This window comes from Malania oleifera, chromosome 10, assembly GCF_029873635.1.
Source record: "Malania oleifera isolate guangnan ecotype guangnan chromosome 10, ASM2987363v1, whole genome shotgun sequence".
NCBI classification, from domain to species: Eukaryota; Viridiplantae; Streptophyta; class Magnoliopsida; order Santalales; family Ximeniaceae; genus Malania; species Malania oleifera.
The window spans coordinates 10,514,667-10,586,755 of NC_080426.1; the positions used below are offsets into that span (position 1 = coordinate 10,514,667).

A 72,089-nucleotide genomic window follows, 5' to 3' on the forward strand; every position below is an offset into this window, starting at 1 on the left:
CAAGCATGAATGATATGTAAATATGTTCAGTGCTCTAATGTGTGCTAAACACTCAATCACGTATATATTTTCAGTCCAGATCTAGAGTGTATATCTAAGCAAGATTTGAAACACAATATTTGAGTGTCACAATGTCAGATCAAGGTTTCAAATATGCTAAACAAGATAAATCAAACAAACTCAATAGGATATTTCAATGTATAAAGAACAATGGAGTTGTTTGAAAGACTAGCTTTTTATAAAAGGATTTTTGCACACAAAATCTAGGTTTAGGTAACTTGCAACAATAATGCAAGAACCAAAAACCCTCAAAGTCTTTTCACACTAAATTTATCAAATGAAATTGGTGGAAAAACTTTAGGCTATACTTTCAAGTAAAATCAATTAATCAATATATCAAGAGAGAGTATTCGCTAGAGAAATTTAAGCACAATAACCTTGTAGAGATACTTACAATGCTTAGAGAAAGAGAATGAGGAGTATGCGAGTGTTTTCAAGAAGTATTTGGCTAATATAGGGTTTTTAGGGTTTTGAGAGTTGAGAGAATTTTTGCCCTAATCAAGTATGCTAATCCTTTTGCTAATTAAGACAAATGAACTGGTATATATAGGCAAGGAGAATTTTTAACCGTTGGGGACACAATGGGTATAATTAAAATTGTCTAAAAGATCATTAAGAAAGTTAACCTAGTTTACCCCATTTAAAATATCAGTAAAAATATTTTTAACCCGCAAGGTTCGGGTGCCCGAACAAACACAGTCAAAAATTCAACTTTAAGAGGTTCAGGTGCCCAAGTTGAGGGCCAGTTGGCTGAACCAAAATCAGTAGCCAAATGTCTGAGGTTCGGGTGCCCAAAGCTGAGTTCGATTAACCGAACTAGGCAGTTCGATCACTCGAGCCTCTATTTGAACGTAAACAGTCGGTTGCCTAAGTAGTTGAAAAGTGCTCTGACAAGCATTCAGGTGCTCGAGGAAGATATGTTCAAAAGAGGTTCGGTTGTTCGAAACTAAGTCAACATGTTGACTTGTTCGGTCGCCCAAGCCGCTTTACACGACATAGGTTCAGTCGCCTGAACCTTCTCAATTTTTTCAAATTTCAGTCTAATTTTAGACAATTATAATTCCCCTGATATGAAGATGATAATGGGGATTTTTTGTGCATTTGTTTAGAGATCTAAGGACTTTCTATCCTATCGAAAAAATTCGGTGTCGGTCGACCAAAGGGTGATCCCTAAGGTCTGTGTAGGTACTTAAAGTAAAACTATGGTCGTTTTGAGCATACCTACCTACCATGCATGATGCAAATTATTACAAGTCATACACTCACACAGTTCATAATAAATTACATTCCAGAATGAAAAAATAATCAAATGAATACAAATATAACACATAGATCTTCATTCTTCGGCACGAACACTGCACGCCATCATGATACGTCTTTCAGTCCTAAAGCACGCACAAGGTGAACCTGCATTCATTTTTCAGTACAACCATCAGTACCAAGAGTATTTGTCATAATCAAAACTGGGTGTGACCAATAGGGTCAACAATCTCTCTTTTTTTTATGATGACAAATACCTTATGCAAAAGTGGGTTCAGCCAAGAAAGGTTCCCCCTGACTTTATGCATAAAGATATGAGTAATAAGAGATGTAAGTAAAATAGAGCACAGTAATACCCCCTTTTGCCTCTTCTCCCCCTTTTGGCAATGGGAAAAAGGGTTAAACAATAAAGCATGAAGGCAAAGGACATCAATTAGATATAAGAAGTATTTGTCATAATCAAAACAGGGTGTGACCAATGAGGTCAACAAGAGTATAAGGGCCTTCGTTGACGAGAACAATGACTTTGTCAACAAAACCTGTTAAATTTATCTTTTTACCCTCTTGTTATTTATTAAGTTTAAAATTCTCGGATTGAGTTCTTACACCAATAGTATCACAATATAAATTGGAGCAGAAAGGAGATTGTGATGCAAGTGTTGTTACAGACTCAAGGCAGAGATGACATTGTTCATATTGTAAGAATTTCTAATTCGGGAGACCAGTAAGATCACAATGGGCCCAGATGCACTATCAGGTCACCGCTTAGGTATGAGTTTGATGTCTTATGCATTCATCAGTACCAGTAAGGTTCCTATTATTTTTCAAGATGCGATGCATAATAAAGGGAAAAATATATGGACGAGTGCTATGATAGAGGAGACGAAGCTACTACATAAGAATCAAGTGTGAGAGTTGGTGGAGCTTCCAGAGGGGAAAAGGGTGATAGGATGCAAATGGGTAATTATTTTGTTATTTTATGTGAATGATATGTCAATTGTTAGGAAGATTTTGATTGAGGTTAATCAATCAGAAACTCTGTTGAGAAAGGAATTTGACATGAAGGTTTTGGGTGTGGCCAAAAGGATTTTTGGGTTGGAGATTCGCAAGTATAAAGTTATAGAGAGATTGGGGTTATCTCAGAAGTAGCTTTATGGACATAACTTGTAACACCCCAACCCCGAGGGGTCTGGGATATTAACTTTTTACTACTGATTTGCAGCGAAAGCAAATAAACTCAATTGTTATTAAACCAGAGTACTAATTATCCATATTACAATCATTTATTTTAAAAGAAGAAAAATTTCACAAACATAAATATCTGGCATCATACTAATATTTCTAAACAAATTTTTATTTTTCTATCCTCATCTGCATGCTTGCTAAGCCTGATTTCCAACATGCTCTTCAGACTAATTTGAAATAAAAATATGATTGGAGTGAGATGACGCTCAGTAAGGAAATAAGATTATTATTAGTGTGTGACCAAAATGAGTTTTTTAAAAATTTCGTAAAATAATATTTAATATTATAACTTCAAAATTGCTTTTAGAATAAATATAAATTTAAAAATTTCTGCATAAAACTTTTGTCATCAATTATAACAGTAAAATTTTATAATTATATACTATAACTGTTAAATTAAAATTTTAACTTTAAAACTGTAAAAATATTTAATGATAAACATACATATACTTTTCCTTATACGTTTTCCTTAGATCGTCATTTAAGCACCAAAATGATCATTTTCACGTAAACTTACACTTTTCTTTCAAATCATCAGTAACTTTGTACACGTAATTAAATATGTATAAACATATATTATAAAAGTCACCCTTAGGTCTATTTAACGTAAGTCATGTTTACCCCCATGATTGGGTTGTGCGATCCAAAGATTGGACTTAATTGGCTGGCCGACCAAACTAAATCAACGTACGTAAACTTTAAGTGAGATTTTCTTTATTAAGTCCTGGTCCGGAACCAGGTGTGCACTCAGGAGAAATCCACTAACATAAATAATTACTCTGTAAACAGTGTGGTGCACTCTGATCCGTTTAAACTTTAAGCTGTGATACCGAGCATTTGTAACTTTGAACTTGCTTTACCATAAGGGGTTTTAAAACCATCTTATTATAATTTATGTAATTTAAAATAATCTCGTGAAAATCTCATATTTTTATGAATAATGCAACGTAGAAATAAACTCATGCCACACAATTTTTGTGTTAAATATATATATAATTTTTTTAATAGAAAGAAATGCTGAAAATTTACCTGAGGGGACTAGAACATTTCTTAACCCAAAAATAAATGCAAGTATATTAAAATAGAACTGGTATAATTAAATATACGTAAAAATAAACTTATGAAAATTTTATGGAACTAAGTAACATAATTGAAATTTACTTACAAAATAAAATCGGGTATGAACTTTTAAAAGAAAAGAAACTAACATAATCAAAATTTACTTACCTTCTTCTTTTACCTTGTGTTACGAACACTGTAACTATCTCTTAGAAATGATATCAGAAAGAGTGGATGAGTGAGAACTTACTCAAAAATTTTCTCTTCACCACAAATTCTTTCACTCACTAATCCTTCTCTTCCTTGGAAAATTATTGTGAAAAATAAAGGTTGAGAGCTCCTTATTTATAGGAAAATTTGGGGGAAGAAATGGAATTTGTAAAAGTGTGGGGAAAGGGGTGAAATTATAATTTTTTTAAAATTAAAGAATGGGTAAGGGATGAGTAAGGTATGTGTTGAGTATGGGATGGGGATGGAGGTCATGTTGGAGTGCTTGCCACCATTCCCATTAACTAAATTTTTAATTAATTACTTATCTAATTAATTAATCAATTAGTTAATTAATTATTTTATTATTTTTCTTAATCATTATTATCATTGCTATTACTTTTAAACTATTTTTAGTATTTATTTCTTTTATTATTTATTTTTGAACAACAATTAAATTTGAATTTTAAAAATTCATGTAGGCCCCACATGGTCTTGTGGGCCCCACACCACTTCGAGACCCAAACGGATCTTACGTAACTTCAATAATTATCATACGATTTTATGAGTCCTACACAACTTCGAGACTCGTGTAAACCTCCACACGACTTCGGGACTCATATGGGCCCCACACAATCTTGTGGGCCCCGCATAGGATACTTATATTATTAATATTATTTTATCATATATTTCTACAAATTATGTCAATTAAAACATTATTTTATGTACTTATTTACGTATATAAACAGTGTATACCCTATTTATCTTATGAAATTCCATTTTGATCAGGTCGACCTCTAGGGAGCGACTGAGCTGCAATGGTCTCTGAGCACTCGCTAAGACAAGGTCTTTCTTAGGCATCAAACATGGAATCAAGGATCTTACAAAAAAAACACTTTTGTATTGATATTAACTTAATGATCATTTTTATTATTTTATTATTATTGTACTTTAATCATATGTATATTTTTGGGTCATCACATAACTGCAGGGAGATTGTGGTTATCTCATGATGATACACTGGTGGTGAATTAATGTAAATTGTCTACCACACAGTACCCAAGGACGGACAGTGATGTTTAGGTCATGTCAAAGGTACCCTACGCCCATGCAGTAGGGTGTTTCAGCATACAACAAAGTGATCCGTCAATTGTGAGATTCGTGGTGTTCCAGGTTCTAGACGGGAAGCGATCCCAATCTATTGTCTCGGGTGGAGCAACGAGGTTATGCTTTCGAATTTCTCCTTAGTGGTGAATATTCGCCAAGGTGAGATTGTTGGAGATGTAACTCATGTACCAAGAAAGTATTGTGAAGTAAAGAACAAGAGAGAAGGTTGCAGGAGGACAACTGTCGATAGTTGGACTGGAACCGTTGACGGTTTAGGATTTAGTCTGCAAGGGAAATACCTCTTAGCTTCAAACTGTCGACGGTTTGATTCTGCACAAGTCACTGAATTTGAATCAAAGATCAGTAGATTGAGAGATTTTGAAGGATTTTCCTTCGTAGGATCACTACATAAGTATTTTAAATGCAATCCAAGTCTTCTATACGCATAGGGTTTATAAACTATATTTTGTAACCCTTGATGTAAGTTTCACATAAGATAGTGAAAATCGAGTCGCCTGTTCCCGTGAACGTAAACAAATTGCCAAATTACGTAAATTTCTTTTGCTATATGTTCTTATTGCTTACTTTTATTCATTTTGTGATTGATTGTTAATTTTTGGATATTCGTCGTTGAGTACTTGCATTATTTAGTCTAGATTATTTCGAATTTATGAGATTCCATTGTGCATATTCTTATCAACAAACAGTTTGTGAACCTAGACTTATAGCAGCGGCTGGCGTTAAACAACTTAAAACTAAACTAATATATATTTTTAAGTATAAGAACGTGTGGGTTGTGGAAGGAATGGAGCAACCCAATCTCTCAAAATTTGAAATGTTGGAAAGTAATAATTGAAGGAGTGGATTGCCTATGCTGTGCCAGCGTGGTAATGTATATAAGAAAAGAAAAGAAAAAAAATAAAATAAAAGACTGAGCAACACATCTGTAGGGAAGTGGATGTAATTAGTATGCTTAATTTGGCATGTGAAGGTAAGGGTGAGTTGGGGGAAAGTGGAGCTTTTATTCACTAATATGATAATGGTAATAAAAATGAGGTCAGGGCTGTTGGGTTTTGATGAGGTCATATAGGAAGAATAATTTGGTTGGGAGAAAAGATCAACATCATCTCTCACTCCCTCTCTAGTTGGTTGGGAATCTTGATCCCACTCCCAAAATAACAATAATAATACTTAAATTCGATTAAATAGAGTCAATTTATGAATTTTTTTTTTTCAATTAATATTATTAAATTATTTCAGATATACTTCCACTATTTTTACTATTAATAATAATATCTTCATTAGTATATTATTTTTTATGTGTATTTTAATGTCCAAATAATTTAAAATGCCCCTTTTTGATGTGTATTTTAATGTCCAAACAGTTTAAGATGTCCCTCCTAAATAAAATGAATATATATATATATGCACCACTTTATCAGAATGAATTTGTTTTTATAATAAAAGTGTAAGCGTGTATAGTGTTTATAGTGTTTACAAGTTACAACTCAAGTTAATTAAAATAAAAATTTAAAATAAATTAGTTGTAATGCACGCACGTGGGATGCCCCTACCTACTTTACCCCTGATGGGTTTGACTCCCAATGTAAAGCCAGGTAACTAGTGAACCACCACACGTGCATGTACACACGCACGCACACAGCTTTTGCTTCGACTCCCCCACCAATCACGGTCTCTTTTCGTTCTCAAAAAAAAAAAAAAAAAAAGTTATATATATATATATAGAGAGAGAGAGAGAGAGAGGGCGGCGGGATTTGTGTGACCACAAAGACACAGAGAGAGCAGGTGCAGTGGAAGCACATGGGTAGGGTTGGGTTTCACGAGATTCATTTGTGTCCCCACCTCAAAATTAAATGAAGACATCTTCTCTTCTATTAGGGTTCGGAATTGGGAGAGTTAGTTTTAGATTTTATGTCCGAAGCTGTAAGAGGCTGCTATTGACCTTTTCCCCGTGGAACCAAAAACCAAAAATAAAATAAAATAAAGAGTGTAGAACGCAGGGGCAGCTGTTCAATGTATATACTCGCTTACCCTCCAACACTTTAATTGCTTGCTACCTTCTTCTATCACACCCTCCACGTGTTTCATTCAACTATATATACATGCATATATATATATATATATGTATATATATATATATATATAGAGCGTGTCCGCATGCAGCCTATTAACAGGTGCATCCATATCATATAAAGTCATTGCATTAAAAAAGAAAAAAAAAAAAAAACTACTCTTAATTCTCTGAAATTGTCTTCACGTGAAAAGGCTGCATTGCCGCCTCATTTCCCTCAACTAGAGAGAGAGAGAGAGAGAGAGAGAGAGAGCCTTAATAGTTATTAGTTAATGGTTGATGGGCTAACAGCAGAGGGACGGCACATCCATTTTTCTCCACAGCCAGCAGCCGCCGCCTGTTGGTCAAATGTTTGTAATGCCTACTTCCCAACTAAACTTTTCTCCACTATTTATAATTGTTTTGCTGCCTTCGTCTCTCTACCTCTTCAACCCCCACCAAAAACATATATAATGCGACAATTTGGCCACAGAATTCACAAGCAAGCCTCCCCCGTAAGATTACCTTTCAGACCATGAATTTCAAATTTAAGTTTTCACATTAATAACAACAAATACTATCGATGACTCAGTTTTCATTTTCTTTAGTAGTTCTATTTCACATTCAAGAGGTCTAGGGAAGAGTTGTATATTTTGTGAAGATGTATCAATAAGAATAAATAAAGACGAACACAAAATGACTATATTTTATAAGAGTTAGGAGGGGCACCCATCAATGAGAAGATTGTTGTTTCAGATGGTTTGTACAAAGTTATACAAATAACCTAAAGTATGTAGGAAAAACTTCATTCAAGTTAACTCTATTTGAAGAGGAACGGACGCCAGTGAGCGTTACTTGAGTGGCGAGAAATGATTGGTTTATCAATATAACAGAGTGAGGAAAAAAATTTGTTTAGCTAAACTCTAAAAGGTTGGAATTGCAACTAAAAGCCTAATTGAGTTAGAGTAGAAGAGTATCAAAGGCTTATTATGTCTCTTTAAATAAAATTTGACAACGCATGAGTATATTTTGCTGTCAACTTATCATTATGTTAAGGTTGTAGCCTCATTTTCATGCTCTTATCCTCCAATACCACAACATGAGTTCTCTAACAAGACGATTGACATACCATGTCATGCTTATCCTAGTGGCTTGCATCTAGTTCAAGGCAGCAAACAAACTAAAAATTTAGAGAAAACCACACTCGCACATCCCTTTCCCTTGCTGGGCTTTGCTCAATCTCTGCCTTTACCTAGTTTAGGAAAGGGCACAATTTGTGAGTCACATAAATGGACACAAGGACTATAGAATCCAACCCATACACAACGATCTTCCTGTGTCATAATTTCTATGCAAATACTGTGGGGTGGTCAAGGGCCTTCTCAACCTCTAAAGCTAGTTTAAGGGGTGAGGTTTTCCCTTACACTTAATAACTGACCACCAGTCCCTTCCACAATCGATGTGGGATAAGCCAACAATCTCCCCCTCACACATCGGGGTCTCTCTCAGCAAAGCAACCTTGGGGTCTCCCCCAACACGACACACTAGGGAGAATGTTGGTGAACCAGACTCTGATACTAGTATTGGGTAGTCTAGGGCCTTCTCAACCCTAAAAGCTAGCTCAAGGGGTGAAATTTCCCCTCACACTTAATAACTAACCACTAGCCCATTCCACAACTGATGTATGATAATCCAATAAATAAGGTAAGTTCGTTAATCAAAACATGCAGTTTGTGTGCAAGTCAAACAAGGCCAAATTGAAAGAGTGAGTTAGGTTCCTTATGCGGGCGTTTTGTCATCTTCCTTAAAGTGAAGTTTGTGTCTAATCTGATTTATTTCTAATGTTTTAGATTAGATCCTACAAGCATGGTACGAGATAGATGGTTTGTTGGTAAGGCAGGTGTAAATCTGGTAGAAGATAAAGGAGGGACAACTCATATGATTTGAGCATTTGTAACGTGAGTATGATAGCGTGCCAAATAAGTAGTAAGTTAATTACCATGAGGGGCATTAGAAGGGATAAGAGTAGACCTAAAATGACTTGGAATAAGATAATGAGTAAGAATTTAATAACTAAACTTTAGGACTTAATGTTTGATTTATTCTTGTTGAAGTATGGTATGAGATATGTTATTTATCTTCTTGTTATTTATTTTTTATGGCTACCTATGTCTATAATTATAGTTAAGATCACATTTGTTATTAGGATGAAAACAAGATTATTTAGAGAGAAGAGAGAGGAGAGTGCGTCCACGTGCGCGCCTGTGCCTTCTGTATTTTGAGTAATGAAGTTGTACCATAATTTCTAAGTATGATATTTTGAACGAAAATGATAAGGAAAAAGTATTGATAATATCTACTGCTCAATTTCTAATTTCTACAATGTAGAAGGAAAGAATTTGGAGAGACATAGGAATGCATAAGACTGCATTTGAAATATTTGGGTAAAGCAAGTGGGGATTGTGGTCCCCAAGCGAAAGACCTTAAACATTCAGATAACGCTCCTTCTATAGGGCGGTGCTCCTTGCATGAGAGCACTTTTGGCAGTTTGCTTTTGAGATTCCACCCGGACTGCTACAATTGCATTCATTGGAATAAAATTTAGAAGGATAGTAAATTGGCTTTGTCTTGTGCATGACAACTCAAATGGTTGAAATCTATGATAAAATTTAGAAGGAAATGCATAATCGAGCATCTTGGTGTAAATTGGATTCTTGAGAACTATTATTTGTTTTAATATATCATCAATAAATCTCATTCAAATGTTAGAGGTTGAATTTTATATTCTTTAAAATACTCCATGAGTTCACACCAAAATGGGTGACAAAAGGGATCTACTAAGATGTGGTTTGATTGCTCCAAACTTGTGCATTTCAGGTGCAAAGGAGAATGAAGGTAATATGTGATGGTTCCTCTAGAATCTTGTTGGTCTATACATGTGGGCGTGAATATGTTGAAGAATGACGTACTTGCTGTGCTGCGGTAATGTGTAATATGGTAATAAGATGAGATGGATAGCACATAAAGCCCCACCGGTGTAAACAATCTCGGTGAATGGAAACTCTCTTTTCATGGTTCATAGGAAAGGGTACGCTGCTTTCAGAGAGACGTGTCAAAAAAAAAACCAAACAAACAAAAATCTTTCAAATATAAATGAGCCATGACATAATCAAACCCAAGATTGGATGATCAGACCGTAGTGATTTCCTGAGAACGACTTGTTTTTCCATCTTCCAAATTCAACTCCATTATTTGAAACTTATCTAACTGGACTTTCGAAGCTTTTTGTTTCCAAATAAAGAGTTCCTATATAAGCAGGTTTTTAACTAGTAGTTAAAAAGGATCAAGTTAACACCATCCACCCTTTCTTTTGAGCCATGTGACTCTGTTGGGTTTATCTCAAAACAGGGCAGATTTGGTCATGATCTGGGTTAAAAACCGGGTAGATTCAGATTACTATTAAGCATGTACACATTATGTCATTATCATAACTGGTAGTTGAAAACTAAAATTTTTATCCCAGTAAATCCACATTCAAAGGTTCATTTGAACTGTGGCACTTATATTAACCTCCAAATTAAGGCGGTACATAGAGTTTAATCTAATAATACACTTACAATTATAGAAGCTCATCCCTCAGCTTTCAAGAGGGAAAACTTGGGACCCACTTGCAGGATTTACAATGTGTCAATCTCATTATATACCGTGTTAGCAGTTTCACTGCAAGTAGGATCCACTTGCATCCACATTTTGTACAAAGTAGAATTCACATTCTCCTGCAAATATATTCCACTTGCACGAAAAATATTAACCAGAAGCAACGGAATTGATGTGTTGTAAATCTTATGCAGTGTTCCCATTCCATGTAAGGTGTTCTTGCTTTCCTCACATTTTTTTTTTTTCAGATACTAACCACTGCTAAAAAGAAAACAAAATTACAATGAAACGAGAGAAATCCTGCAAGAGAAAAGCGCTTGCTTTCCTCACATTATCACCATGTGTCATTTTCTCAGTGTATACCACTGCATCTTTTTTACTTCATTTTATACTCCACATTCCAATTGTGAAATACCAACCGTTGAAGAAACCTACACATCTCTATACAAGCAGTATTCCTTCCACGGGTCTCTTGTAGCATTCATTTAATCCCCAAAACCCTACCCAACTATTGCAGCCTATCCCTTTTTCTTGTAATTTCCCCCATTCAAAATTGTTGATTATTAATTGTACTTTGTTTATACCAACAAACCTCTTCTCTATTCTCCTCTTACCTCTCTCAACAATCCCAGCATACCAGCGGATCTCCCCCCCCCCCCCCCCCCCCCCCCAACCTCCTTTTTCTCTTTTGTTTCTTTTCAAGGAACAAGGATTTGTCTCTCTTTCCCAAATTTCTGTCTAATCCCAAGATATAACCTCCTAATCACTGTTGGTAGCAATCTCTGCTATAAAATTACCACCTCATCATTTCATGAATGGTATCATAACACCGTTTTTCTTCCTCTTATCATTGTTCTTTCACTCCACCATTTTTCAAGTGATTGCTTTCTTAGTCTTGTGTTGCTGCCTTTTTTGTCAAGATTTTCATTTTATGTGACGCAAGCATAATTTACCCATTTTCCATTTCAAGGGATTTAAGCTTACACTTCTATTGCCATAAAGGATATTGACAAAGATTCTGGGATTGGATTCACCATTTTTGCATGTGAGATCTGTTCGTCCATACATTCAAGTGTGAACTCTTACCAATATCACCACTTTACATGGGCAAGGTGACATTCCCCTCCCCCCACCCCCCCAATTTTCCAGTGTTTGGGATTTGATTTTCAATAATCAATTTTCTTCGATCAATCAGCTGGGATGGGGCCAGAAACTTCACAGTAAATATTATCAAACCAGCCTTCACCCAGTGGTGGTTTGTCTAATTTGCAATAGTACTCCAAAGAGTTTCTTTTTATATATAATATTTTTCATTAGTAAATGCCAGACCGATATTATAATCACGGTATTCCTCCGTCATAAGTGAGGGTAATTAATAAATTTGGGATGGAACCGCTATGTTGTCTGCTCAATTAATTCAGCATAAAAATGTATACCAGATTATTTGTGTGTTTTGATATTATATTCCTAACTGCTCTCAGTTGATGCTCTTCTAAGTTCAAAAATATGTTTCAGACCTACCATAAATCCTTTTTGATAGTTATGCAGATGATTAATACAGAAAAAACTGACATGGAGTATAGACAGAATCTCGTCAAACATGCAAGCATTATACATTGCTCATTCCACAATATAATTTTTACATTCAGGAATAACTTTTTGTACACAGCAATGTTCAACATGGAAAGGGGGCGAAGTTTAAGACAACAATGGAGCATAACAAAAAGAGGAACTTACAAAAAAAAAAAACTAGAATCTTTACTATTCCTGGTTTTTTTTTATTTGGATAATGTAAAAAACTTTATGCCCAGAAATTTTTAGTAGCTGAAAACAAGAGGATTTTCAGTCTATATCCATTTTCTTTTATATATTTTTATCTGCTTCACATGAGTTCCTAATGGAATATGACTCATCAATTTTGCATAAAAGAAAATTATAAGAATTTAATATGGTATACACTCTAACCTATAGGAATTTCGTATTAAGAGATAAAAGAGAGGTGGCCAGGTGGGCCAAGTGGCGAATCTACTTTAATAAATTGTTTCATAGAATCAAATTGATAAATGACAAAAAGACTACTTTAATAAATTTAAAACTATTTTAATAAAATCTACTTTAAACTTAGAAGTAACAAATGAGGAAAAGATTAAATATTTGTGATTTATTTGAAAAAAAAAAAACCAAAGCTAAGATGGCTTTAAAAAAATATAACAAGTGAAAAATCTATAGGACCAAATAACATTCCAATTGAAGTTTGGATATGTCTAGAAGATAATAGAAGTATATGGCTAACTAATTTACTCAACACAACTATAAAAACCAAAAAAATGTCAAACGAATAGACGAAAAACACATTAATACTTATATACTAAAATAAAGGAGATATTCAAAATTGTAATAATTATCACGGAACGAAACTTATAAGTCATATGATGAAACTATGAGAAAGGGTATTGAACAAAAAATACAATTAGAAACATGGGTCTCAAAGAATCAATTTAGTTTTATGCCGGGGAGATCAACTACAAAATCTATTTATCTTCTTAGAAGATTAATGAAAAAGTTAAGGTAAAATACGAGAAACTAGCATGTGATTTTTAGTGATATAGAGAAAACCTATGATAAGGTACCTAGGGATGTTCTTTGTGGGTTCTAAAAAGGAAGGGAATATGCAATAGGTATAGTGACATCATTAATGATATGTATGATAAAGTAATGACTAGCAGTACAACAACAGGTGGGGACTCTAAATGATTTTGGAATCACTATAAGTTTGCATCAAGGAACTACTTTTAAGTCCTTATCTTTTCAATTTAGTGATTGATGAACTCACTAAGAGTATCCAAAATGATCTCTCACGGTGTATGTTGTTTGCAAATGATATTATTTGGATTGATGAAAGTAGGTAGGAGCACTACAGGAAAAAAGATTAAATTTGATGGTCAAGAAATAAATAACACTAAGGATCTATTATGCAAACAAGGAGAATTTGGAAGGCCAAAACTCCCCCCAAAAAAATTGAAGCTTTTATTTTGTTATTTGTGCTTAATAGGATAAATACTAATAATTTGTTGTAGATTAGGGGGCCTTTAAAGGCTCTCTCTCTAGATATATGCGTGCTTTGTTTTAACTGTTCAGAATCTGCTCCGCCTTTTTCTTGCATGTAATTTTGCATGGAAGGTTTGGAACAAGTTATTCAGTTATTTTGGAGAAAGTTGGGTTTGCCAAGAGACAGTGGAGGAGTTATTGATAATATCTTTTGTTGGTTTTAGTAGGAAGAAGGAAGGAAGAGTGCTATGAATTAGTGCTTTATTTGCAATATTTTGGGGTTTCTAGAAGGAACGAAGCTCGCATATATTTTCAGGGAAGAAATTAGCATTTTCGATGATGTGGATGAAGATTCATTTTCTTGCTTCTCTATGGTACGTTGGTCATGGTAATTTCAAGGGATATGCTTTTCAGATATTCAGCGGGATTGGCATGTCGTGTTGGCTTCTTAGGCTATGCTGATTTCCTTGGGCTGTTTTTTATATTTTTCAATTCTTTTGTTTTTCATAGGTTTTAGACTTTGTTAAGGAGAGGTCTCTTCTCTTGATTGTACATTCTTATTCTATCTAATGAATTTATTTTGCTATAAAAAAGAATTAAATAAAACCAGCTATGCTATATCGATCAGAGTGTTGGGCAACTAAGAACAACGCATCCAGAAAGTAGAAGTTACTGAAATGTGAATGCTAGTGTAGATGAGTGGTATAACATTCAAGTATAAATTGAGGAGCAAACATATTCGCAATAGGTTAGGCATAACACCAATAGAAGATAAGATAAGGGAGAGACAATTAGATAGTTTGGACATATAAAACGTAAGCCAAATAGTGCACCATTGAGAAGGAGCTAACTAGTTGCTATTATTGCTAGTAGAAGGGGTAGGTTAGACCTAAAATAACATGGGATTAAATAGTGGGGAAGGATTTAATAGCCCTTAAGTTGTCCAAGAAAAACATCCTCATCGTGTGAATTGGTGGAAATGGATTCATGTGGCCGACCCCACCTAGTGGACTTTAAGGCTTGATTTTGTTGTTGCTGTTGTACCCTAACCTGAAGATATTATTAGAATCATTTGCAATTTCTACTTGCTGAAAAGGACAAATTAATGTGTACTATATTGAAACTAGTTTATTATGAAAATTGAGTACTTTCCTCCAAAACAAGAAGCTTTAACTTTCCACTAACTTACAAATTCATAGGCAATTTGCAAATTAAATGATCATGCTAATCCAATATTTTTCTGTGTCCAAAAAAGTAAAAGAATTGATTGGTTACTATCCAATTAGATGACCTCCTTAGTCATAATACCATTTGAGTTACATTTCTTAACAAGAAATATCAAATTTGCAGAAATCATTCAAAAATTTTCCAAAATTTATTCACTGTTTTTTATATGATATTTATTACAATGATTAATTTAAAATTATTTATTTATACATAATTAAAACAAAATATTAGCCTTAAAGCACACACAAATTAAAAAGTTCCCACAAATACATGGGCTCCTACCTTGTACGTATTTGGGTGGATCTCTAGAAATATCCCCAAATTTTTTGAATATGATGCCGCACCCCCTGCATCCCTTACGTTTCTGAGCAATATCAAAGAATCCACTATGTTTTGACAAATTCCAAAAACTTCCGCATATTAGAATTTTATTGACCAAAACAACCCTACTATACTTAAAAGTTTTCATCATACAAATCATTTCAGGAAACTGAGGGTTGCATTGTAATACAGAGAAAACTCGGGGAGTGCCAATGGATTTTACCCTATATATTCTAGGCACCTTGCAATGTTCACAAGAAGCAGAGGACTAACAAAGATAACAAGCATAGAAATGCACAAACTTTGTAAAACTCAGCATTTTGGACTTTAGATTTACAGTCTATCTTCTTTTGTTTGTAACCTTTCTGTATGCATCGTGGCATTGTTATAATCACAGTTCAGTTACTAATCAAATTAAAAAATTATACAATTAATTCACATGTAGATAACAAAACAAGGAAATTTTGGAAATATAAAATCGGATTTCTCAAAACACAGAATCGATCAGTTTCACGAGCAACCATCGCATGCTTTACGTCTCAAAGTTAATAGATTGAACAACAATAAATACATTTTTGCTATCTCACAAGAATTTTGAATTAGTCTTGCCGATCGTCGCTTTGCTCTAGGGTTCCGAACTTCTGCTTGAAGGAGTCCTGCTTCTGCATCCACATCATGTGCCCCTGCCAAACCACAGCACGAAGGTTGAAGATTAGATATAGGCAGGAGTAATTGGCATTTTGGAAGCACACTTATCGCTTTGAACGATTAAAACGGCAGCAGATTTTGCTTTCGAAAGCGATAAATATAATCAAAAGAAAACATAATAAAATACGGATTTAATTTGTAGGATAGTAGTAAATGAATGAACTGGTGAACTGTTACCTGAAGAGCTGCAGCCCAGGCGATGAGGGAGGAAGCGAACCAGAACTTCCTGTCCTTGAGGAGCTTCTTCGCCTCCATGGCTGCCCCTTAAACCCTAACCCCCGACCCGAGTCGTAACAGTAATAACAGATTTTGGGAAGGAAACTCGAAAACAATCTTATTGGGCCGGGCTTGGCAACAACTTGGGCTGGACGAACCTTCAGGTTGGGCTGTGGAGGGTGATAGACAGGTGCAAGATTTATGCCCTTCACTTTTTTTTTTTTTCAATTACGCCGAGTGTCTTGGCAACCTCAGCTCATCCAGTTATATGATATATAATCACTGGTGGCGTCACAAGATACTCAGACTAATCTCTCACTCACACTATCTGGCCCTACAGCCAATGCAGGACGTAAACTCAAGTTTTTGCTCAGCGAGGTAGGAATTGAACCCGGACTTATACTATCAAGCAGCCCACCGCAAATCCTCCTACCACCTAAACCAACGCCCAGGGCACTTCACTTTTTTCTTATAAGAATTATACGAGGCAAGTCACAACTAAAAACAGAGGGTTATTTTTTCCTTTTATTTTTTTAATGGTCCAAATGCACATTTATACCTAATTTTTAGGACAGTTCTTCACTTGTTTTTTAAAATGTTAATTTGTACTTATTTTTTGGGTTAAGTAGTTCATTATCCCGTCACTTAATCAAAGGGCATAGTATCTTTAATGGATGGTAAAGAGAAAGAGTAGTAATGTCTTAATTAATGGTCAAATGACACCCATTATGGTCCCTAGGAATAGGGCATAGTCTTTTTGAAAGTATCCAAAAAAAAATTTTTTTTTTTTAAAAAGATATTATTTGGAGTCTCATACTTTCATATTTAACACAATCTTACCAAGAGATAAAAATTTTCAATAATTGTGGATTTCATTACAGGCTCTTGTAAAGTCCTCTCTATGAACCATTGAAATCTAATGGTGTTGTTTATTTGTGTAATGAAATGTCACATTTGGATCAAATAAGACAATAAATTCATTTTTTAATATGATAATAATATTATTGAAAATAAAATAAAAAACTAATCCAATTAATTGTAAAAAAAACTATTGTAGTTCTATATTATTATTAATTTTTTTTAAAAAAATAATGGTTATGATTGCAATATGAGCTATGTGTACCTTTGAGAAATTCATTGTGATACACAACTAACTAATAATTGTTGGAGGATAAAACTCAAAAGTTTCCCTTAGGGAAAAGTTAGGTTTCACATTCAGACAACATGACCAAGAGAGTCTTCCCTCCCTAAACTGAAGGCAAGTAAGTTTGTCATTTATAGACCACATGACCAAAAAAGTCTCCTCAAGTGAGGGCAATTCTAGTCTATCACATGTTGGTCACATAAATCACACCAAAATGCCTAAAAGAAATAATTTGTGCGGCCTAACCCTTTAACTAATGATGTGAGGTTATTTCTAGTGCTTGACTAGGGAAAGATTTGCCAATGACAAAGATTTGAAATAATAATCCAAGATTGTGAGCTCACCAAACCCAACCATGTATCTTTTAGTGGTGAAATATGTACAAGTGAGGGGCACCCCCACCTGAAAAGATAATTGCTCATATTCATTCATTTCTCCTCATTTTTTTCTTTAGTCACCTGAGCAACCCACTAATATGAGTGTCGAAGAGATCTCTTAAAGGTCATCTAAACCTCTCAAAAAGATTTTCTTTTATTTTATAGGTAGCAAAATAGTTGGAGTAGTTGATCCTCATTGGTCACCAAATAATAAGAATTATTTTCACTTACTCTTGCAAATTTTCATGATTTGTGCATATGAAATTGTATAGTTTTAGCATGCACAATAGATTGGTTTGTTCATTGTTTATCATCATCATCATCATCATCATCATCGTGATTATTATTATTATTATTATTATTATTATTATTATTATTATTATTATTCTTGTTGTTGTTGTTATGGTAAAAGGCTCATTTCCTTTGGGCCAATCTTCCTCCAATTAAGACTATGGTCTATAGTAGATTGGATCCTTCTTCTGCAATAGAACCTAATGATTGTTTTTGTCATATCTAACAAATATGATTCTAAAATATTTGTACAGTGGCCGCGATAAATATTTAGAATATAAAATTTAATGATTTGAAATATTAATGACTTTATTCCTTCCCTCTCTCCATATTTTTATTTATTTATTCATGCCTTTGTCATTTCAAGCACATGTTAAGAAAATTACAAAAAACAACCTTATTTATACCTCAATAACAAATTCATTCACACTTTAATCCCTCTAGAGTAGAGTAGGTAGGATACCTATATTATAGTCATTATATTTTCCTTCCTTTGATCCCAAAGACAATATTATAGTCATTATATTTTCCTTCCTTTGATGCCAAAGACAAGTTCTCATGTGTCATTTTGTAGGTTTTCATACCAATTGCTTCTCTCTCTCTCTCTCTCTCTCTCTCTCTCTCTCTCTCTCTCTCTCTCTCTCTCTCTCTCTCTCTCTCTCTCTCTCTCACACACACACACACAATTAAGTATAAAGCCATTCATTGGTTTAAGTGATGCTCTTTTGAAGGCATAAATTGGGGGTTGCCTACTCATTGTTATAGCATTAGGTAAGATACAATAGATTATTTTCCATAGCCTTTATTGTCCGTAAGGAGAGAACAAAGAGCCATGACTCTTCTTTTTAGAGAGCTTACGTCGGGATTAGAATAAATGAAAAATCGCACACTTTCATAAGTAATAGTAAAATGGTTTGGTTTCTTCTCTTATATCTTTGTGTGTGATTTACATGAGGTCTTTCGACTTAATTTAATATGATTCCATAGTGAAACTATGTTTTGGTTATCTTGTTGATAGAAAAAAACAAGTACATCCATACCCAACCCATAAGAACTCTGTCAATTACTTGTATAGTAATTATTAATGTATGTGCCACACATGAAGACATTCCATCAAAGTGTAAGTAAAAAATGACAAGAAATGAAGCTGATGTAGTACTACTTTATTCTAAGAAAAAAAAAAGACAAAAGACAACTTTTAAAAATGAAATAGATTATGCAACTAAAAAAAAAAAAAAACTAAGAGTTTATTCATACAAAAAAAAAAGGTAATTAAATAATTAGCATACATATTGTACAAATGAATGGTTATTATTAAGTGTGAATTTACCTAATGAATTTTTTTTAGAGGTAAGATTAGGTAAAAATGGGGGGTTAAAATAAAGGAAATGTCCATAAGGCATAAGCACAACATGTTTAAAAATGTTCTCACTTTGATCAGTTACCATAATTGTAACTTCTCTTATTGTTAATCATAAAATAACACTATTGTTGTGCCCCTCTTATTTAATTTTCATTCTTCAGGAATACTTCTTGATATCCAATATATCAAAGGGTACTGAGTCTCATCATCGGTTAAATTAAGATATTAAGAAGTAAAAGCTTTATTGCATCACATCTAAAAAATTTAAATTTTGTCTTGAATTGAAAGGGGCGAAAGAGTAATTGTGATTCTTTCATTAATATAATTTGATCCAATTTAATAATTTATTACTATCGCTTCAACAACATTTTAGTATTTCCAACAAGATAGTAACATCTTTTTTACCCAATTTAACTTTTCTTTACCCTAGATTAGAAATGATTCATGGTTGAGGGATCAAGAGTAGGGTAATTCAAATCAGAGGACAAAATTGTTATTTAGGTTAAATAAGGAGATTCATACTTTCTCCCCCATGTTTAACAAATTTAACATCAATTGGTTTAAATATAAATTTTTAAATGACAAACACCAACATGAAAATAATCCCAACTATAGATTTGAGGGTAGTTAATGTTGAAAAGTTAACCCTTATGACAAAATATTTTTATTCAACACTAAAAGAGCTTTTACGTGAAGTGTTATAAAAAATTATTCAAGTATGTAAAATTATTTTTAGACAAGAATATATGTGTTGTTATAAAAAAATTCGTTGGAATAGAGCTAAAAATGTGACATGAGACCCTTTATTTTTAAAAGGATTTAAAAGAATTTTATATGCTTTAAACCACAATTGGTGGATTTTATGCTAGGTGTGGTTCTTTTATTAGATTATAGATGATGTCTTTTTGAGTAGACCATTTTAAAGTTCTTATTAACTATAGTAGCCATAAACGGGATAAGAGGACTTTTTTTTTAGCTTTTTTTTTTCTTTGATAGTTGGAGAAAAGAATGAAGAGTCATGTTTCCTCTTTTTAGTGAAGTTTGAAAATTGAATTAGGGGCGAAACCAAAAAAAACCCTAATGTTCATGTCTTTTAAGTAAAAGAATTCATTTCTTGATTCTTATTTATTTCATGCGTCATTTATGTAACATTTGTTTTTGCATGATTTAGTTTGGTCCCAACAGCGATATTATTTCCCACCTATTTTGATTCATTGGAACAACTAGCCATGGTAGGCAATGAAACAACAAGTAATAATTGAGTTCTTATTGAAGCATAGGAATCATTTAAGCCAACAAGAAACTTCAAGACATAATCTAACTCGTGTCGAAGTAGCAAGAAATTGAACAAATCAAACAAATCACAAGTACATAAAGCCATCTTTCCACAGGTACACGTTGGGAATGATCTATAATTGACATATTCATCCCAAAGAGTCTTAAAGACACTAAAATACTCTGTAATTGACGATGAACCCTAGTTTATATGACTTAAAGATTTTTCAAGATGAAAAACTCTTGGGTCATCACTTTTAACTCATTCCAGAGATTTACGGTAGATGCAACATAAAGCAAGTTATTTCTTATGTCTTTAGAAATGGAATTCAAGAGCCAAGAAAGTACCAAGTTGTTGGCACACAACCAAGCAGTGTGATTATAACGCTGATCAGTAGTAGGAGCAGTGATCGAAACATCAATAAAGGCTACCTTGTTCTTGACAGTCAGGGCCATGGTGATCGAGCGACTCCAAGCAATGTAATTGTCTCCTAAAAAAATTTCTAAAGCGAAGAGAGCACCTATATTATCACTGGGATGAAGAAAATATGGGCTAAAAGAGTCATCTGAAAAATTGACAATAGAATGAAGAGAGTTTATAGCAATAAAATTTGAATTCAAGTTCAAAATGCAAGAGGAAGAAATTTGAAAGAAAAGAAATGATTGAGTGGAAGCAAGATTGGTTCTTGCTCTGATATCATGTCAAGAACTTGATGACAAGAAAAAAATAGAGGGAAAATAGAGGAATAAATTTGAATTGAATGAATTTACAATGAGTAAACTAGTATTTATATACACTCGAAGTAATAACTGAAAAACTTAAAATTAACAGATTCTAATTTCTCTTCTGCCTTCTCTACTTTTAGTTTTTCCTCCTTTGATTTTAATTCCATTTTATAGGTTATACTCCAACAACTGAAATTGATTGATATTGCAATACAAGCATTGTGGAATGCAACCCCTAATTAAGGCACTTGTATAGTAACTCTAGGACAAAGTAATCTAGATTTATAACTCTGATTTGATATTTGGAATAATGTTATATTTTCATTTTATTTATTTTTTTGGTCCACATTACAAGTATTGTAGATTATGAAAGATAAATATATATACACGCACATATATAGATGATGACTTATTTGGTCTTTTTATTCTTTTTGTTATGCGAGTGATGAACCGATGATAAAGGTTTATCAATGATGACTAACAAGTAGTAATGATCATTTGACTTATATGACGGAATACTCATTTCTCGTTAACTCTCTAAATATCACTTGTTTCAATGATGATTTGTGGTTGCAATTAATTAGTTATAGCATAAACAGAGTGGATTTTCTAATGCCATTGCAATGCATGAACGGATGAACCGATAATTTAATTAACTTTTGAACTTCCTAATTTATTGTCACTATACTTGAGGCTTGTAGCAAAATTTATTAATTTCATTATATGAAATGTCAAGCCATTGTGGAGAGCATCACACAAAAGCACAATGCATGAACAACTTCACCAATTCCTTTCATAAATAGTAATACACAAAGGTTAAAATAGTCATATACAATGTGTGTTTTGTAATAGTGTTTTTTCTTATTAAAAAAAAAGTCATTCTATTTTGAGAATACGCAATCATTATTTATAATCTATTACTTAAAATAAATTACCAAAAATACTTAAATCCTAAATTAAAAAATTAAATTAAATTTGATTTGTGTAAAAATTATTTTTAAAAATAAAATAAAATATGGTTAGAAGTTAAATATAATACAATTAGAAAATTTAAGTATAGATAATAGATATTTTTTTTACTTACTTTTTATTATTTCATTTAACATAAAATCAGTCAAACATTTTGAAATAGAGGACAAACTACACTCTTTCCCAAGTATGCATCTCAATTAACTGAAATCTCTTTAAATGTGGATCACAATAACTTAACAAAAATCCTGACTTTGTGCGATCAATTTCTATAAAATTAAATCACATGCACATTGGATTGCCTTCTTTATCAATTTAACAAGTCTTTGTCCCCCTCCACCCCCCATCTTCTCTCTATTGTCAAAGTCTTAGTCAACCATGAGCTTCATTTTCTTGATTAATTAATATTATAGTGTCGCTTAATTTTAATAAAATATTATTTGTTTGCTCATTTATTTCATAATTTTGTCTGGTAAAAAATGCTTCGTATAATTAATCTCTTAACCATTCCTTTTATTGCTATCTAAAAATCAAACGATCTTCATGAATTATTCCCCAATCACAATCACCTGAAGAAGATCAAACAAAAATGGCTTCGAGGACCCGGAGTATATTTCGGAGGATCGCTCCAATGCTTAAGGGACTAATGAGAGACTTTGAATTGCAACAGTAGAAAGAAGTGAATATAGGATGCTTACCAAACCTTGTGATCTCCTTTTTATAGCAACATTGGTAAGCATTTCCTTAACTTGGCATTCATGAGGTATCATTATATTTAGGGGTTACGAGCAACTTATGGGTTGCGAGTAACTCATACAAGTAACTTATAGACGGTTATGTAAATTATCAATCGCTACCTCAGTAATCGAGTTAGGATTATTAATAGTTTAGTGAAAGTTACACAAGACACTCAGCGTTACCCGAAGCTAACCTTACGATTGCTTGCTTCCATGAGCATATTTGTAAATATGGATTTTGGTCATATCACATTTATATCTAATATCTTCTTAATGTAGATCTGAAATAAGAATATGAAATAATTTCTTATTCGATCTACGACGTCCTTATTAAGGCGATTCATACCTTTGTGTTGAGCCTAGTTATATGATATAATACCCTCAAAAAAATTTGGAGTAACACAATTTGAGCTCAACTTCGATATAATTAGTCATGAATTATTACTATTAAAATTACAATTTTTTAGAAATTTTGACCACTTTGTTAGACTAGGATTGTTTTAAAGAGTTTAAAAGTGATATATCATGAGAAAATTTTTTTATAAGTAGTGAGATATTTTCTAATTCATATATAACAAATCTTACATTAACTTATTTGAGCACAAACAAAACAACTCAAAAATCCACTTGTGAATAATTTATATTCAATTATTGAATGTTTGCATTCTTAAAAATTAAATAGATTATGATTAATTAACTTGGTTTAGCACATTATATTACTGAGTAATTTTTCTGATGCTATGAAAAACATTTTTATTACAATAAAATTATATAATTAAAATTTTGTAAGATAATATTATTCAAATAATTTAAAATATATATTTATATGTTGAGCCAAACATAGTAATAATTTTTTCAAATATTCTAGGATGAGAACTCAATAACAAAAATACTGCAAGTGACAATCGTCTTGTCCTAAGATTTCCCGAAAAGAAAAAAATCATTTCAATTCCATGCATCGCGCTGCAGTCTAGTTTCGTACTCTGCACTTGCCAAACACTCCTGATTCTTCCTCAATGTTGACTCCCCATCTTTGACCAAACCCGATCCGCACGAGATCAACTGCATCAGAACCGCAGATGCCTTCATCCTCCCACTGGGTCGGTCACTGCCGGCCGTCTGATTTCGAATATCCGCTGACTCGTCAACGACCACCCGCGACCGGTTCACGACTCCGTCGACGTTCGCGACATCCGAAGACACTTCTGGGCTCGAACTCGACGGAGGCGGCGAGATATCTTCTCTGCTTAGCTCTGTACTGTTGCCGTTCCCGTAAACTTCGTCCTCGTCTCTCACCGCTCTTCTGCTTCTCAGACGCCTATCGTCTGTCTGCGTCGCCGCGTCGGCGGCCTTCCCGGCGAAGTCGCCAGAGGATTCGGCCCTGTAGACTTTACCTTCGCGAGGATCGAAGGAGCTCCAAGACTGATTTCTCCTTCGGATGATGATCGGAGAATCGCAATCCGCGCCGTAATCGTTCGATTCCAGAGGAGGATCTTGCACTGGAAGTGGCTTGTAAAATCTAAAGCTCGAAGAACTTTCGAGAAGCTCTGATCCCTTGAGGACGTACTCGTGGCCGTAAACGGGGTGTATGATGTCGTTCTCGGACAAATCTTGCCACACGAACCCGTTTCTGTAGGTCCTGAATCGACGATCGAATCAAAGGCAGTCAGTATAAGTTATTTAATAGTTAAGAGCAAATGAGCATATCGCACTAAGTAGACATTCGTTCTCTGTTTGGTTGCTGAGAAAACAGAGGAAAGGAACAGAAAATTTTATGTTGTTTTCGCTTTAAAGAGGGAAAAGAGAAAAAGAAAAGAAATGACAATAGGGAATATATTCCAAGTTCCTTTTGTTTTTTCCTCGGGAGTGCTTCCTCAGGTTCTCTTCTTTTTATGCTTTTTTTTTTTTTTTTTTTTCTCAGCAACCAAACAGAAATGAATTTTTTCTTTGAACTCACGACTCACCGCTTAGAAGACCAGGAGTACATGTTGGCCATGCCCTTTCCTCGAAGAACGTTCAAGCGATTCATCACATCTAGAGTACAAAACAGATTGCTAGTACACTCAGCTCAACTAACAAGAGAATCGAATAAACGAAACCAACCTTCGAACTAGATTACCGATCCAAGGGAGAAGAGAATCTCAGATGAAACTCTAGAGAAATTTCTTTCAAAAATAGTACCTCTGAGAAAGAGTCCTCGGGAAGAAGAGAGAAGAACTTCCATGAAATGAGGGTGCTCGAGCTGGCCATTATGGCAGAGGTAGTAAACAACGGCGACTTTTCTGTCGCTGTTGGACCTGTTCTCGACCCATACCTTGGTTCTCTCAGGACTGGCCTCTCCGTCTTGCCATTTCTTTGCCATTGAAGAAAGCTCCATTCTCCCGCTCGAACTCACGGACATTTTAGAAAACGGGATTGAGAATTGAATCGATAATCATCATAAGAGTAACAGAAGAGGAAGATCATTTAGAAATCATAATAAATTTGGGAGCCCCCGGCGTGTTTGTTGAGAAGATCCACAGAAACTCGAAAGTGGGATTTTCTTAAGAGAAAAAGCCGAAAAGGGTGAGGAGAGGCTCAGAGGTGGGGTTTCTCTGTGGTTTGGAAAGAGACGGGCGAGAGGTGGTGAGAGGGAGCTCATATTTATAGGGGCTCTAGGCGGATGCATTGATGGAGAAAGGTGTAGCAATTGCATGTGCGCGCATCTCTTTGGGAGATTTTTGCCATTCTCCATTTGAAAAAGATTTTGAAATTAAGTGAAGACGAGCGTTTAAGCTTAATTTTTATAATTTTAAAGAGTCATCTTCGCATAACTGACAAAAAAATACGGCCACCGGTGATACATTAGTAAAAACTAATTATATTAGAGCATCTTTTTTTTAAAAAAAAATTATTATAATGTTGGCCACAAAAAATAAAAAAATCTAAAAATTAAAAATGGTTGAAATAAAAATGTTTAAATGAGTGGATGATATAAATTAAGAAATGAACATATTCTGTAATTCTTATTAAAGATAAAGAAAAGGGGAGTACAATTAGTGAGGAAAGGAAAAGTAAGCTAGTTATATGGGGAATAAAGTGAGTAAAAATTTAATATTCTTAAATTTGTCAAAAAAATAATAATTTATGATCACATAAATTAGTGAAAAAAAATTCATACAGCCGCTTGATTTTGCTATTCTTTATTAAAAAAAAATAATTTATCCCAAATGATGTGGGTAGCATGGGATGTGCAGTTTTAGCTCAAAATGGATGACTGACTGGGTGAGGAATTGGAATGGGGGAAAGATGCAATGTTCTCGGCATTGCCATTGACCCCCAAACGGTGAAGACAACACCATATGCCCCATGCTTATCCCAAAACAAGAAGAAAAGAAAGAACACCATATGGCCCATTAAAAAGAAGAAAAGGGATGGGGTGAAAAGAAAAAATTAAAAGGCGGGGGGGAGCATAGGGGTCCATTCCCACTGCTTAATTACTGGGTATGTCCCATCCTAACTACCAGAAACTCACGGGCTAAAAATGCCAATTTATAAACTAAGAAATCTGCAGCGATGAAAATAATATATAACTATATAAACATATTCCCGTGAAATACAAGGCCACAGGGGTGGGGGCAGGAGGAATAAATTAGAATTGGGAAAATGGGCTGATCCACCCGACAGCCCAATACCAATCACTGACTGACTACCCAACTGATGCTTTGGAAGGCCTAATACACAAGGCCCGCTAAACTCACAAGAACGCCTCAGCCATCCAACCTGGTGGTGGGGACCACTATGGTCCTGTGTCTTGTTATTTTAAACTTCAAATTTTTATTTAATTTATGCAGCCTCACGTGCCGTCGTGACTTGCAAGACACGCTACAATCGCTGTCTGCACATGGTTTTCGCTTGGAAAATGAAAATATTGTTTTTGCTAAACCTCCCACTTCAGTTTTGCTAGGAGTTGTCGAATGAATGAAGTTGATATCCACAGTATGAGGTGACGGACAAGTTACCTTTCATTGTATAGTCAAAACCTAATAGAGAATCAAATAGATAAAAAAAAAAAAAAAGTTAATAATTATTTTTAATGCATTAAATATATTGCAAAAAAATTTTAATTTTACTCATTTCTTAATATATTTCTTTAAAAAAATAAATTAAATTATCAATCTAATCTAATTTTATAAGTCAAATTGATCAAATTGAATCAAACAATTTCCTTTGATAAATTGGCTTAGAATTAACTTCTCATCAAACCTATTAGCCTTAATTATAGAAATAATTTGATCAAAACAAGTTAATTGAATTTTGGACTCAATCAGCATATAAATGCCCATCTTACACTATATGTTTAATACGACAAGTAAAATTCGAGTAAATCATGCTCAAGTGGGTCTCACCCTCGGACCTTATGTGCCTCAAATTATACTGTAAATATTTTCCAACTAATGTTGAACCTACCTAGCCTTATTAGTCTCGATCACATACTTGATCGTCCAACTATTAGTACGTCAATAAAATTAACTCTACATCTTAACTTTATAATATTGCTCAGTTAGAGTTTCAAACCATCTACTCTGATACCATGTATTAATATCAAATGACTCTCTATGAGCATACATGATACACATAAGTAAATACCAATTTAACCCAAATGCTTAAATATATTTATTTTTAGAAACGTACATCTTACATTTTTTCAATATGAAACAAACTCAAAAGTTTAATTGCACCCAATTTTAATAATTTTCATTAAAACTCACGTATCAGTCATTTACATGTATCACGTGAAAATTTCCAAATCCTACAAAATATCAAAATTATATATGTATCTGCAAATGGGTAAACTCTGAATTGTCGGTTCAATTTAATCCAAAAGAAAGAAACGGAGAGCGAGCCAATATCCTGATCCAGAGTACAACTTTCTTGAAAGACGGGAAGACAAATCAAGCTGTCATGAATTGAAATCTCACTCGTTCACTTTGTGTACAGCTTGACGAGTCCTGAAAGCTGCAGTGCCTCTCTTAGGCACTCCAATCTCATTTCATATCAGCATACTGCGAGTGCAGACGCTGATTGGCCTGGAAGTCATGAAATATGCATGAACTTCCTACTCTGCACCATTTCACGATTTGGCTTGAAAGTATTGTTCTGGATGCTGATAGTTCAAGAGCAGAATGAATAACAAACTTATCATATAAAGTGGAAACACAAATATTTTCCCATTTTTTCCTGATATCTGCATCCAACCAGGGTGAATTTCCTCTCTGGTATAAAGAATGAGGAACAGGTATCATGGTGTTCATCCTGAAACACTTGAATCAATAATCTACTTGCTATCTGAAATAAACAAAAAGGGGGTGGGGGAATGAGTTAAAGGAGGGGTACTTCTTGAAGGATAGTTTGCCAGTTCATACACAATCAGCTTGCATTCGGAGCCTGCTTATTAGGACAAGCTGAAAATAAATGACCTTTTACACCACATCCATAGCATGTCCGCCTCTTCTTTTTCCCACTGCCTGTGCTCGTCTCGCCACCACCACCACCTCCACTATCAGCCGCAGCTTTCTTACTAGTTGGTGCAGATCTTGAATGGGTTTCTGCACTTTTATTAGGAACTGCACATCTTATCATCACCGGTCGTCCGCATACTATTTCCTGATCCAATTTGAGCGCCATTGTTAATGAGAGATTATCTGAGAAATCCACATGGGCATAGCCTCTAAATTCTCCTGTTTCCTTGTCCATCCCAAATCGTATAGATGATATACTGCAACTCGAGAAAAGTTTCTTCAAATCATCCTCAGTTATATCCCAAGACAAATTCCCAACATAAATCCTATTATAGCCCTCAACCATTTCAGGAGCAAAATCAGACATTTTCTTTAATCGAGTTGTCTTGTATGGCTGGATTTTCAGGTACAGACCACCCCTAAAACATTTTACAGACTCCATAAACTCATCTTGAAAATTATAAAATAGCAACAGATATTTGCAGATAAATCGCACATCTTTTATATAATACTTACATGTCAGCTCCATCAAGGGCCAATGCTCTTTTGGCAGCGGCTTCTGTCTGCAAAAGAAATGCAACATATCAATCAATCCAACCTGGAAATCTCCAATTGACAATTTGAATATTTTGACTAAATCACAATATTTGTAACATTACTTTCTACTTTCAAGAAAATCTGAAACAACAAGAATTTTAGCTAAATCTGCAATTTGTTTTTGAATGAGGAATAAGCATTGGCAAACTTTGTCCCAGGATCTATATACAGGCACGGTGCATTATTCCAAAATGCTCAGGCCGTATGTAGGTGACTGTTGAAAATTCTACTTGTGAGTTTGTCTCACATTGGAAAAATTGAGTGAAAGATGGGTGTTTATATACAAGGTTGGGCCCAAGACTAAATCAGCTTAAGTTTTTTGGTCAAGTTGGTGCTTCCCCATATATACATCAAGGGCCCAGACAATTCCATCCTAATGGTGGCTTTTTAACTCCACAGTCAAATCCAAGGGCTCAACCTCTGCCAGGCAATAGAAGCTATCAAGCTAGAGTAAAGCAGCGGCTGAAGTAGTTTCTATCATAAGCTCTAAAAGCACTAATACTCCAACAAGGGGGGAGAGTGCTGGTGTCTGGCACACATCAGACGCTCCTCCAACGTGGCCCTAACAGGCATTGGACACTCCTTAGTCTTGCCAAGCTTATTTTTTATTTCTGAACACAAGTCAGGCATGGCAAATCTGCAGTGTCGGCACTTGCATGACACAACAGGTATTATTGTAAGGGGGGCGTGGAGGGGATCTTAGGGGTCATGTTGTAATAATATCAAATTTTCAGATTTCTTAGATTTGAACGAAAAAAAAAAGATCTATTGACTAAATTAAGCAAACTTGTGACTTACATCAATCAAATTACCAAAAACAAATTACATCACTCGATGAAGTCTGAAAATAAAATGAACCAAATTTGTCAACAACAAATGCAAATTTAATGATACTTGAACATGACTGATGTGTCAATGTGACTGACATGTATCATGCCGGACCGTGCCCATGCTTCATAGATCATAAGAGAAACAAATTCAGAAGCAAATTTAGAACCTTGCCTTTGATCATTGGTTGTTGTCCATCATGTCCTTTGTGTTACAAACACCACCAGACCAACGAGGACAATGATACATATATGTTGGAGCAGCCGACCATGCAAGTCACACCTCCAACTGCAGAAGGCAAGTTTTTCAAAGTTAAGGTGTTGTGCCAACAACTTTGTTTGACCGCCCACCATATTTGATTAAATTTACCATCCGATTGCCTATATAAGGACATGATGCTCAGTTGAGAAGATAATACTAGAACCAAAAAATATTTGAGAGATTTGTATACCCAATTTTATAAACTATCTTGTGAAGATTATTTGGGTGTATTTGGGTTCTGGGTTTGAGTGTTTGAGCTACTACCATTTGAACTCTACTATTAATAGTGGATATTTCTGATCCGTCTTCGCCCGTGGAGTAGGCACACTGCCGAACCACGTAAATCTTTTGTGTCTTGTGTGTGCCATTTTATTTTTCCTTTTACCATCAATTTCTCGTGATCATATTCAACTCCAAATTCCAATCCTGCTAGAAATAATATTTACTTCTGAGCCAAATTTTGGAACAACTAGTATAAGAGCCATTTTATGTTTTGATATCTATTTGGAGTTTTTCCAAAATGTCTGCCAAATATGAGATCGAGAAATTTGATGGCAAAATCAGCTTCAGTTTATGGCATTAAAATGCATGCCATTTTGGTCCAACAAGGACTGCAAAAGGCACTTTGGCCACAAGAAAAATTGTCTGAAGAAAAAGGAACCGATAGTAAGGCTCCAACTGCGACCACGATGGCTGCAACAACGGCAGCCTCGACCACAACAACCGTTTCGACGAAAACAGTGTCAGTTGCGAAGCTAGCAGAAATAGACGAGAATGCTCATAGTGCAATTATTCTCAATTTATCAGACAAGGTGTTATGCGAGGTTGTGGAGGGAAACAAAGCGTTGAAGATTTGGCAAAAGCTCGGGAGTTTGTACATGACGAAGTCTCTAACCAATAGGTTGTACCTTAAACAAAATCTTTATACACTACGGATGAAAGAAAGTACGCCTATTAAAGAACACATCGATGAATCTAACCAGATAGTTATGGATCTTAGAAATGTTGAGGTTAAAATAGATGACAAAGATCAAGCCCTTATTTTATTATGTTCATTGCCCCCTTCTTATGAGCATTTTGTTACCACTTTGCTCTATGGTAAAGACTTCATTAGTATGGAAGACGTTAAGGCATCTTTAAATTTGCAAGAAATAAGAAAAAAGGTATCTAGCAATAATACTGAAGAAATTTGGGAGTCTTATTGCAAGGGGGAAGATTCAAAATAAGGGATCAGTAAATAGAGGTTGATCTAAATTTAGATCAAAGAAAAATGTCGAATGCTTCTATTGTCACAAAAAGAAGCACACTAAGTGGAATTGTCCTAAACATAAGAAGAATAAAAAATTAGAACAAAAGGACAATAAAAATGAAAATTCTTCTGTTTTTGTCGGAGTTGTAGAAAATAATTCTTCAGATGCTGAATATGTTCTTACTGTTACCATTGTTGATTCTAGCTCAGAAAATATGTGGATTCTTGATTCAGGTTGTTCCTCTCATATGCGTCCCAATAAAGATTGGTTTACCACATATGAACCAATTAATGGTGGTATTGTCTTAATGGGTAATAATACGGCATGTAAAACTGTAGAAATAGGTACAATTCAAATTAAGATGTTTGACAGTATTGTAAGAACTTTGACAGATGTTCGGCATGTTCTAGAGTTGAAGAAGAATTTGATTTCTTTAAGTACTCTTGATGCTATTGGCCGTAAGTTTTCAGCTGAAGGTGGAGTACTGAGAGTTTCGAAAGGTGCACTAATTGTGATGAAGGAAATAGAAGACATGATCTTTTTTTTTTTTGCAGGGCGATTCTGTTTATGGCTCTACTTTAGTTTCTTCATCAGTTGACTCAGATTCAGACACTACTCGGTTGTAGCATATGCGCTTGGGTCATATGAGCGAGAGGGGCATGACCGAATTGAGTAAACATGGTTTACTTTGTGGACAAAAGACAAGTAAACTTGACTTTTGTGAAAATTGTGTTTTTGGTAAACATAAGAAAAAAAAAATTTGCAACTGCAGTGCATAGGACCAAAGAAACCGTGGATTATTTCATTCTGATCTTTGGGGTCCTTTACAAGCTCCCTCTCTCAGTGGTTCTTGATATTTACCGACTTTTATTGATGATTTTTCCCAAAAGTCTGGATTTATACCTTGAAGAATAAAAATGATGTGTTCGAAAAATTTAATGAGCGGAAGGTTATGATAGAAAATCAGGCCGGTAAGCGTATGAAACGTTGACGGACTGATAATGGTTTAGAATTCTGTTCAAAAGAATTTAATGAGTTTTGTAGGAACAAAGGCATCGCTCGACATCGTACAGTTAAGGGTACTCCACAACAAAATGGAGTTGTAGAAGGCATGAACAAAACTCTTTTGGAGAGAGCACGTTGTACGCTCTTTAATGCACATTTGCCAAAGAAATTTTGGGCTAAAGCAGTCAACGCAGCTTGTTATTTAGTGAACAGGTCTCCAGCGACTGCTATTGAGTGTAAGACACCTGAAGAGGTATGGTCAGCTGAACCTGCTGATTATTCTCGTTTAAGTTTTTTTGATTGTCCAGCCTATGCTCATGTTAATAAAGGGAAATTGGAGCCTAGAGCCAAGAAATGAATCTTTCTTGGATACAGACAAGGGTTGAAAGGATACAGGTTGTGGTGTCCTAATCCTCAATCACCCAAGTTTCTAATCAGCAAGGATGTCACTTTTGATAAATCTTTTATACTTCACCAAAAAAAGGATTCTGATACAAGTTGTAGTGAAAGTGACAAACATCCAGTGGAGTTACTGTTTGATGCTTCAAAGACGATGCTTGAAGCACTAACAGATCAGCCTATTGAGGAGGAGGAGGTGCGACATGAGAAAGCACCACCGCCGCAACAAGACAATATTGCTATTCGAAGATAGCGCAGGCAGATTAAACCACCCCAGAGGTATGCTTATGCAGATTTTGTTGCTTATGCTTTGTCTATGGTAGAATTCATCGAAGAGGATGAGCCTTCCACGTATCGTGTTGCCATTGTAAGCAAAGAATCTGGTAAATGGGTTTTCAAAAAGAAAAGAAGGAATTCCTAAAGTTGAAGATGCTAGGTACAAGGCACGTTTGGTAGCAAAAAGCTACAGTCAAAGGGAAAGTGTAGACTTCAATGAAGTTTTCTCACCTATGGTAAAACATACTTCAATTCGTATTTTACTTGCTATAGTTGCCTTGTATGATTTAAAGCTTGAACAGCTTGATGTAAAAACTGTTTTTCTTCATGATGAGCTTGAAGAACAGATTTACATGCATCAGTCTGAAGGTTTTATTGTCCAGGGAAAAGAAGACCAATTTTTCTTATTGAAAAAATCATTGTATGGTTTGAAACAATCTCCAAGACGGTGGTATAAGCGATTTGACTCGTTTATGATTGATCGTGGTTATTGCAGAAATAACTATAAAAGTTGTGTGTATTTCAGGAAGCTCTCTGATGATTCATTCATATATTTGTTGTTATATGTTGATGATATGTTAATTGCTGCTAATAACATGCCAGAAATTTCAAGGTTGAAATCTCAAGTCTCAACTCAACTATGAGTTTCAAATGAAAGACTTAGGTGCAACTTGGAAAATTTTGAACATGAAAGACTAAAAATATAAGATTTATTCGCAAAATTAGAGTTAACGAAGTTAAGTTTGTACTAAAAAAGATGAAAAATGGGAAAGCTATGGGACCAGATAACATCCCAATTGAAGTTTGGAAATGCTTGGGTGATAACGGAATTATATGGTTAACTAATTTATTTAATACAATTGTAAAAACTAAGAAAATGCCAGATGAATGGAGAAAAAGCACTTTAATACCTATATACAAAAATAAAGGAGATATTCAAAATTGTAATAACTATCGTGGAATTAAACTTATGAGTCATACGATGAAACTATGGGAAAGAGTAGTTGAACAAAGATTAAGGTTAGAAACAAAGATCTCAGAAAATCAAATTGGTTTTATGCCTGGGAGATCTACCACAGAAGCTATTTATCTTTTAAGAAGATTAATGGAAAAGTTTAGGGAAAAGAAGAGGGACTTGCATATGATATTTATTGACCTTGAGAAAGCATATGATAGGATACCTAGGGAAGTTCTATGGTGGGTTTTAGAAAAAAAGGGTGTATGTTGTAGGTATACCGATGTCATTAAGGATATGTACGATGGAGTAATGACTAGTGTAAAGACTATAGATGGAGAAACTAGAGAATTTCCAATTACCATTGGTGTACATCAAGGATCTGCTTTGAGTCCTTATCTTTTTGCTTTAGTGATGGACCAATTGACTAAGAGTATTCAAAAGGAGGTTTTATGGTGTATGTTGTTTGCAGATGATATTGTATTAATTGACGAAACTAAGGATGGAGTAGAGGCTGAGTTAGAATTATGGAGAGAAACTTTGGAATCTAGAGGCTTTAAAATAAGTAGAAATAAAACAGAATATATGAAATGTAATTTTAGTAATGATAGGAGGAATATTGGAGACAAAGTTAAACTTGATGATGAAGAAATAAATAACACTTGTAGATTTCGATACCTTGGATCTATTATGCAAGCTGAAGGAGAAATTGAAGATGATGTAATGCATAGAGTTAAAGCAGGTTGGGTAAAATGGAGAAGTACTTCAAGTGTTCTATGTGATCGTAGAATACCCTTAAAATTGAAAGGAAAATTTTATAGAACAGCTATAAGACCAGCCATGCTATATGGATCAGAATGTTGGGCGACGAAGAAACATAATATCCAAAAAATAAAAGTTGCCGAGATGAGGATGCTTAGATGGATGAGTGGTATAACATTGAAAGATAAATTAAGGAATGAACATATTCGTGGTAAGTTAGGTGTAGCTCCTATAGAAGATAAGATAAGGGAGGGACGACTCAAATGGTATGGACACTTGCAACGTAGGCCTTATAGTGCACCTGTGAGGAAGAGTGACTTAGTTACTGGGGGGGGCAGTAGAAGGGGTAGGGGTTGACCTAAAATAACTTGGGAGGAGATAGTGAGTAAGGATTTAATATCTTTGAATCTATCAAAAGAAATGGTCCATGATCGCATAAATTGGCGGAAAAGGATTCATATAGCCGACCCCACTTAGTGGGACTAAGGCTTGGTTTTGTTGTTGTTGTAAAATTTACCGCGGCCGTCAAGCTGGAAAACTTTGTTTATCTCAGAAAAATTATATTGAGAAAGTGCTTGAGCGATTTGTAATGGAAACTTCCAAGTCAGTTTGTACACCACTTACTACGCATTTCGCTTATCAGCGGATTTGTCACCACAGACCAATGAGGAGAATGAGCATAGTCACATGTTCCTTATGCTAGTGTTGTTGAGCATCTTATGTATGTCATGGTATGTACCCGTCTTGACATTTCACATGCAGTTAGTGTTGTTATCAAGTACGGGGAGAATCCAAGAAAAGAACATTGGCAGGCTGTGAAATGGATATTGTGGTATTTACGGGGTACTTCAGATGTTGGTCTGGTATTTGAACGTAACAACGTTGATACTTCTAAAAGTGTCATTGGATTTGTGGACTCTGATTATGCAGGCGATTTGGACAAAAGGGGATCCCTAACTAATTATATTTTCACTCTATCAGGATGTGTTGTTAGTTGGAAAACAACTTTTCAACCAACTGTTGCTCTTTCCACTACTAAGGCAGAGTATATAGCATTGACTAAAGCAATGAAAGAAGCCATTTGGCTTAGAGGCTTGATTTCTGATTTGGGCTTACAACAAAATTTAACTATTGTTTACTGTGACAGTCAGAGTGCAATACATTTGACCAAAAATCAAATGTATCACGAGCGGACCAAACATATTAATGTCAGGTATCACTTTATTCAAGATATTATATCTAATGGTTTTATTAGTGTTGAAAAAATTGCTACAGCTAATAATCTAGCAAATATGATGACAAAACCTGTTCCGGGGATCAAGTTCAATCACTGCTCAAACTTGGTCGGTGTCCGAAAGACGTAATTCCTTATTGGAATTTTGGAGAAGATTTGATCAGTAGTTTTAGTTTTCCCTTACGAGGGAGTTGTGGTTTACAGTTTTCTCCCCAAATTTGCTGAAAAGGGAGAATTGTTGGAACAGCCGACCAGGCAAGTCACACCTCCAGCTGCTTGAAGGCAAATTTTTCAAAGTTAAGTTGTTGTGCCAACAACTTTTTTTGGCCGCCCACCATGTTTGATTAAATTTACCATCTAATTGCCTATATAAGGACATGATGCCCAGTTGAGAAGATAATCCCAGAACCAGAAAATATTTGAGAGATTTGTATACCCAATTTTATATACTATCTTGTGAAGATTATTTGGGTGTATTTGGGTTATGCGTTTGAGTGTTTGAGCTACAACCATTTGTACTCTACTATTAATAGTGGATATTTCTAATCCGTCTTCACCCATGGAGTAGGCACACTACCGAACCACGTAAATCTCTTGTCTCTTGTGTGTGCCATTTTATTTTTCCTTTTACCATTAATTTCTCGTGATCATATTCAACTCCAAATTCCGATCTTGCCAGAAATAATATTTATTTCTGAGCTAAATTCCGTGACAATATAGCCATGTAATAAACCCATACCATCTTTTTTGGGTTCTAGTCTTAGGAAGTAACCTTAAATTTAGAAAATTACATGTGACTAAACTTCTATCCATGCATATTAATCACAGACTTGGCCCAGTGGTCATCGCCTCAAGCCTCATTGCTTAGGTGTCTCACGATCCAATCCATACGATAACAACTCTATTGTGGTTAAGGAGCGGTTTTGCATTGTTGAAATAATTGAAGATGCCAAATCTATGCATCTTTGTTCCAATCTCGTGTATAAGCAGGTCCTTTTAGAAAAACAACAAAAAATCACCACCAACACCAAGCCTCAAGTCCTATTAAGTGGGGTCAACTATATTGTCGTTTTTCAACATTGTGCATGATCTAGGGCAATATCCTCAGAACATTGGACTGCTGCAAAATCTTCTTTTACTTGGTCCAAGTTATTCTAGGTCAATCTTGCCCCCTTCTACAACCTCCAACATCAACTTAGCCATTCTTTCTCAATGAATCATTATTTGGTCTATGTTACAAGTGCTTAAGTGCCCAAATCCATGAACATGAACTTTATGATTGACAATAGACCTAGAAATTAGACCCTGGAGTTACAGTCAACAGTCCTTTGAGCAACAAAACCAATTGATTAAGTCATGCTAGCCGCATCATAAATAATAAGTAGATTCTGAACCTAACAACACAAACAGGAAGCACTTATATCTGGCTATTGTAACCACCATGCACACATCTAAAAATGATTACACCTTTTGGGCACAGGGATTTTGTTTTAACAAGGAGGACACATGTCTTGGGCTGGAAAAAAGGTATTTTTATATTACCACCATAGAAGTAGATGAGCACGAAAGGACATTCAAGTAATTGAAGCTGCAAGTGGGTAAAGGAAATAAGCCAAAAAATTGGCAGGATACATTTAAGTGGCCAGAAATAAAGGATAGGTAGAGGGAAAGATATCTTGGCCTTAAGTAAAGGGACTATTTTACCATTTATCATCATAACAGCAGGACAGTATAACAGAATATTTTAAGTAACGGAAGCTACAACTGGGTATTAAATTGAGCCACAACAATAAAGTTCAATCATAGAAATGCACTCTCAAGATTCAGCAGTGTTACTCTACAAAAGTTGGTTTAAGGCTAGTGAATTGAAACAGTTAAAAATTTAAACCAGTGTTTTAAAAGGCTCGATCGGGGCTTGCCTTGAGGCTCGCCACAAGGCAAGGCATGCTTAAAACAACTTGAGGCTCAATCTAAAATACCAAATTCCAAAAAGGCTAATGCATTACATGCAGAGGCTTACGCATTTTTACAAAAAGCACGCCTTTTGCGCCTTTTTAGTTGAGGCTTACATATTTTGAGTGTGTGATTCTCAAGTTAAATTTGGTTAGAAAATTTTAATTACATGTTTGTACAAAAGGAATTTCAAAATATGAGTTTATTTCTAAAACTCTTGAACCTCAACCTTTCCAAAATAACTGGAGTTGTATCTTACATCATGAAAATAGTTTGAACTTTGTAATGGTATAGCTATCTGTTGTCATGATTTATGTCATGTATTCAAGTTAGCAATTTTTGAATGGCCAACAAGTATTTTGCGAAGTACATCTATTTTTTTCTTTTTTACATTATATTTGTGATTTTCTTAATTTTTACTTTATTTTAAATATATATAATTTATTTAAAAAAATTTTATCTTAAAAAACAAATTCTCAAAAGGCTTACGCCCCAACACCTTAAGGCTTACGCCTCGCCTTTTGAGGGTTAATATGCCTTGCCTACGACTTTGCCTTTTAAAACATTGATTTAAACAAATCAAAACAAGAAAATGCAATGTCTTAAAAGTCATGGCTCACCTCAAGACAAGGCATGCCCAAGATGCAATGAGGCTCAATCCAAAATATCAAATTCCAAGACGCATGCCCAAAACGAGGCATGCCCAGGATGCATTATGCATTGAGAATTATGCAGTCGTATAAAAGGCGCGTCTTTTGCACTTTTTTAATTGAGGCTTGTGCGTTTTGAGTGTAAGAATCTCAAGTTAGATTCAGCTATAAAATTTTAACCATGTGTCTACGTGTAGGGTAATGTCCTAGACTCCTACTATGAGTTGATCTCTAAAACTCTTGAACCTGAAGCTTCCCAAATGGTTAAGAATTGCATCTTAGATCATGAAAATAGTTTGAACGTTGTAATGTTATAACTATCTCTTGGCATGAATGAATGAATGAATTTAAGTAAGCATTTTTTTTTTAACAACCAACAAGTAATTGACAAATTATATTTCATTTTTTTTAAAAAAAATTACTTGAACTTTTCTTAATTTTTAAAATATATTAAATTTATTTGCATATTTTATCTAAAAAATAAAATTTCTCAAAAGGCTTACACCTCAAAACCTTAAGGTTTACGCCTTGCCGTTTGCCTTTGCCTTTTAAAATATTGAAAAATAGAATAGAAATTTCAGACAGTTTGAGACTCCTTGTTACCACATAAATTCTTTGCATACAAGTCTTTTTCACCCAGTGTTGGTGAGGTCGCCCACCATTTCAGAAAAAGAAATTGTACTTTGCAGGTAAGGCATCCAAACCTCCACTGCCAAAGAATATTAGAAAAATATAACTGAAAAAGGACAAAATTATTCTGCTTAAACAAGACCAATCCAACAAGGAGTAGAAAATTTTGACAAATTACAGATAATCAAACCATACCCCCCTCATCACAGTGAAAAATTCTCACATTCCTCCCCAAAGTCCAGGGAATATTTTCATGATTTTGTGGCATCATCATGATTCCATGAGCACACAGCATACCGGTAAGAAACTTCAGTTGCTTTCAATTTTTTTGAAGGAGATATTTATTCAGTATTTTATCGTGAAGACCAACAAGATGAGCAAGCACAATGTTTTCAAGCATAGACATGTACCGAAAAGATTATAAGCCTAGCAGGCCTATATACCTTCTCCTACAAAAAAAGATTAATTCAAAGAGAATGAAAACCAATGGAAGTTTACATGTGTGCATAAAAATTATTATCACATTTAAAATAAATTAAAAAAGAAGAAGAAGAAGAAGAAGAAGAAAAATTTCTATATCAATTAACACTATCGCTATATACACATTAGACATTGGATCATATTTCACAGTACATTCCCATTGGTTATTTTGATTATGACAAATAACCCAAAACAGCTAGACCTACACTGTAGACTGTTCTTGAATCCTTTTAAATATCCATTAAGAAACACCATCAATGAACAAGAAACTCAATTTTTTTTCTCCTTCTCTTGTGAAACAAGGGCACTTCAGCTTGTTTATGACGCACAATAGCTAGGATTAAACGCAAGGCACTAGGCTTCTTAGATATTCCAGTTCCCCAATGAGCGTGCGGTTAATTTCATAATAGGATTGACAGTAAGTGAAGCTAATTGATTTCATTAGCTTAAAAGCCACTAGACTTCTACGCAATCAATCTACAGCGCACTAAAAGTACTAACCAATCTGCGTCTCATGTACTGTTTTGATTAAAGAGGCGCACACACTAATTTTTTTAATGCTATAAGAAATTAGTATGTCAGAACACCAACCTTGAAACTGATAATGGCAATTCCTCTGAACTTTCCTGTCTCAGGAAACTGCATACAATCAACTTCAGTTATCGTGCCGCAACCTTCGAAATAACTACGTATATCATCCTCGGTTGAGTAATATGGAATGCCCCCAACATACACTTTTGTCGCAGCATCCCCATTTTCTTGACTGCAACAATACATCAAAACAGACGAGAATAAATAAGCAATTGAAAACCCTAAAAAATCTCATTCTTCCAATAACAAAAAGAAACAATCGCTAACCCAAAACTGCACAACAATTCGTTTCCTCAAACCAAATAAAACCAGCTCAAATCAAGATAAACTGCAGCAAAATAACATTGGTAAAATCTTTTAACTACCTATCACTGATTTTAATTGCCTCTTTCACGCCTTGTTCTTCACTCCCTCCTTTTGTAGCTCCAGAACCCTTATTCTGTTCCTCATCTTTATTCTTCTTTTTATTCTTTTTCTTTTTCTTCTTCTTCTTCTTCTTCTTCGTCGCAGCGACATTCTCTGCGGACCCATTTACTGCATTCTCTGTCTCTTTAACTCCGTCTGCATCTCTCTTCCTTTTCTTCTTCCTTTTCTTTTCAATCACACCCTCTGAATCGGCTTCCTTCTTCTCTTCCCCTGCATCCCTACCGCTGCTACTTCTAGTCTCCGAACTTTGGGAAGCAAGAGTTTGAGCTGCCCTCCTCTTCTCTCTCTTAGACAATCTAGGTTTCTGGGTTGCAGAGCCCAAAAGTCCTTTCAGGGATTGGATCTGTGAATTAGGTTCTGGGTCTGACGAATCCACATTCAACGAGTTGTTTCCGCCCACAGAAGCTGCCAGAGATTCGGCTACGGCGGCTCTCAGCTTTTGCTTGAGCTTCTTGTTCGATAATACCATCTCTTTTTGCAGCCAACAGCGGCGAGAGAGAGAGAGAGAGAGAGTGAGGAAGAAACTTTTACAAGGCGCTGCTAACTGCGAATGGACTCGATGGAGTGAAGAGAATCGACGGAACGAGCATAGCAACACGACACCGTTTTGTTTTCATTTTTTTTATTAAAAAAAATTCAATATCGCACGTGTATACTTGGAAAGGTATTGAAAATAAAATTTTTTATTGTATTTAATTTATTTAAAAGAACAGTAATCTCATTTATAAAATTAAATTATAAGCAAATTCTCAAGAGGGAAAAAAATACTCACTTTTTCTTACTTTATTTCTTTTTTAAAAAAATATTAATGACAATTGTTGGCCTAATTGGATTTTTCAATCTTATTTTGATGATAACAAATGAATGATGTTTTAACATGTGTTATTGAGTGGCTTTATTTTAGGTTTAAGTAAGAGAACACTCATGGTTAATCATAAAAGTAAGTTGGAAATCAAAGTCAATCAAGTGAAAGTTTTTCAATATATTGAAGTAATGAACGACAAATGAAGAGCTTAAAGGCTTGGCGTAACTTGAAGTAAAGACTGAATCTCAAGAGACTGCAAGACTTAGTGATTAAGAAAATCATACTTAGGAAAATATTTGTAAGTACTTCAAATTCATTACTATTTTGATATGTGAAACTTTTAAGGATAAAAAGTATAATGACCTGAAGAATAATTGTATTTAAATAATAAAAAGGGAGGGAAATGGAAATAGAAACAGAATGAGGCAGTGGACTTCGTCGACAAAGTTGCACTTTGGGCTTGTCAATGAGGGTGTCCTTTGTCGACGAGTAGATATCGAGAATATATCTGGGCGACTCTGAATTTTGTCGACAAGTTGGCTTCTTGACTTCTTCGACGAGGTGACGTGGCTCATCGACGATGGCCAATGTATAAATAGTGTTAAACGAGGATTTTTACGCAAAAATTCAGCGGGACTCTCTCTCTCTTCTCTCTCTACGGTTCCTCCTCTGTCTCTCCTCGATTTCAGCCCCGTTGACCGCCAGATCGACGATTTGAGGCCACCACGACGCTCTTGGGAAAGTTCTCTCCAAGTCTGTTGGAGCGAATCGTCGGTGGGGCTGAGTTGAATTTCATCCCAGATTCAGGGTAAGACCTTTTATTCAAAATTAGGTTTTACAGTAGTTGTAAGAAATGTAGTAGACGTAGAAATAGTAATATTTTGTTCTGGTAAATATTGTTTTCAGGGTATTGAGTGGGGAATCCTGCGGGTGTACGACTCGTCACAGTAGGGGATTTTCGCAGGAATCAACATGCCATGCTAGGCAATTCTAGTATGATTTTCAATATAAAATATGTATTTTTACCAAATTATTATTCACAGCAGGAATTTTATACAGTTATCAGTTATATTTAAAATGTTTTAATTACTGTGTGGTATGAGAATATGGATACAACATAGAAATATGTCTTACAGTATTTTCAAGATTGTGTTTTACATAATATACAGACAGGGAATGTGTTTTACAATATTTTTCAGAATACCATGATTATTTAGTTTTATAGTATCATGACATACAAATTTACAATTAATTTCAGAAACACAGTTAATATAGATACAATTTATTACAACGTCATGATTAATACAGTTATTACATAATCATGGTAAAACAGATAGTTGTGTATAGAAACGTATTATATAGTATTAGACCCTGATGGACCATTACAGATACAGTTTACAGAACACGGTACCGTACTTATATACAGTTCAGAGTGCAACCACATATTTAGATAATACGTGGTAGATAAGTCAATTGTGCCTATGTTGTGGACAGACTCCCCATTAGATATGGGTTGAGGAGGGTCGATATGACTGAGAAGCATAGTGGCTTATCCTGGTGGACCATCTAGTGATAAATCTGGCCTACGAATCACACAACCCTGTTATGAGGGGTTAAATCATGACATACAGTTATCCATCCAAAGAAGTTTTCAGTTATTATTATGTATGTACAGTTTACAAAAACAAGGAGTACACCTATGTACAATAAAAGTAATATATATAAAAACTTAGTAATATGGGTATGTAAGCAACATGGGTAAAGGGGGTGGTTCATATTATCTTGTACCGTATTTACAGATTTCAGTTATACATGATTATATAAAATCAGATTTTCATAGTTTTGTAACTCATTTGCCACACACTAGCAATAGCATATTTCGTTTTACTGAGCGTCGTCTTATCCCATTAGATTAATATTTTTTTTCAAGTGTTCCAACTAGGCGAGCAGATCAGGCTCGCAAGTAGAGGGGCTTCGGTACCGCCCTATCAGAATAGTGAGTATTTGGGGTGGAGAGTATTTTTGTATAGCCTTATTCAGTTATATACGTGAGATCAGGGAATGATCTAATACTCTGGTATTGTATTGTAAATATATGGTTGTGGTTTTATGTGGATACTTGACTTCAGTTTTTCGCTGCTTAGGTTGATGTTTTATTCCATCAGGAGTTATTAGCGCAGTTTAACTTAATATATAAATATATAGAATTTTAGTAGGTCGTTACAAAAAGACTTAAATATCATTTCTTCTAAAACCCTTGAAAATGATTTTGAAATAGTGGTACTTGAGCTTTTCAAAATGAACTAGAGTTTAAAAAACAAAAATGAAAAAGAGAGGACTGGTCAGCTGACTGACCATTTTTGAACTGGGATCAGTCAGCTGGATAGGGATCAGTCAGCCGACTGACTCCCTGGTCTGTCCAGCTGACTAACTATTTTGAACATAGTTGAGTCAACCAACTGAAAATTTATCAGAATTAATTTTTTGAAAGACAGAATGTTGTCAGCCGCCTGTCCAGCTGACTGACTAATACAAAAATGACCCAGTTAAGTAAGTCAATCGACTGACTCTACGGAGATTCTGAATTTCGAGCTATACGGGAAGTTTTTTCAAAATTAATTCTATGATTTAAAATCTTTTGAAAAGTTACCTAAATATTCTATATCAACTTGTTAAATAAGGAAACATTTCTTTAAGAAGTCTATAAATATCTCTATTGCTTAATGAAAACATACGTTCAAGCAATACACGATTTCTACGCTAAAATTCTTATAAAGCTCATACTTGCTCACACTCTTACTGAGGAAAATTCTACGAAATTGCTGGTTGATTAAAAAGTTTTAGTTCTGATTTGCAACTAAGATTTTTATATCAATAAGAAAGAACCATTGGTGACTTCTAAACCTTGAACTTCATATTTTCTATTTAGTTTTAGTTTTGAAGTACGATTAGTTGTCACGACCTGCTCATTTTTCACATATTTTTTTTTCTTTTATAATAATATCATCATAAAATCAATACCACACATCCCACATGCCAGCTCAGCAAGTCACAATCCACCTGGACCCATGGGTACCAGGGATACATCAGAATATATATAGCAGAAGCCTAAGTAGCAGGAAACATACAATCTCATGCATCTCATCATTTCATATATCACAATATACCAGAGTTACTACAAACATTGTATTTCCATATATACATCCCAAAAATGTAATCCAAAGACAATCCCCAAAAAACCTAATTGTCCCTACCAAAAACTTACCCTTCAAAAAGGGCAGATAAACCACACTATGTCAGCGGGGCTTTTCCCGCTCTCCTATTCGGGACTCTTGAAAAATTGTAAAGTTTAGGGGTGAGACACCTCTCAGTAAGGGAAATAAACTAATACCAGTGTGTGGCAACATGAGTATTCCGTGTTCTACATATATCATACATATCATGTTCAGTAACTATTTATCAAATCAGGGAAAACATACATATATCATCAAAACATGGCAGAACATACTGCAATTTCATAATCATATTTCATCTCATATAATAATAATAACATAAAACAATCCCTGATAGGTTAGTTGGCTGTTGTCATGTATTACCCCCACATGACTGGGTTGTGTGGCCCGAAGGCGAACTTGACAATGGTTGGCCGACCACTGCCAAGTCAATAGTCTAGTCTGTAGGTCCGATGGGTCTGCCAAACCTGGTTCGTACACCAGGGGCAATAACAGCACACTTCTTGAAAATAACTAGATCAACCATCCAATCTCACACCACTTCGTACAGCGGCGTTAACACAAATATCATGATCACGAAGACCATGGACACCTAGCAACGGTATCGTGCAAGTGCTAGCCTAAACCAAGCCAACCATGTAATGACCTCAAAATTCTATCTTTTTTTTTTTTTTTTTCTTATACAGTAAACATTCCTACGCAGCGGAAACATATATCATGAAACCATTTATACATAAACTGTACAATACCAGATTCTAGAATATACAGACCATACAAAAATGTCACTCCAGTATCATCTATCCCAAAAACATACACAATTTTGCCAAAAACTCACCCTATAACCAGGGTGACCAAACACTCTCTCTATCCGCGAGCCTGATCTGCTCGCCTATCTGGCTCACCTGAAAAATGTTAGAATAAAGGGGTGAGTCGACGCTCAGTAAGTGGAAATATGCTATTACTAGTGTGTGGCAACTAAGTTAAGGATACTTTTAAAATAATGACTTAACTGTAATGCAATAAATCATCTATAAATCATATCTTTCAAGCATATCTCTCTTTCTTTATTTAAAACATATTGTATCATCTATTTTCTACTTTTCATACTTGTAATATCATACTATACTGTAAAACTGTAAACATATATATATAACTGTGCTTTTATCCCTGGGTGTAACGACCCGCTCCTTTTTCGCATATTATTATTTTTATTTTATATAAATAAATTATCATCACATCATACATTCCAGCTCAGCAGGACACAATCCACCTGGACCCGTGGGCACCAGGGATATAACAAAACATACAGCAGAAGCCTACGCAGCAGAAAGTTCAAAATTATATGCATCTCATCACAATGTGCATAACACATACCAGAGTCACTACAATTACTATCTCACAGTATATACATCCCAAAAATGAAATCTAGGGACAATCCCCACAAAAACCTAACTGTCCCTACCAAAAACTTACCCTTCCAAAGAGGGCAACCAACTGATCTAGATCAGCGGGGCTTTTCCCGCTCTCCTATCAGGGGCTCCTGAAAAATGTATAAGATTTAGGGGTGAGACACCTCTCAGTAAGGGAAATAAACTAATACCAGTGTGTGGCAACATGAGTATTCTGTGTTCTACATATACCATACATAACATATTCAATACTGTTTATCAAATCTGGGAAAACATATGCATATCAACACATAGCAGAATATACTGCATTTTCATAAACATATCTCATCTCATACACTAATAATAACATAAAACAATCCTGGTAGGTTAGCTGGCTGTTGTCATGTATTACCCCCACATGACTGGGTTGTGTGGCCCGAAGGCGGGACTTGACAATAGTTGGCCGACCACTGCCAAGTCAAACAGTAGTCTGTAGGTCCGATGGGTCTACCCAGACTGGTCCGTACACCAGGGGCGATAACAGCACACTTCTTGAAAATAACCACATCGACCATCCAATCTCACACCACTCCGTACAGCGGCGTTAACACAGATATCATGATCACGAAGACCATGGACACATAACAACGGTACCGTGCAAGTGCTAGCCTAGACCAAGCCAACCAGGTTCTGATATCATATACATATACTAAAATCGTGATACATAAATATCTCATATCATTTATTTTCGCATCAATCATATCATTTCACATATATACGTGTATCATAAAAATCATCGGCCCGTACGCCGGTATTACACATTTTAATATAGCACGGCCCGTACGCCGGCAAATCACATAGCACAGCCCGTACGCTGGCAATCCACATAGCACGGCCCATACGCCGGCAATCACATAGCACAGCCCGTATGCTGGCAAATCACATAGCACAGCCCATACGCTGGCAAATCTCATCCACATAGCACGGCCCATACGCCGGCAAATCACATATACATATAAAAATATCTCGGCCCGTACGCCGGTTTTCCATCATAGAAATCCATATCATCCCCATTCCAAAAAAAACAGTACAAAACATTTTTATACTCATGCCACACTAAACAAATTTTCCTCGTATTCAACATATCATCATTTAAACAGTATTTTCCAAATATAAATCATATATATAAATATATTTATTTTTCCTAAAACCAGATGCTACATATATGTATACATGCATTTTCTTAAACAAAACTAGCTTAGTTTATCCCCTTACCTGATTCCTGAAAAGCCCCTAAGAAAATCTCCCCCGTACCCACAAGGTTCTCAACTCAACACCCTGAAAATGAAAATTCGCAGAATTAAAGTTCAGTATTTTCGTACGTACAACATTTTCTATAACTACCACTAAGTCAAATTCGACTTTAAAAAGTCTTACCTCAACTTAGGGATGATTTCCCACGTTCCCAATCAACACCCTGGAACTGAAAATTTCCAGTATTAAAGTTCAGTATTTTTACGCGTATATCACTTTCTTCAACTGTCAAAAATCCAAATATTGAATATAAAGCCTTACCTTGAATTTGGGATGAAATCCAATTTCGTTTTCCTGACGATCCGTTCCGGCAAACTTGTAGAGAATTTCGCCAGGAGCGTCGTGGTGGTTTCGGTTTGTCGATCCGGCGTAAAACTAACCCGAAATCGAAGAGAGAGAGAGAGTTGTAGGAGAGAGAGAGAGAGAGAAAGTGAGAAAGAAGAGAGACACGGCCAACAAATCCAAAAAATTGGATTTCCTTCCAAAGCTTCTTAAAGAAGCTTGCTAATTTAATAATATATATATATATATAATAAACCTAAAGTAAAGTAAAGAAGCTTTCATACCTTTTATATATATATATATATATATATACACACACACACACACAAGTATATATATATATATATATATATTTGTTCCTTATCATACTGTTTATTTTATTTATTAATTTAATTAATTAATTTTATTTTATTATTTTATTATTATTATTATTATATATTTTTTTTTCGGGTTACTACATTCCTCCCCCCTTAAAAGAATTTCGTCCTCGAAATTTACTGTTTCCGTACTCGCCATCCTTTAATCAGGAAAAAGGGTCTACTCATTTTATTACCTATCCTCACTTATGGCGGAGGAATACCGTGGTTATATCTCGAGTCTTGGAAGATTACATATAAAAAAAAAACCATTCTCCCAAAACTAAAGTACTACACTATTCAACCATTACATGTACCTGCAACAGAAAACTACTTAACTATTTACATTTATTCACTCAGACTTCTTGAAATAAATGCGGATACCTTTGCTTCATCTGCTCCTCAGACTCCCAAGAAGCCTCTTCTACTGCATGATTCCTCCACAAGACTTTTACTTGAGGAATCATCCTGTTACGTAGCTCTTGCACTTTCCTATCCAGAATCTGTATTGGTACCTCCTCATATCCCAGTGAATCACTAAGCTCTAACTCATCATAATTGATGACATGAGAAGGGTCTGGGATGTATTTCCTCAACATAGCTACATGAAATACGCTGTGAATCCTGGACAATACAGGTGGCAAAGCTAGCCTGTAGGCTACCGATCCCACTTTATCTAGAATCTCAAATGGACCGATAAACCTAGGACTAAGTTTACCCTTCCTCCCAAATCGCATAACCCCTTTCATCGGAGCTATCTTCAAAAATACGTGATCACCTACGTCAAACTCTAAATTCCTGCGGCGATGGTCGGCATAACTCTTCTGTCGGCTCTGAGCTGCACTGATCCTGTCCCTGATAAGACGAACTTTATCACACGCCTGCTGAACCAGCTCTGGTCCCACTACTCGCTGCTCACCCACTTCATCCCAAAACAAAGGAGAACGACATCTCCTACCGTATAAAGCCTCAAATGGTGCCATGCCAATGCTAGATTGATAACTGTTATTATACGCAAATTCTACTAATGACATGAACTGAGTCCAACTACCCCCAAAGTCTAGTACACACGCTCTGAGCATGTCCTCTAATATTTGTATCGTCCTCTCAGTCTGCCCGTCTGACTGAGGATGGAATGCCGTACTAAGCGATAACTGAGACCCCAGAGCCTCCTGCAGACTCCTCCAAAATCGTGATGTGAATCGTGGGTCTCGATCCGACACAATAGATATAGGCACCCCATGAGAACGTACTATCTCCTGAATGTAAATCTCCGCTAAACGGCTGAGGGAGTAGCTGATCTTGATGGAAATAAAGTGGGCCGTCTTTGTCAATCGATCAACAATCACCCAGATGGCATTATGTCCATGTAATGCCGTCGGCAGTCCTGACACAAAGTCCATCGATATGTGATCCCACTTCCACTCCAGGATGAATAACGGCTGCAACTGCCCTGCCGGTCTCTGGTGCTCAGCCTTTACCTGCTGGCACGTCAAACACTGCGCTACATACTCAGCAATCTCTCTCTTCATACCACTCCACCAGTATGACTCTCGCAGATCTCTGTACATCTTCGTACTACCGGGATGAACTGTATACAAAGATCTGTGAGCCTCCTCTAGAATGGTCTTCCTGATCTCAGTATCGGCAGGAACACATAATCTGGAACGGAACCGCAAAGCTCCGTCATCTGCAATACTGAACTCCTCCCCCTGCCCACTCTGTACTCTGTCTATCACCTCCACTAGCTCTGGATCTTCCTTCTGGGCAGCTTTAATTCTCTCCTGTAGAGTAGGCTGTACCACTAGGCTGGCAATACATACTGGGAGATCACTCTCCACCAACTCTATGCCGAGTCTCTCCAGATCCATTATGATCGGATGCTGGATCCCCATAGCCGCCAACACCGGCTCCCTGGATTTCCTGCTCAACGCATCAGCTACCACGTTTGCTTTCCCTGGGTGATAACTGATGGTACAATCAAAATCCTTAATCAGCTCCAACCACCTTCTCTGCCTCATATTCAGTTCTTTTTGTGTAAAGAAATACTTCAAACTTTTATGGTCGGAGAAGATCTCACACTGCTCACCGTACAGGTAATGCCTCCAAATCTTCAGTGCGTGTACCACTGCAGCCAACTCAAGATCATGGGTAGGGTAGTTCTTCTCATATTCTTTCAACTGCCTAGATGCATACGCCACTACCCTGCCATGCTGCATTAATACACAGCCAAGTCCCTTCAAGGACGCATCACTATAAATGGTATACCCTTCACCCCCACATGGGATGATCAACACTGGTGCTGTGACTAGTCTCTGCTTCAGCTCCTGAAAACTCTGCTCACAACTATCGTCCCACTCAAATCTAACATTCTTCCTCGTCAGTCGTGTCAAGGGCCCTGACAAAGTTGAGAATCCCTCAACAAAACAACGGTAATAGCCTGCTAGCCCCAAGAAACTCCTGATCTCCTGGACATTTCTCGGTCTAGCCCAATTCACTATAGCCTCAATCTTGCTAGGATCCACAGAAATACCGCCTCCAGATACAACATGCCCCAAGAACACGACCTTCTCCAGCCAAAATTCACATTTACTGAACTTGGCGTACAACTTCTTTTCCCGAAGTGTCTGCAAAACCTGCCTCAAGTGCGTCTCATGCTCCTCATAGGTCCTAGAATAGACCAGTACATCATCAATAAAAACAACAACAAACTGGTTTAGGTATTGGTGGAAGACTCTATTCATCAAGTCCATAAATACCGCAGGAGCATTCGTCAAACCAAACGGCATCACTAGAAACTCGTAATGCCCATACCTAGTCCTGAAGGCCGTCTTTGAGACGTCTTCTGCTTTCACCTTCACCTGATAGTAGCCAGATCTGAGGTTAATCTTCGAATACACCCGTGTACCCTGGAGCTGGTCAAACAAATCATCGATACGGGGTAGAGGATACTTATTCTTGATTGTCACTTTATTTATCTCCCTATAGTCTATACACATCCTCATAGTCCCGTCTTTCTTTTTCACAAATAAAACTGGAGCTCCCCAAGGAGATACACTGGGCCGTATGAAGCCCTTATCTAGCAGATCTTGCAACTGATTCTTCAATTCTGCTAACTCCACTGGCGCCATTCGATAAGGTACTTTAGAAATCGGCGCTGTACCGGGAGGTAGATCAATAGAGAAATCCACCTCACGGTCGGGTGGCAAGCCTGGTAACTCATCTGGAAAAACATCCACAAACTCCTTCACTACAAGCGTGCTAGCAAGTTTTGACTCATTCTCTGACATCTCTTTCACAACCGCCACAAACCCCTGACAACCACTCAGCAATAGTCTCCTGGCCTGAATAGCTGAAACTAGCTGAGGCGGGGATTGTACATGTGACCCTACAAACTTGAATTCTGCTTCCCCCGGGGGTCTAAATATCACCTCTCGTGCACGACAATCTATGCTGGCAAAATTAGCTGCTAGCCAATCCATACCAAATATAACGTCAAACCCATGCATGTCTAACACTATCAAATCAGCAGACAATGTTTTCCCTTGAATCTCTACTGGGCAGTCGCGGAGTACAATACCACACCTCACTACCGACCCAGTCGGTGTAGATACCAACAGTTCAACATCTAATGATTGTGTTTCAGCCTCACATAATTTAATACACCCCAAGGACGCAAACGAGTGTGTAGCTCCTGAATCAAATAATGCAATAACTTTAAAAGAAAGCATAATGACCATACCTGTCACCACGTCACCTGATGCCTCAGCCTCACCCGGCGTCAGAGTAAACACCCTGGCTGGAGCTGTATTCCTCTGCTGGCCCCCCCGTGGTGCTTGATAACCTCCCCGGTATGGTCTAGGAGCTGGAACTGCATCTGGTGGAGTAGGGCAGTCTCGTACCATGTGCCCCGATCTACCGCAGCGATAGCACACTGGAGCTGCATCTGGCGGGGTAGGACAATCTCGCACTATATGTCCCGATCTACCGCAGCGGTAGCACACTACACCACCAGCTCGACACTCTCCCCAGTGCCTCCTACCACAAGTCTGACAAACTGGAGGACCCTACCCTGTTTGCACCTCGCGTCCTCCCGTCTCCTGTCTCCGCCCTCTACCATGATTACCTCTCCTCCACTGGCCCGGCCTGTGACCCTGCTGGTAGCTCGTAGATGCAGATCTCTTCCTCTGTCCCTGCTCGTCCGCATCAAGACGCTCACCAATCTCTGCCAAGGACGCCCTGTCGACCAACTCAGCGAAGTCCTGGATCCGCAGCACCACCACTTGCCTAAATATACTCCGCCTCAAGCCTCTCTCAAACTGCCTCGCCTTCTTCACCTCATCAGGAACAATGTATGGGGCGAATCGAGAGAGCTCGATAAAACGTGCTGCATATTGCTGAACGGATAGCTGTCCCTGCTTCAGACTCAGGAACTCTTCTACCTTAGCCTCCCTCACAGTAGCTGGAAAATATCTGTCAAAGAACAAATCTTTAAACCGGTCCCATGTCATAGCTATTGGAGTCACCCTTTGCTGCTCTAATAGTCTCACCGCAGTCCACCACCTCTCAGCCTCTCCTGTCAATTTATAGGTGGCAAAAAGGACCCTCTGTTCCTCAGTACATTGCAGCACAGCCAAGATTTTCTCAATCTCCTGCATCCAGTTCTCAGCGGCTACAGGATCAACTCCACCTGAGAACGCCGGAGGATTCATCTTCGTAAATTTCTCTATAGTGCACCCATGGCCTGTAGATGGACCACTCTGCTCCCTCGAGCTTCTAGCAATCTCAGCCATAACCTGCTGAGCCACGCTACGTAATACCGCATCAGAGTCGGTCCCAGCTGCACCTAATGGTCCTGCTCCATCACTGCCACTCGTATGGGCACTATTTCCTTCTGGATCCATCCTGGAAAATAGCAGTTGCAATTCAGTAATCCTATCCTCATAATTTACCCACCTAACCTCACCACTCATCTCAACATTTCTAACTCATTGTTAATCCCCAGTCCTACATTCTAGGAACACAACCCGACAATAGCTTACTATGGTTTTCCTGAAATCGTCACCCCAGGAAAAACACAGAAACTACCACGGAAGTCCTGCTTCTAGACTGTAGAACAAAACCTCAAATCATTTCCTAAACTCTGGTATTGTTCCTGCTGCACTCTAAAGTCTACAGAACCTAGCAACCTAGGCTCTGATACCAACTGTAACGACCCGCTCCTTTTTCGCACATTATTTTTTTTTATTTTATATAAATAAATTATCATCACATCATACATTCCAGCTCAGCAGGACACAATCCACCTGGACCCGTGGGCACCAGGGATATAACAAAACATACAGCAGAAGCCTACGCAGCAGAAAGTTCAAAATTATATACATCTCATCACAATGTGCATAACACATACCAGAGTCACTACAATTACTATCTCACAGTATATACATCCCAAAAATGAAATCTAGGGACAATCCCCACAAAAACCTAACTGTCCCTACCAAAAACTTACCCTTCCAAATAGGGCAACCAACTGATCTAGATCAGCGGGGCTTTTCCCGCTCTCCTATCAGGGGCTCCTGAAAAATGTATAAGATTTAGGGGTGAGACACCTCTCAGTAAGGGAAATAAACTAATACCAGTGTGTGGCAACATGAGTATTCTGTGTTCTACATATACCATACATAACATATTCAATACTGTTTATCAAATCTGGGAAAACATATGCATATCAACACATAGCAGAATATACTGCATTTTCATAAACATATCTCATCTCATACACTAATAATAACATAAAACAATCCTGGTAGGTTAGCTGGCTGTTGTCATGTATTACCCCCACATGACTGGGTTGTGTGGCCCGAAGGCGGGACTTGACAATAGTTGGCCGACCACTGCCAAGTCAAACAGTAGTCTGTAGGTCCGATGGGTCTACCCAGACTGGTCCGTACACCAGGGGCGATAACAGCACACTTCTTGAAAATAACCACATCGACCATCCAATCTCACACCACTCCGTACAGCGGCGTTAACACAGATATCATGATCACGAAGACCATGGACACATAACAACGGTACCGTGCAAGTGCTAGCCTAGACCAAGCCAACCAGGTTCTGATATCATATACATATACTAAAATCGTGATACATAAATATCTCATATCATTTATTTTCGCATCAATCATATCATTTCACATATATACGTGTATCATAAAAATCATCGGCCCGTACGCCGGTATTACACATTTTAATATAGCACGGCCCGTACGCCGGCAAATCACATAGCACAGCCCGTACGCTGGCAATCCACATAGCACGGCCCATACGCCGGCAATCACATAGCACAGCCCGTATGCTGGCAAATCACATAGCACAGCCCATACGCTGGCAAATCTCATCCACATAGCACGGCCCATACGCCGGCAAATCACATATACATATAAAAATATCTCGGCCCGTACGCCGGTTTTCCATCATAGAAATCCATATCATCCCCATTCCAAAAAAAACAGTACAAAACATTTTTATACTCATGCCACACTAAACAAATTTTCCTCGTATTCAACATATCATCATTTAAACAGTATTTTCCAAATATAAATCATATATATAAATATATTTATTTTTCCTAAAACCAGATGCTACATATATGTATACATGCATTTTCTTAAACAAAACTAGCTTAGTTTATCCCCTTACCTGATTCCTGAAAAGCCCCTAAGAAAATCTCCCCCGTACCCACAAGGTTCTCAACTCAACACCCTGAAAATGAAAATTCGCAGAATTAAAGTTCAGTATTTTCGTACGTACAACATTTTCTATAACTACCACTAAGTCAAATTCGACTTTAAAAAGTCTTACCTCAACTTAGGGATGATTTCCCACGTTCCCAATCAACACCCTGGAACTGAAAATTTCCAGTATTAAAGTTCAGTATTTTTACGCGTATATCACTTTCTTCAACTGTCAAAAATCCAAATATTGAATATAAAGTCTTACCTTGAATTTGGGATGAAATCCAATTTCGTTTTCCTGACGATCCGTTCCGGCAAACTTGTAGAGAATTTCGCCAGGAGCGTCGTGGTGGTTTTGGTTTGTCGATCCGGCGTAAAACTAACCCGAAATCGAAGAGAGAGAGAGAGTTGTAGGAGAGAGAGAGAGAAAAAGTGAGAGAGAAGAGAGACACGGCCAACAAATCCAAAAAATTGGATTTCCTTCCAAAGCTTCTTAAAGAAGCTTGCTAATTTAATAATATATATATATATATAATAAACCTAAAGTAAAGTAAAGAAGCTTTCATACCTTTTTATATATATATATATATATATATATATATACACACACACACAAGTATATATATATATATATATATATATATATATATATTTGTTCCTTATCATACTGTTTATTTTATTTATTAATTTAATTAATTAATTTTATTTTATTATTTTATTATTATTATTATTATTATATTTTTTTTTTTCGGGTTACTACACTGGGACTCTGTACGTTATGATTTGACCCCTCATGACAGGGTCGTGCAGCCCGTAGGCGGGACTTTTTCTGGTCGACCCTTCAGATAGGTTATCATATTCTACACTACCTCAGCCCGGCCAAACTGCATCCTCTCCTAAGCTCGAGACTGGCTATTACCTCGTCAAACCGGCCCCCTCAACCTAGTGTAATGGGGAGCTGCATACTCTCTAAGCACGGCTGACGGTACCCACATACTATCTGAGCTATGTTGTTGCACTCTATCTGTATCTAGCAATGGTACCGTGCTCCGTAATCTGTATCTGTCTGTGTAACTTTCCTCAAGGATCTGATACTATATACATATATACATATATATACTTTTTTACTGTTTTCATCGTGTTTCCAAAATTACCATAACTCTGTCTTTCTATACTGTAAACACTGTATCTATAGCATCTTGATGCTACCTTTATATCTCTATCTGTGTATTCTGTATATATATACTCTGTCTGCGTTCTGTATGTTATGGTAATAGGAAGAACATGTCATGTAATAACACTGTATATATGTATATACCGTTCTGTAATAAACTGTAATATAAAATACTGATCTGAGCATCTGTATACATGTATTTGGATATATGTATATAACCGTTTCATGAACTATTCATATAAAACTATATATGCATGCACATTTCTTTGCGAATATAAATCTATCTCTGTATAATCTCATATACTGGAAAACCATATCAAATATATATACTATCTATATCTTTGTATTTGGTATAGTATGATGTTTCATAACAACTGTATAAATTCATTCTTCACATGAAAAGTCTACTTAGGTCACACAAACATTTATGCTCATTTTCTATAAAAACAGTATAACAAATTGACATAAAAATATGCTCAAGAAATCTCTATTAACTTCATTAAAACTCCTAGCATAGCATATTTCCCTTACCTCAACTTTGAAAAGCCTCTATAAAAATCTGGTTGTATACCCGCAGGATTCCTAACCCGACATCCTGAAAACGCAATCCCCCAGAACAAAATATCTGTATTTCCTAGTCTACATCATTTTCTATAACTGTTAGGAAGTCAAAAACTCAATAAAAGACCTTACCCAGAATTTGGGATGAAATCCAACTTCGTTTTCTCGACGATCTGCTTTGGTAGATTTGTGGAAAACTCCGCCAGGAGCGTCGTGGTAGCTTCGGATCATCGATCCGGCGACTAGTGGGGCCGGAAATGAAGAGAGAAGGGAGAGAGAGTCGTAGAGAGAGAGAGAGAGGAGAGAGAGAGAGAGAGAGAGGAAAATGATAAAAATCCTGGATTTCAACTATTTATAGAACAGGGGATTTCGTTAACGAAACCCTGTGTTCGTCGACGAGTCCTTCACAGATTTCATCGACGAGACCCTGTATTCGTCGACGAAATTCAGGCTGCCTCAGAACCCCTCTCGGTATTTTCTTGTCGACGAAATTCTGAAGGCCTTCGTCGACGAGACTCTGTGTTCGTTAACGAAGCTTGGCAATTTTTATGAGATTATTTTGATTTAATATTATCTCCAAAATGCAATGTCATCGACGAAGGCTCCGCATTCGTCGACGAAGTCTACGGCCTCCTTCTGTTTCTGTATCTATTTTCCTCTCTCTTTAATATTTGAATATGGATATTTTCTGGGTCGTTACAAACCAGGTACTGATATCATATACATATACTAAAATCGTGATACATAGATATATCATACCATTCATTTTCACATCAATCATATCATTTGCATATATATATATATATATATACGTGTATCATGAAAATCATCGGCCCGTATGCCGGTATTACACATTTTATCATAGCCCGGCCCGTACGCCGGTAAATCACATTGTACAACCCATACGTTGGCAAATCACATAGCTCGACCCGTACGCCGGCAAATCACATAGCACAGCCCGTACGCTGGCAAATCTCATCCACATAGCACGTGTAATGACCTGCCTAATTAACATAAACATTTTTTTCCCACTGTATATCAACACTATAATAATTATCATACTCTGATACCATAATATTATCCTAAGCAGTGAGAAGCATAATACAAATAAACATTTCCATACATAGTGACATACCATACTGTACAATACTCGAGTGCTATCATATTACCCAAAAGAATATATACATGAGTTACTAAATCCCCAAAATTGCCCTCAGCTAGCTAGGGCAAATACAAAAACCCTCAACTGTACTCACTATACTGTTAGGGCACTACAGACGCCCTTCTATCTGCGAGCCTGATCTGCTCACCTACCTGGATCACCTGAAAAATGTTAAATCAACTGGGATGAGCCAACGCTCAGTAAGGCGATATATGCTATTACTAGTGTGTGGCAAATGAGTCATCATATCATAAAAATCTGTTTCCATATAATCATGTATAACTGGATCTATCAATACAGTACAAATCATAATATTCATTACCATTTTCATGTCATTTAACACATCTGCATTTAAGTTACTATTCAAAATACTTCTAACATATATAAGTAACTTCCTGGTCTCTATAAATCATAATATACATAATAATAACTGTAAAACTTCCCCTGTGGATATCTGTATGTCATGATTTAACCCCTCATGACAGGGTTGTGCGGCCCGTAGGCGGGATCTACACTGGCTGGCCGACCAGGTAAATCACTATACTCCCTCGGTCGAACTGCCCACCTCTACCCATATCTGATGGGGACTGTCCACGTCAAGGGCACTATACGATCGACCTACAGCCTATTATCTGAATAGGCGGTTGCACTCTGTAAACTGTATACTGTATGTAGCTACAGTACCGTGCTTTGTAAACTATATGGTCCAACAGGGTCTGATACTATATACATATTCATTTACACTCTTTCACTGTTTTCATCATGTTTTCAAAATTACTATAACGCTTTCTTTCTATACTTTAAATACTGTAACTTTAGCATCTTGATGCTACCTCTGTATAACTGTCTATATATATACTCTATAAATGCTCTGTCTGTATACTTTGTATGTTATGGTAATAGAAAACATAGCATGCTTTAAACTCTGTAAATCATAGTACTGGAATTACATAATCATAATACTGTATCCGTAATTCGTATAATCATGGTAATAAAATCTGTAAAATCATGGTACTGTAATTCATATAATCATAGCACTAAAATACATAAAATCATGAAACTACAGTTCATAAAACATACTCCCTTATTACATACATATACTCAAGCCACACCATATTGTAATACATAATTTTCGTAAATAAATACACTGCATAATATTTAGAAATTTCCTAGCATAGCATATATCCTTTACCTTAACTCTGAAAAGCCCCTACTGTACTCTAGCCCGATACCCGTAGGACCTTCTATAAAACACCCTGAAACCAATATTTTTTAGAACTAAACATCAATATTTTTCAGCCGGTATCATTTCCTATAACTACCACAAGTCCAAAAGGAGACTAAAAGGTCTTACCCTGAATTTGGGATGATTTCCAACTCCGATTCCCGGACAATCAGCTCCGGTAGATGCATAGAAAACTCTGCTAGAAGCGTCGTGGTAGCTTCGGATCATCGATCCGGCAACTGGTGGGGCCGAAAATGAAGAGAGAAGGGAGAGAGAGTCGTAGGAGAGAGAGAGAGGAGAGAGAGAGAGCGGCGAGAGAAAATGAGAAATATCTCGATTTCCCGCCTTTTATAGGACCAGGTTCATCAACGAGTCACGTCACTTCGTCGACGAGCCTTTCACAAAATTCGTCGACGAGACCCTGTATTCGTCGAAGAAATTCAGAGCACCCCGAACCATCTATTGGTATTTTCTCGTTGACGAAATTCTGAAGACCTTCGTCGACGAGACCCTGTGTTCGTCGACGAAGCCTGGCAAAATTATGAAATTATGATTATTTAATATTTCTCTAAATTGCAATGTCGTCGATGAACGCGGAGCGTTCGTCGACGAAATCTACGGCCTCATTCTGTTTCTGTATCTATTTTCTCTCCCTTTTCTTATTAAAAAACTATTATTCTTCGGGTCACTACAGCATGGCCCGTATGTCGGCAACCATATCCACATAGCACGGCTCGTATGTTGGCAAATCATATATATATAAAAATATCTCGGCCCGTACGCTAGTTTTCCCATCATAAAAACCCATATCATCCACATTCTCAGATAACAGTATTTCACAACATTTTATACTCCTGCCATACAAACGAATTTTCACATATTCAATCATATGATCATTTTCGCAATATTTTGCAAATATAAAACATATATATAAATATATATACATTTTCCGCAAATAAGATGCTAAGTATATATATACATACATTTTCTCAAAAGAACTAGTTTAGTTTATCCCCTTACCTGATTCCTGCAAAGCCCCTAATGAAACTGCCCCGCACCCGCAGGGTTCCTAATTCAACACCCTGAAAATGAAAAATCTCAGAATTAAACTTCAGTATTTCTAAGCGTATAACATTTCTTATAACTATCATTAAGTCAACTTTGGCTTAAAAGCCTTACCTCAACTTAGGGATGATTCCCAACGTTCTCAATCAATACCCCTGGAAACGGAAACTTCCAGTATTAAACTTTAATATTTCTACGTGTATAACACTTTTCTCAACTGTCAAAAATCCAAATAATGAGTAAAAAGTCTTACCCTGGATTTGGGATGGTTTCCAACTTGACTCCACCGACGATTCGTTCCGGTAGACTTGTAGAGAATCTCGCCAGGAGCGTCGTGGTGACTTCGGATTGTCGATCCGACGTAAATCTGGCCCAAAATTGATGAAAGAAAGGGAGAGGACCGAAGGGGAGAGAGAGAGAAAGAGAGGAGAGAAAACTTAATTAGGAAGTTAAATTCGGATTTCCTATATTTATAGAACAGGGAATTTCGTCGACGAGCCCGTCCTTCGTCGACGAGTCCTTCACAAATTTCGTCAACGAAATCCACCCCTCGTCGACGAAATTCAGTCAGCTCAAAAACCCCTCTCGGTATTTTCTCGTTGACGAGCCCCCTGTGTTCTTCGATGAATTCTCTTAAGCCTTCGTTGACGAAACCCTATGTTCGTCGACGAAGTCCTGCTGATCCCCTTTTCCGTTTTTTCTCCCAAAGTTCAATGTCGTCGACAAATGCTCGACAACCTCCTTCTATTTCCGGTCTCCATTTTCCTCTCTTTATTATTTAAATACCATTCTAAATTCGGGTCGTTACATTAGTGATTTAACTTCTACAACCTGCTATGTGTTTGAGAGTGTTTTTGTACGCAGATTCCTATTCTTTTCTATTAGCTTTTTGACGGTTTAAGGTATAGTTGGATCGTTGCACCAAGCATAGGTTGTTGCTTTGAGAGGTTTCTCTTCCTAAAAAAGAGATTGATTATTGTAAAGGTTTTTGTTCCATTGGGAAGGAACAAGGTATAGTGAAATCCTTAAGTGGTTAACCTACGGCGATGACATAGGCTGGGGTAAGCCAAACCTTTAAAAACATCGTGTCACTCTCTTCTCTCATTCTCTTTAAATTCTAGCAACAATATAAACTGCGTGGATGTGTTAATCTTACAAACAACTTTGGATATTAAACAAACCTAAGATTAAAATTGATTGGGTTGATCATCATTGATTGCGGAAATCAAAAAGGTGTACGTTGGTTAATCAACTCCTAAATTCTTTTAACTAATGATTTATTTAGAATATAAGTTATTGAAAAGAGTGATTGTATGTTATTTTAATTTCCAGTTCAAATGTCAACTACAGGACTTGCATATTTATATACAGGGTTGCTAATAATTAAGCTAAACATTGCAAAGCATGCATTAATTGATTACTTGTATAGTGTTTGATTGGGTTGAATAGTTGATTATTTGGTTGTTTATGTTGTGGATGTGGATTGAATAGAATACGTAAGTTTTTCGTGTGGATTGCCTAATCAACAAGAAAATAAGAAGTCTTTAAAAATAACTGTAAAAGGTTAAGATTTCAAGAAGGGACTTAAAAGAAAATTTTTAAATAACCCAATTCACCCCCCTCTTGGGACTACACCTTAGGTTTCAATGAAAATAACCTATGTTTGAAAAGATTTTAGATTTAGATTTGTATTGGATATGAACAAGATGTAATGTAAAATCGTATTGAATTTTATCGAAATTCACTCAACTTCAAATTCAATAGTCGAAATCCATGCTTTTGAACGCTGCCTGATGGTTTTTATTCTTAATTTTCACAATTCCCTCACCAATTTTTTTTTGTTTATAAAAAATTTAATTCCTAAAAAAATTTAATTAACTTTTTTCTTTGCATTTTAAACCCTAAACTTAAAAAAATAAAGAAAATTACAAATAATTGTCAATTGTAAATGAATAAGATTATCGTAAAAAAAAAAAATGCATAACAGATATACGCATACAGAAGAGTCATATTCTAAGAAAAGCGAAAATATTATTCCAACAATAACATTTGAAATAATGATGTTAACTTTTTGAGTTCGATCCCTATTTTAATGTTGATAAAGTACAAGTTACTTATGTGTGTATTTAGTGATTGAATATGTTATAATTTAACACACACATAAGGAGAATGAAATTGAAAGCCATGAATGATGTAAAGACTATACACTCATGCGCTTTCCATGAAGTCAAAAGAGTAAAGAAGAAGTCATTTTGATTTAATTTGTATTACATTTAATTTTTATATCTTTGGTTTGTAATAATGCATGCATTTGCATTATATGGATTGAATGTTTAGATTGACTATAGATAGACCTTAGGGCACCTAAGACGATAAAAGAAAAAAAAAAACATTTTTCTTAAACAACTAAAATCATTCATAAAAGGTTTTCATCATTTAGGGTCAACAATAGGGCCAAACATGAGCTTTTAAATAGCCCCGATCGACCGACCTAGTAACATTTAAATCACCACGATCGACCAAACACATTGTAGGCCAGAAGTCAAAATGTCGACCATGTAACACCCCGACCCCGAGGGGCCTGGGATATTAACTTTTTACTACTAATTTACAGCGGAAGCAAATAAACTCAATTTTTATTCAAACCAGAGCGCTAATTATTCATGTTACAATCACTTATTTCAAAAGAAGAAAATTACACAAACGTAAATATCTGAAATCATACTATTTTCTAATTAATCTTTATTTTTCTAATCCCCACCCGCATGCTTGCTAAGCCTGATTTCCGACATGTCCTTCAGAGTTATCTGAAATAAAATATGATTGGGGTGAGACGACGCTCAGTAAGTAAATAAGATTATTATTAGTGTGTGGCTAAAATGAGCTTTTAAAGAATTTTGTAAAACAATATTTAATAATATAACTTCAAGACTGCTTTTAGAATAAATATAAATTTAAAAATTTCTGCATAAAACTTTTGTCATCAATTTCAACAGTAAATTTTTATAATCATATATTATAACTGCTAAATTAAACTTTTAACTTTAAAACTGTAAAAACATTTAATGATAAACATACATATACTTTTCCTTATACGTTTTCCTTAGATCGTCATTTAAGCACCAGAATGATCCTTTTCACGTAAACTTATACTTTTCCTTCAAATCATCAGTAACTTGTATACGTAATTAAATATGTATAAACATATATTATAAAAACCACCCTTAGGCCTGTTTGCCGTAAGTCATGTTTACCCCCATGACTGGGTTGTGCGGTCCGAAGACTGGACTTAGCTGGCTGGCCGACCAAACTAAATCAACGTACGTAAACTTTAAGTGAGATTTTCCTTATTAAGTCCTGGACTTAAACCAGGTGTGCACTCAGGAGAAATCCACTAACATAAATAACCACTCTGTAAACAGTGTGGGTGCACTCTGATCCGTATAAACTTTAACCTGCGGTACCGAGCATCTGTAACTTTGAACTTTCGTTGCCATAAGGGGTTTGAAAATCATCTTATTATAATTTATGCAATTTAAAATAATATCGTGAAAATCTCATCTTTACTCATATTTACATAAAAAAAATGTAACGTAGAAATAAACTCATGCCACACAATTTTTGTGTTAAAAATATATATAATTTTATTTTTGAATAGAAAGAAATGCTGAAAATTTACCCGAGGGGATTGGAACATTTCTTAACCCAAAAATAGATGCAAGTATAGTAAAGATAGAACTGGTATAATTAAATATGCGTGAAAATAAACTCATGAAAATTTTGTGGAACTAATTGACATAATTAAAATTTACGTACAAAATAAACTCGGGTAAGAATTTAAAATAAAAAGAAACTAACATAATCAAAATTTACTTACCTTCTTCTTTTACGTGTGCTACGAACACAATAATTATCTTTAAGAAATGAGATCGGAAAAAGTGGGTGATTAAGAATTTATTCAAAAATTCTCTCTCCACCACAAATTCTTTCACTCACTAATCCTTCTCTTCCTTGGAAAATTGTTGTGAAAAATGAAGGTTGAGAGCTCCCTATTTATAGGAAAATTTTGGGGAAGAAATAGAATTTATAAAAGTGTGGGGAGATAGGTGAAATTATAATTTTAAAAATTAAAGAATGGGCAAGGTATGGGTTGAGTGGAGGCTATTTAGGAGTGCTTGCCACCATTCCCACTAAATAAATTTTTAATTAATTACTTTCCTAATTAATTAATCCATTACCTAACTAATTATTTTATTATTTTATTATTTTCTTAATCATTATTATCATTATTATTATCATTGTTATTAATTTTAAACTTGAGTGGAGGCCATTTGGGAGTGCTTGCCACCATTCTCACTAAATAAATTTTTAATTAATTACTTACCTTATTAATTAATCCATTACCTAACTAATTATTTTATTATTTTATTATTTTTCTTAATCATTATTATTATCATTGTTATTAATTTTAAACTATATTTAGTATTTATTTTATTTTATTTTATTTTTGAACAAGAATTAAATTTAAATTTTAAAAACTCATGTGGGCCCCACATGGTCTTGTGGGCCCCATGTAGTCTTGTGGGCCCCACACAATTTCGAGACCCAAATGGATCGTACGTAATTCCAATAACTCTTATACGATTTTATGCATCCTGCATAGTTTTGAGACTTGTGAAAACCTTCATACGGTTTCGGGACTCATGTGGACCCCACACAGTCTTGTGGGCCCCGCATAGGATACCTATATTATTATTATTTTATCATATATTTCTTCAAGTTATATCAGTTAAAACATTGTTTTATGTACTCATTTACGTATATAAACAGTGTCTTGTGGCTCCGGGACTCATATAGACCCCACATAGTCTTGTGGGCCCCACATATGATACCTATATTATTATTATCTTATTATGTATTTTGACAAATTATGTCTGTCAAAACACTATTTTATGTGTATATACTTATTTACGTGTACAAATAGTGTCTATCCTGTTTATCCTATGAAATTCCATTTTGACCAGGCCGACCTCCAGGGAGCGACTGAGCCGCAATGGTCTCTGAGCACTCGCTAAGACAAGGTCTTTCTTAGGCATCAAATATGGAATCAAGGATCCTACAGAAAAATACTTATATATTGATATTAACTAAATGACCATTTTTATTATTTTATTATTATTGTACTTTAATCATATATATATATATATATATTTTTTTTTTGGGTCATCACAGACCATGCCTCGAGCGACTGACCTAAAATGAACATACATTCCATAGTCAACCGAACCATGAAACTTGGGTTTTCTACCGTCCCCGGGCGACCGAACTTCTAATTCAAAATATGCCTCAGTCGACTAACCTTCAAAGACCGGCAGACCAAACCTTAGGACAGGTGACCGAAATCACGAAAGAAAGGAAAATCGTCCAAGGTCAGCCAACCGGCCCTTTGCTCGGCCAACCGAACCTCTTCAGATTGTTGTGTGTGTTCAGCCGAGCAACCAAAGCATCGATCAACCGAACCTCTCAGGTTGGGTTAATTTCCAGCGCTTAATCGTCATTAATTTTTTAATTAAACATCTCTAAAATGACAAGCGTGTCCCTCAACAGTCACTTTTTCATAAAAACTATAAATACCCCTTTAATTTGTTTAATTAGCAACTTTGATTAGCCAATAATTTTCTCTCAAATATTTTTTTAATCTCTTGTTAATCAAAGTTCCCCAAACTTATTTCATTACAAAAATCTTTTCTTTGTAAAAATTTATAAACTCTCCCTCTCTCTTTCATTTTATTCTTTTGACAAATCATTTTGAAAGAGAGCTTTTTGTTTGGGCATTTATTTCATTCAAAAGTTTTTACTCTCTCTTTGCTTGCTTTTTTTGGAAAATATTTTTGAGAGTAAAGCTTTGAGTTTCTTCCAACTATCTTTTTTAATAGACATTTTTTTGAGAAATATTTTATAGGGTTAAATCTTTAAAGTGTTTTATAATATATATCATCTTTCAAAGATTGGAAAATTATTTTGAAAATACTCATACTTTACTGAGCAAATTTCATATCATTAGAGAGTGAATTTTTTAGAGCTTCAATGTGTACATGTCAGCTTGTATTTTTAGAAACATTATTATGTACAAAAATATTTTTATGTATTGTTTGGGTTCATCCTGTAAATTGAATGGGGAGTCTCTACCCTGTAAGGGAGACCGATTGGATTTAGCTCGTAATTGAACTGGGGAGTCTCCGCCTTGTAAAGGAGACCAGTTCGGTTCGGCCTAATAATTGAGTTAGGGTTTTTCTTCGCTCTGTAATGAGAGGTTGTAAGGTTGGGGTCAACCCTGTAGTCTGACTTAAGGTTTACCTTACCTCGTAAGGAAATGTTGTAAATAGCTTATATTTCGCCTGTTTATGTGAGTAGGGATAATGAAATCCTTGGAGGGTAAGCCCAAGGCGGGGACATAGGCTAATTTGGCTGAACCTCAATAACAAATATCGTGTCTCTCTCTCTCTCTATCTCATTAAATTACTGCACTTTAGTTTCCATACGTGTGTGTTTGCTTATTTACTATTATAATTATTCGCATGCGCACATTTAATTTAAATGAGATATGCTGTACACGTGTATGTCTACACTGATAGTTTAATTATTTTACATACATGATTTTTATACTAAATAAGATATGAACTATGGTGAATAAACAAATATTTAAATCAGTCAAAAAGTTTTAAAACTCAATTTACCCCCTCCGGGATCACACAAATTCTAACAAATTATGACCTAAGTTTGCAAGTGTATCAAGTAGTGTTTGTCAATAAACCTAACTAAATAACAGTTACATAATTAAATTGGGATAGCAAACACCTAATGACAAATATTTGCTATTTAGGGAAAAAAAAAGTTGATAGAACTGTGCTTGTTTTAAATTGTATTGCAATGTTTAGTTTGTTTCATTTATGATTAAGCAATTTAAAAAATAAAATCTAAAAAAAAAAAAAATTGTTCCTCACTATCAAATTTGAGTTTGGTAATATTTATGGTTTTTTTTTCCTATAAATATTGGTGAGTAAAACATGCAAGCATCTATTTTCACAACAATAATTGAAAATTACATAATTATTTTTTTTTACAAACCATAATTAAGTTAATATGAAAAATACATAAAAAATAACAACTGTTAAATTCTTTTTACTTACTTGCATATAAGCTTATGGATGAATGTAGATACATATATGAAATTATGCTCTAATTCTAGTAAAGTAATTTAGACCATATCATATTTTATTTAAATTTAAAAATTATAAATTTAAATCTCAAATTCTAAATCCTCAAATAGTTTTTCTAGAGTGAATTAACTTATTATTTAATTACGAAGCAACCATCTATAAATCATTTTAAACATAAACTATGAATATAACCAAATAGACATGATGAAAAATTTGTTCGACAAATGATATTATAATAAGTATATAATAAGGGTAGAGGGAATTACTAGGGTTTATATGCTATTTGTACTCAAGACATCTATGAGAAAATATATAATGCATTTAGTTAAATTCAAACATCGTGTAGCTAAATTAAGGGTGCAGAGATTGATGAAAATAAGACAGATTAAAATGTAATAAGCCGAACAATCAAATAACATGTAATTTTTAGGAAATGACTTGTTAATTATTTTGCTATAGCTCACATAAAAAAGTGTTTTAAATGATTCATTAAAATAATGAGGAAGACACTTATTTTTTCTGGAATTAGGTAAGAATATAGGAAAAATATCATAAATCTTTCATGAGATTTGTCAAAAAGATATAAATTTTTTCTTTAAAAAAATTATCCTTTTATAAAACTCAAGGAAGGAAAGATTTATACTTTTTTGGCATATCTCAATAAAAGTATACAATTATTTTTAAAAAAAATTAAAAAAAAATTTGTATCTTTTTAATAAATATAAAAAGAAAAAAATATCTGACTCAAAGAAAATTTGTATGTTTTTGTCAAATTTAAAAGAGGTCAATATTAACTCACATAAGTCAATTTCTAGAAGTTATCCAAAAAGAAGATATGCTTATAGATTAAATCCTTGCCAAACAGACATCACCAATCATTAAGTACTGAGAAATAAAAGCTAAAGAAAACACTGCTAGAAAAAATAAAGTAGAAATGAACCAAACCAGCCCTTTAAGGCATATAACCCGAGCAAGAAAAAATAATAATAATAATAATTCGCCGACCCGTTAAAAAATTATACTCCTTTTTCCAGACATTGATAGCACAGCACACTGTCGCAAATCAGTAAGGAGAAAATTCTAATAGTCTGTGGTGGGGAGCTGCTCATGCGGGCTTTGGCCAATGAAGATGTTGTCATAGACGATGGCTGCAATGGCAGCGCCAATGAGTGGGCCGAGCCAGTAGACCCAGTGATTGGCCCATGACCAGCTCACCACGGCGGGCCCGAACGACACAGCCGGGTTCATGGAGGCTCCATCGAAGGCCCCGCCCGCTAAGATGTTGGCGCCCACGATGAACCCGATTGCGATGGGGGCGATGGTGCCCAGGTTGCCCTTCTTGGGATCCACTGCTGTGGCGTACACCGTGTACACTAGCCCAAACGTCATGACGATCTCGAACACCAGCGCGTTCCACACAGACACCCCAGAGGAGAGTGAGAATCCCGATGTCTCCTGCAATGTTGTTGGATCATGGTTTAAGGTTACAATTTTGAATCTCGGGGAAAAAAATTTTAAAGATAAAAGTCTAAAAATTATTTTAAAAATAAAAATTATAACTTAACTCTAACGGAAGGAAGCTGTAATTTGGTTGCAATGGAGAGAATGCGGATTTCAATTAAAAGAAGAATGAGTCTTATATTCACATTTTTTAGTTGATTGGATGCTCAAATTTTGGTGTTATAAGGTCAATTTAAAATTTAATAGTACCTAAATATTGGATGAAATCATAATAAAGCTATATTAGGGACACATGAAATCATAATAAATTATATATGCCTAAAAAAAAGTTATTTATGGGTGAGAGGGCTATAATTGAGGATTCATTTAATAAGAGTTTTAGTTATTTTTGTCATTTGACCTGTCTAATTGTTTAAAATGAACAATTCAATTTTTTTACGCTCTGAATAATGTTTGTAAGTTTATTTTCTATAATTATGAATTCCATTCACCTATTTTTTGTTATTATTTCAAAAGAAAATTTAAATATGAATTCATTTCTTAGAGTTTGAAATCTGGATTGTGAGTTTAAATTTAATATAATATAATTTCATATTGAATTCTATTAAACCATTGATCACAAGTGCAAATTTAAATTTCGATCGTAATTATAAATATGAGTGCTTACGTACTTCACTTGTAAATTTTCTCTTAATTATCTAAAATTTTATCTTTTAAAATATAATTAATAAGATTTGGGTTTTCAAAGCAGCAAAGCAGGTCAGTTTATTACCAATCCGCCAGTGGCAAACTTGAGAAGCAAGCAAGCGACGACAGAGCCAAGACACTGAGCAATCCAATACAAAATGCCCCTCATCAACGTTATGTTCCCTCCTAGGAATGCGCCAAACGTCACCGCTGGATTCACGTGACCACCCGATATGTTCGCCCCCACCGCAACCGCCACGAACAGCCCAAATCCGTGCGCCAGCGCCGCAGCCACCAGCCCCGCCGGCGTACTCGACCCGTTGTCCGTCAGCTTGTCTGCCCGCCACCCAAAAAAACACACAAAATTAATCAGTAATCCGTTTTTCAGATATTATAAAATAATAAATAAATAAGTCACGTACTGAAAGCCATGCCGGAGCCCTCTCCGGCGAAAACAAAAATAAGCATGGAGATGAACTCCGCAAGCGCCGCCCTGAGCGCGTCCGGCCGACTCGCCTCGACGGGCGTCCCCATTGCAATTCTGTAGATAGCCATTTTCTCCCTAGCTCCTCGTTCTGGAACTTCAGCTCTGAGCTCTTTTACCACTTCAGCCCAGAACTATATTACATCTATGTTCTGGCGCGTCTCCTTTAATAGGGCTAGATAACCGGCCGAGGAACCGGTATATCCGGTATCCGGTAATGGCTCTTTCGACGAGATGAAGTAATTTTCGGGAAGACACATGGCGGTGGCTTTACAGCTAACAGGCGTGATCACATCGCTCTCGTCGTGCCACGTGTGTGGCTGTAACGTCGGTTCGGCCCCGCAGATCGGCGACGACGGGAACGACCGCCGACAATGTGATCCGGCGGGTCCCGCCCGGAGGTTGTTGCGTCGGCACCCGAAGCTCGTGGGCGCGAGATGGTCGGCGAGTTATTGTACGAGATGGCCGACCTTTGAATATTCAAAATGCACGTGAGTTTCTGGTTTTGTTGCCGTGTTAGTCGGGACAGCTGGGGTGTTCGGGATGAGATCGATCTGACGGTGGAAAGCGCGAGCCTTCGAGAAATTTGGACGAGTGATGAACGGTGATGGGGGTGTGATGTGCATATGGTGGGGTGGAGTTGGCTTGGCGCCGGAGAGGAGTAGAACCTTTGGCGTTGGAATTAAATTAAATGGTTGAAGGAATTGGGGTGTGATTGCACTTTGTTTTTTGAGGGGCAATGATGGGAAATGGGTAGATAAACTTGTTTCGGATGGGGGCTTGAATCCGAATAAATGGCGCTTACTGAATATTTAACCTTTTTTCCCACTATGCTATCTTAATCAAATTTGTTCCTAGTGAAATTTTGGCTAGACTCATTAGCCTTGTGATTTTTTACTTTTTGGTTTGAAGAGTTTTTTCACATTAAATTTACTTGTCTCCCCCGCAGGTTCTTACAAGTAATGGATTGGTACGTATTTCATTTTCATTAGACTGGTTTCCAAGATGACTGGGTTTAACTTGTTTGAAAGATGGAGATAAATACAAATAAAATAATTTACTTGAATGATAGAAATAATCATATGTGGAAGGATAAAATGAAGCCCGTTTGTTCTTAAAAACTTGCATTTGCTTGTATAGATTCCTCATTTTGTCCGAGGCTGATATAATAAAATTGTGCAAATTTTTATTTCATAAAATGAAGAAAATACAGAAAACAAATATGAAATACAGGGAAAATAAATTTTACATTGAAAATAAAAATAAATAAAAAAGTAGAAAAAAAAAAAAGAAATATAAAAGTGGGCTAGCATCTTCAGTTTCAAATTTAAACCTACAAATAAAGAATTAACAATTAGACATGTGAGAAATATGTGAACATTAAAATAAATGAGGATTGTTTAAATTTAGTGTTGATTGACTTAATTAATATTAAATTGATTAGATCCCCAAGCCTATAAATAAAGGCTTTTTGGAAGTGAGACAAACATAGAGATAAACAAACAGTCATACAGACATACAGATATACAATTGAGAATGAGCCACAAAAAATAGAGAGTTTGAAAGAATTGTATGGTTGGAGGAGAATTTGTGGAAAAAAGAAGAAGAAGGAAGAATTCCAAATAATTCCAATAGAGATTACAAGGTTAGAGTCCAAAAGTCAGAGAAAGTTGCATTTGAAGATTACAGAGAGTCAGAACTAGAGAAGCATTGAAGGTTCGATATCAAGCTTGAAGAAAGAAGGAGTTGCAAGGTAAAGGTTGGTGTTGTTGTTTTTTTTAAAAAAAATAAAATAAAATTGTTTAATTCTGTTTCAAATTGCAAAATTTAATAAAGTTAAATTTTGTGGTTTGAGTAGGGAGCTTGTCACGCCCCGAACCCGGAAATGGGACCCAGGGGTGAGAATGTAATCTAACCTGTCCCTGTATCTGATAAAACATCCAAAGATACAATACAATGGATGAGGGTCCGAACCCGTGAGGTTCATAGGCACCCTAAACACATTCAATCACAAACATATACGCAGCGGAAAAAAGGTCATCTATATACACATATGCAGTACCATACTAGAG

At 35.8% G+C, this 72,089-nt stretch overlaps 4 protein-coding genes and 1 long non-coding RNA gene across 5 annotated transcripts; all 5 read right to left on the minus strand.

Annotated features, from left to right (window-relative positions):
• Positions 1-15,644: 15,644 nt before the first annotated feature.
• On the minus strand, positions 15,645-16,358 carry LOC131165567 (uncharacterized). Its single transcript, XM_058123491.1, has 2 exons — positions 16,148-16,358; positions 15,645-15,945 (listed from the first exon to the last, which is right to left on the minus strand). The coding sequence occupies exons 1-2, from the start codon at positions 16,223-16,225 to the stop codon at positions 15,862-15,864; spliced, it is 162 nt and encodes a 53-aa protein (XP_057979474.1). The 5' UTR covers positions 16,226-16,358; the 3' UTR covers positions 15,645-15,861.
• A 7,551-nt stretch (positions 16,359-23,909) lies between these two features.
• Positions 23,910-25,832, minus strand: LOC131165569 (protein SOSEKI 5-like). Its single transcript, XM_058123492.1, has 3 exons — positions 25,250-25,832; positions 25,033-25,102; positions 23,910-24,707 (listed from the first exon to the last, which is right to left on the minus strand). Exons 1-3 carry the CDS (start codon positions 25,467-25,469, stop codon positions 24,014-24,016), a joined length of 984 nt encoding a protein of 327 aa, XP_057979475.1. The 5' UTR covers positions 25,470-25,832; the 3' UTR covers positions 23,910-24,013.
• A 2,402-nt stretch (positions 25,833-28,234) lies between these two features.
• On the minus strand, positions 28,235-41,426 carry LOC131165570 (phragmoplastin interacting protein 1). Its single transcript, XM_058123493.1, has 4 exons — positions 40,806-41,426; positions 40,441-40,612; positions 29,086-29,132; positions 28,235-28,988 (listed from the first exon to the last, which is right to left on the minus strand). The coding sequence occupies exons 1-4, from the start codon at positions 41,333-41,335 to the stop codon at positions 28,478-28,480; spliced, it is 1,260 nt and encodes a 419-aa protein (XP_057979476.1). The 5' UTR covers positions 41,336-41,426; the 3' UTR covers positions 28,235-28,477.
• A 4,837-nt stretch (positions 41,427-46,263) lies between these two features.
• On the minus strand, positions 46,264-47,635 carry LOC131165571 (uncharacterized). The gene is made up of 2 exons (XR_009139599.1): positions 47,568-47,635; positions 46,264-46,444 (listed from the first exon to the last, which is right to left on the minus strand). It is a non-coding gene; the product is annotated as an uncharacterized LOC131165571 (long non-coding RNA).
• Positions 47,636-68,203: 20,568 nt separating this feature from the next.
• Positions 68,204-70,679, minus strand: LOC131165572 (aquaporin TIP1-2). Its single transcript, XM_058123494.1, has 3 exons — positions 69,956-70,679; positions 69,619-69,869; positions 68,204-68,840 (listed from the first exon to the last, which is right to left on the minus strand). Exons 1-3 carry the CDS (start codon positions 70,086-70,088, stop codon positions 68,466-68,468), a joined length of 759 nt encoding a protein of 252 aa, XP_057979477.1. The 5' UTR covers positions 70,089-70,679; the 3' UTR covers positions 68,204-68,465.
• Positions 70,680-72,089: the final 1,410 nt, after the last annotated feature.

Bases quoted from the DNA above. Each gene is read 5' to 3' on its own strand.
- LOC131165567 (XM_058123491.1), bottom strand. From the start codon at position 16,225: ATGGAGGCGAAGAAGCTCCTCAAGGACAGGAAGTTCTGGTTCGCTTCC. The intron at 15,946-16,147 runs GTAACAGTTCAC...GTGGTTTGGCAG, and splicing joins CCTGGGCTGCAGCTCTTCAG to GGGCACATGATGTGGATGCA.
- LOC131165569 (XM_058123492.1), bottom strand. From the start codon at position 25,469: ATGTCCGTGAGTTCGAGCGGGAGAATGGAGCTTTCTTCAATGGCAAAG. The intron at 25,103-25,249 runs GTACTATTTTTG...TTTGTACTCTAG, and splicing joins CCGAGGACTCTTTCTCAGAG to ATGTGATGAATCGCTTGAAC. The intron at 24,708-25,032 runs GTGAGTCGTGAG...TCGTCGATTCAG, and splicing joins TACTCCTGGTCTTCTAAGCG to GACCTACAGAAACGGGTTCG.
- LOC131165570 (XM_058123493.1), bottom strand. From the start codon at position 41,335: ATGGTATTATCGAACAAGAAGCTCAAGCAAAAGCTGAGAGCCGCCGTA. The intron at 40,613-40,805 runs GTAGTTAAAAGA...GTATTGTTGCAG, and splicing joins GCAATTAAAATCAGTGATAG to TCAAGAAAATGGGGATGCTG. The intron at 29,133-40,440 runs GTTGGTGTTCTG...TTTCTTTTGCAG, and splicing joins TTGCCATTATCAGTTTCAAG to ACAGAAGCCGCTGCCAAAAG.
- LOC131165572 (XM_058123494.1), bottom strand. From the start codon at position 70,088: ATGGCTATCTACAGAATTGCAATGGGGACGCCCGTCGAGGCGAGTCGG. The intron at 69,870-69,955 runs GTACGTGACTTA...GGTGGCGGGCAG, and splicing joins GGGCTCCGGCATGGCTTTCA to ACAAGCTGACGGACAACGGG. The intron at 68,841-69,618 runs GTAATAAACTGA...ACAACATTGCAG, and splicing joins AGTTTGCCACTGGCGGATTG to GAGACATCGGGATTCTCACT.